Consider the following 72,089-nt stretch of genomic DNA (forward strand, 5'->3'; position numbering starts at 1 on the left):
GTTACTGTATCCTGCAAAACTCTCAATTAACATAGATGGAGAAACCAAGATATTCCATGACAAAACCAAATTTACACAATATCTTTCTACAAATCCAGCACTACAAAGGATAATAAATGGTAAAGCCCAACATAAGGAGGCAAGCTATAACCTAGAAGAAGCAAGAAACTAATCGTCTTGGCAACAAAACAAAGAGAAGAAAAGCACACAAACATAACCTCACATCCAAATATGAATATAACAGGAAGCAATAATCACTATTCCTTAATATCTCTCAACATCAATGGCCTCAACTCCCCAATAAAAAGACATAGATTAACAAACTGGATACACAACGAGGACCCTGCATTCTGCTGCCTACAGGAAACACACCTCAGAGACAAAGACAGACACTACCTCAGAGTGAAAGGCTGGAAAACAACTTTCCAAGCAAATGGTCAGAAGAAGCAAGCTGGAGTAGCCATTCTAATATCAAATAAAATCAATTTTCAATTAAAAGTCATCAAAAAAGATAAGGAAGGACACTTCACATTCATCAAAGGAAAAATCCACCAAGATGAACTCTCAATCCTCATCTTCGGTTGGTTTATATACAAGTGTGCAATTTCTAGGCTTGAAAGTAAAATGATGCTATCTGGTGCTGGATAGAGGAGCCTTATTTTTTATTATGGCAGCTTGCTATTTTTGTAACATGGTGATTTGGTTGAACACAATAAAGTACAGTAGTAACTGAAAAAAAAATAAAAGGGGAACAAGAATACCCTTGGCAGGGAATAGAGAGGCAAAGATTAAAACAGACACAGAAGGAACACCCATTCAGAGCCTGCCCCACATGTGGCCCATACATATACAGCCATCCAATTAGACAAGATGGATGAAGCAAAGAAGTGCAGGGAGACAGGAGCCGGATGTAGATCGCTCCTGAGAGACACAGCCAGAATACAGCAAATACAGAGGCAAATGCCAGCAGCAAACCACTGAACTGAGAATAGGTCCCCCGTTGAAGGAATCAGAGAAAGAACTGGAAGAGCTTGAAGGGCCTCGAGACCCCATATGTACAACAATGCCAAGCAACCAGAGCTTCCAGGGACTAAGCCACTACCTAAAGACTATACATGGACTGACCCTGGACTCTGACCTCATAGGTAGCAATGAATATCCTAGTAAGAGCACCAGTGGAAGGGGAAGCCCTTGGTCCTGCTAAGACTGAACCCCCAGTGAACTAGACTGTTGGGGGGAGGGTGGCAATGGGGGGAGGATTGAGAGGGGAACACCCATAAAGAAGGGGAGGGGGAGGGATTAGGGGGATGTTTGCCCGGAAACCTGGAAAGGGAATAACTCTAGAAATGTATATAAGAAATTCTCAAGTCAATAAAAAAAAAAAAAAAGAAATGTGGAGGTCAGGGGCTAGGGAGTAGTTTGGTTGGTAGTGTGCACGCTCAGCATGCATAAAGGCATGAATTTGATCCACAGTATAACACAAAGGAGGTGTAGTAGTGGACAACTCTATCTTCAGCCTGCAGGAGGCAGAACCAGGAGAATCCATTCAAGGTTGTCCTCAGTTCAAACTGTGTTTAAGGCCATCTTGGGGCATATGAAAATCTCTCTCCCCGAACAGAAACAATAACAAACCCATGAAATAAATTTTGCTTAATATTTAAAAAAAAAGGTATTTGTACCTTTGGAGGCCAGAAGAAGGTGGTAAATTCTCTTGGACTGGAGTTACAGATTGTTGTGACGTGAGTGCTGGAAACTGAGCCCGGGTTCTCTGGAAGAGCAACAGATGTCGTTAACTGATGAGGCATCTTTTAATTCTATCTTAAATATTTAAAATCCATGTTCATATTAAAAATGCTTTATTCGTTCTTTTTAAAAATTTGTCTTGTCTACCTATGTGCGTGTGCCTCTGGTGTGCACAGAACCAGAAGATGGTGTCAGATACTCTGTGACTGGAATTAGAGGCAGGGAGGCTGTGGGAGGAACCACTGAATGAGAAGGAGATTGGTGTGACTGCAGACACGACAGGAGTACTGGAAGGCGCTGATTTATAGAAAGAAATTCACTGTGCATTGAGATGTCCATTCTTGTGTCTCAGATTTGCACAAGTATCTTGTGAGCACCATCATTCCTTGGTTATGAACTCGGGTTCTACCCAGTGACAAAGTAGAAGGGGATGATGGTCTGTCGTGTCTGAATGTCTATGCCATTTGAACCAACTTTTGATTTTGTTTTCATTGCCTTTGGGCCGTTTGCTTATGTGGCAGGGATTCTACCTACAAAGCACATGGTATGGCCTGAAGTAAAGTCTGCTGTAGAGCCATGGCTTCTTCCTTTGCATCATCTTAGATTGGCCAAACCACAGGCCATTTACTAAGGCACGAGCCACTCTGATGATGGTATCTCGGCTGTCTTTTCTTGTTCTGATGTTTATTCTACCTTTGCAGCAGACCCCTATCCCCTGTCATCTTGGAGATTAGTAGAGAGAACAAGACACAGAGAAGCGATGAAAACACAGCAGTCCAGTTGCCAAGGTCTCGTAGTGCTTACTGGTCTCTCTGAGGATTGGTAGTTTCTACGGTAGTGGTATAATTCTGTGGGGCTCGGATTTGCTGAGGTTGGTGAGGGTTTCAATTTTGTTTATTTGTCCTCCCTTATTTACTAAGTGGACTTGTTCTACACAAAAGAACATCAAGGATTACAATTCAGCAGTCACTCAGACGAGCTTCATGAAGATGTCTCTCCTTGATGTTGGTCATCGCTGTGGTTGTGGGACATCTCTTCTGGTTGTTTTAATTGTCACTACAGCGTTCAGACAATGGTCTCATGTGCAGCAGGGCTGAAAGCAGAAGGTTATGTATAGACATATTTTCTCTCACTCCCAGTTCTTCACTTAACAGTGACAGAATTTGTGGTGGCGTGCTTTCTGTCTGAAAACCCTGTCCTTTTGTCTCTGGGAAATGAGTGGAGAGATAGTTTAGTAACATAGGATTACTGACTGAAGCTGAAGATGCTGTGGGAACTATCTTTTCAGCTGGGTTGTTTGGGAAACAGAAGGATTTTTTTTAATCTTCATTCACTCTTAAAGTAGGAATTATAACTACAATTTTCAAATGGGAAAGGTGTTAATATTTAGGTGTACTAAGCTGACATATTTTTATGTGTATTGAGTAGAAGAGGTGTAGTTGCTACTTCCTGCTCACTTTAACTCTCTTTTGGTGTAAGAATAAAAGGGGAGGTGAATCAGGAGCTGAAAGTGTGAACTGCTCTTATAGAGTACCCAAGTCTAGTTCCCGGCACCCATTTCGGGTAACTTACCATTGCTTGTATCTCCACCTCCAGGATATCTGATGTGCTGATGGGCACCTGAACATACATGCACTTACCCCCAGCATGTAATTAAAACAAAATAAACCTTAAATGAATAAGGAAAGGCAGTGACAATAAAGAATCACTTAAAAATAACAAGATGGAGGGCTAAAACATTGGCATCTGTCACTAGAATACTGTAGCCAAAACATACTTAAAATATCTTAAATATCAATTTGCTGTATGAACCTCCGATGAAGCCGGCATCTCAACCAATCTGTATTCATATACGTAGGTCTTCCTGCTCATAAGTCTGTGTTTAATAGGGCAGCCTCCAATAGGGTTTTTAGTTAGTTTAATAAATATTTATTGTGAAGCATTGTGTTGCAGGGACAAAGATGACTAGAAAGAGTTCAAAGTAGCAATTAAAGAAACAAAAGGATAAAGTAAGAACATTCTGTATGCTCAAGTGATTGTGAAAAGGAAAATCTGGACAGTATGCCGGGTATGTGTGGGGCTACCCTTAGGGCTATCCTAAGCATTCAAGGGTAGGGTGCTTGTACCTTTCCGGGAGAGCACATCTATTTATCCTTGATTCCAAAACTGTTTTCTTTCAACGAATCTGATTTTGATTTTGCCTTGCCTGGCGGTGTTTTCAGCCTGTTGGCTTTTGTGGTTTATTGTAGAAACTTGTTTCAAGGTCTGAGTTCTGCCTTTGATTACGTAATCTTTGAGCTCTTTGATCGTCATTCACAGCCCGTTTATCTTTCGTTTTGAAATTCAGAATAAGATATAGAGTAAAGTGCTGAGAGACTCAATGAAGGAAAACAGTAATGGAAAAGAAAATCATTATATGACCTATTAGCACACTCAAAGGATGAGGCCTGGTGCTCCAGGCAGTCCTGCCCAAGTCCTGTCACTATCAGAAAAGCCCTCCTGGCCCATTCAGAAGTATTTATTTTTCATCAATGGTGCTGGAGGTTGAAATTAGGGGTCAGTGCAGATAACAGAAATACCATAATACTAAAAGATTTCGTCAGCCTTTTTAAAAAAAGAAATCAATAAGTCAGAAAGACCTTTCCAAATCTCCAAGTCCTCTTTCAGGTATCCCAAGAAATCTACCAGAGAACTGTCTTAAAGATAGCTAGAGAAAAAAAAATTCATTTTAATTTAAATTATTTTATTTACATTCCAGTCATTCTTCCTCCCAAGTCCCCCCTCCCACAGTTTCTCATTCCATTCCTCCTCCCTTTTGCCTCAGAAAGAGTGCTCTCCTCCGTACCAGGCCTCCCCCTTCCCTGGGGCCTTAAGTCTCTCAAGGATTAAGCGCATCTTCTCTCACTGCAGCCAGACCAGGTAGATCTCTGCTACACAGGCACCAGGGGCCTCAGACCAGCCTGTGTATGCTCCTGGTTGGTGACTCAGCCCCTGGGGCCCGAGATAGCTGAGACTGCTGCTCTTCCTATGGGGTCGCTCAACCTTTCAGCTTCTTCAATCCTTCTCCTAATTCAACCATGGGGATTCCTGACTTTAGTCTAATGGTTGGGTATTAAGTGTCTGCATCTGTCTCAGTCAGCTGCTGGTAGGGCCTCTCAGAGGATAGCCATGCCAGGCTGTTTGTATCCCTACCCCTTATGAGATGGATCCCAAGTTGGGCCAGCACCGTACCTCCTTTTGTTCAGTCACCATTTTTGTCCCTGCAGATCTTTTAGACAGGAACAATTCTGGGTCAGGAATTTTGACTGTGGGTTAGTAGTCCTGTTCCTCCATTTGAGGCCTGTAGAGTTCTTTTCCCCCACTCTTGAGCATTTTGGCTCAGGTTACCCGCCCCCCCTACGCCCCTCACACCTAATGACTCCCGAGAGAGAGTCTCACTTCAGGGGTCTCTGGTACTCCTCACCTCCCATTCCAGGAAGCTGCTTATTTCCATTCATTCTCTTGCTCTCTGGGCTTCTCTCCTGTCCCCTCCCCCCATATCTGTTCCTGTTCCCCTTTTCTGCTCCCCTCCCCTTTCCCACCTAGGTCCCTCCATCCTCCATCCTTCCACCTCCCGTGATTATTTCCTTCCCCTTTCTAAGTGTGGTTGAAGCCTCCTCACTTGGGCATTTCTGCTTGTGGATGATCCCCCCATCCACTTCCTTTGTGTCAGAATAACCTAGAGACTAACTTGGGAAATTTTCTGAACATCATCAATACATATCCAAACCTGATGCAAAGCTCTTTGATGCCCAGTACAAACAATGGTGTTTGTGCTGCCCTCACACATAGATCCAAGGCAGGAGGATATTACGATCGTGATATTTCAAAATCACAAGCATACCTCAACTACCAAATGAGTGAGCATTTCAGAGAGAATAGTTGTGGAGTTTGCACAGAAAACTCGAACAGTGTGCCTAAGGCTTGAAGAAATAAGTTTGGTAATACAGAATAGGGGTGAAATGGAAGTGTGTCTTAAGGTGGATGGCTTGTTGTGCTTGAAATGACAACGTAGATGTGTTTGAGATGACGGAGTAGGAGCATCCAGCTGTGTTTCCAGTTGGCAGTATATGGTGGACTATTAGACGAACTGGCTTTGGTTATACTCAAACACAATGCTCAGACGATCCAGTTTCCCAAAGCAGTTAAGGTGCTTATTGTGTTTATTTGTGTTGTGTTTCTGAATGATGACAGAAAGGCTCCCTACTTCCTCCTTGGGCAGCTAAATACTTTTTTAAATGGAAGGTTCCTACTAGTACCTGGATAGAGGATATTATGCAAAATGTACCATACATTCATTTCACTTTTTTATTAATACATATATTCTATAAAGTAGCAATGAAGTAGCAAAAAAAATGAAAAATACATTTCATGACATTTTCACACATTTGTATTATGCACTTTGATCTACTTCCCAGTTATGTATTATTCCTTTCCATTTTTCACATTCAAAACTAAAAATTACATTCTCTTGTATGTCTGTGTATGAGTGTACATAGGAGAGAGCTACATGGTGTGTGTGTGTGTGTGTGTGTGTGTGTGTGTGTGTGTGTGTAGGTCAGAGGAAGCTGGTTCTTTCCTCTCACCATGTGGGTCCTGGACATCGAAGTCAGCTCAGTAGCCTTGGTGGCAGTGGCCTTCCCTCCCTGAGCCATCTTGGCAGCCCCTTTGTTTCTTTTCTTGCTGGTCCTTGTCTTTCCCATTGTTCCATTTTGCTTTCACGCTCTATTATTTTGAAACCTAGATTCCACACAGGAGAGACTACACAGTTTCTTGTCTTGTTTTACTTCTAAGATTTACTGCTTGGTGTCTGGTTCTTTTGTGATGTTCAGTAGGATATTATCTAGAACATCCTTTTCAGATCGATCATAATATCAAATATCCAAATGTGAGAGGCCGTCTGCACTCTCTTTACTGTTATATTAGCTGGCGTAATCTGCTATGCTGTATGATGCATAGTATCGTATAAAACTATTTCTTTTTGGACGAACTCCATAAAATCAAAGCCAGAAGTTTGCCTCAGGAAAATGATAGAGTGAGAAATTCCCCCCATTTTAGAAGGCAGTTAATCGTATTTCCTGTTTCAAAATCAAGTACAATGGGACATATTTTCTTTGCTACTTCATTTCTAAGGAAATCTTACATGAGAAGAATCAAATTATTTAGCAGAAACATCAGATGTTGGTCCACCTGTCTGATTACTGTTAAGAACTCTAATCTTGTAGTTAGGTAAATATCTTAATTAGATCACATGCCACTTCAGATCCAGTAGAATGCATCCAAAGCTGGAATTTTGCTCAGAAATTTGAGCCCGTGTTGGTTGCTATGGTGCTTATTCATACAGAGTCAAGCATCTACCAGTACAACCCACAACACCATATTTGCAAACCCAGATTCTAAGCTTTGCTGGTGATCTTGGGCCTCAGCTACCTGTTTAGGACTAATGTGTCTTGTGAGGCTGATGTGGGTCTGAGGTAACACACTCGCTGTGTGAAGCTCTTGGCCGGAGGGCGCTTTCTGACATTTGCCCCTCTGTTATAATGTTGCAATAACCTTTTTATTTGTCATCACTTTATGTATTGGTTAAAGCACTCAAGTGACTTTACAATCTTATATTTTTTCATTTTCTATTTATATTATATTATAAATTTTATATTTATATTTCATTCAGTCATGAAATATTTACTACTACTCAGACATGATAAAAAAGCATGATCCTTACTTCTAAATTCAGTCTGATTATCCAAATGATGTCATTGGAAAGGCCACTTAACTAAGTCTAAAATAATCATCTTTCTCATTTTGAACACATCTTCTGTTATTCAGTCCTGTGGTTTGTTAACCAGTGATCACATGGGCAGAACACCAAAACTACTTGGAAAAATTCTCTCCAAAATACTGATCCCTGGGCCCTAGGACCATTAGTTGAGTCAGACTTTTAGGGTTTGTGTGTCATTAAAAAGCTCCCAGGGGACATAGGGTTGGGACTCACTGGGCTTGTCTGTACTTTATTCTGTTTTACATCCGTTAACTATGCCATCCTTGTCTGTTAGCCTTTGTTAGCCTCAGAATACAGCTTCTGTTCCTTTTTTCACCATGCACATGGGACCTTCTTCTCCCTGTTTGGTGCATTCAATACTTGATTTCTATATATTTTATCATTTAGGATTATTGGAAAAGTATGATTGAAAAAAAGCCCCCTATAACCATGTCTTCTGTATGATTTGCTTTTCAAGTTAGTGTCTAAGTCTCTTATGGAAGAGATTGGATGCTCTGGTTTTGTTGTGGCTCACCAGTCACAGTGAGCCTTGCATTGCTTCTGACCATAACAGGCATGAATGGTCAGACCAATGGGCTCACTTCTGCAAATCTCACCCCTTCCTCTAACCTATTTTGGTTTTGCCATCTGTGGGATATCAACATGAGCTATTGAATTTTTAAGTCTGAATTTCTAACTGCAAATTTCATTCTTTTAATCAGCTAACATTCTTTGGCCTTTAAACTTACCTTTTCACTAATTCAAATGAAGCAGTTAGAGAAGTTAATCTCTGGATGTTTTGTAGGGGCCTATAGGATAAAGTCATAGCATGATATTGCACGTACTTCCTTGGAACGCAGACTGTATCACATCTGTCTTTGTATCTCAGGCAGACCAGAGAGAGAAGAGAGGAGAGGAAGGACTAGGAGGAGAGGAGATGTGGAGAAACAACATGGAGAGAGCAGGAGGATTGCCATGAGATTGAAATGAAAGAGTAGACACAGAGACCCGTGGACCAGAGTGAGCCAAGGCCAGACCCATAGGTAAAGGACCATGTGGCTGGGAAATCGCCTTGTAGGGTTGGAGTAGCTCAGAATCTACCAAGTTCAGGGTTGCGTCTTGTTAATAAAAATACAAGGTCTTTGTGCCAGTTACTTGGGTACAAAGGGGACAGAAGAAAACCCAAAAGAATTACAGTCACACTCTACTGTGCACATGTGTTCAAGATTTTACTCCATGCCCTTAAGCGTATTGTTACACCAACTTGTGAACCTCTTCACAGCAAGACTGACTGTGCCAGTATAGATGTTGAACTTTAGAGACCATGTCACTTGGCTTGATCTCACTGCCAAGAATGGCTGGTTGGAGTGTCCAGCTCTCACTGGACTCACAGAATCTGACCAAAGCTCACTGATGAGGATTTTTCTGGTAGACGTGCAGGAGCTGGTAATGCCAGCATGCATGGCAAACTCTGTTCTAGTTTGACACATACCTAAAGAAATTGGAGCCCATTTAAACAACAGGACATGGTAAAGTCCCGTGTCATCTACGGCTCTTAAAAACAGTTTATTTTTAAGTGCCTTATTAGCAAGTGTAAGAAATAAATATTAAGTTTCAGTATAATATTTTCATACACATATACTAGTTTTTGATCATATTCACCCCATCACCCTCTCTTGTCAACTTTGCCTCCTTTCTGATGCCTTTCCTTTTCTCAACTAGTCCATTTAAAAATAGTTTCTTTTGAAAGGTAGGAACTGTAGATCTTTCAGAGTACTCATTGACTCTCTCTCTCTCTCTCTCTCTCTCTCTCTCTCTCTCTCTCTCTCTCTCTGTGTGTGTGTGTTTTTGTCCTGTCTGTCTGTCTGTTCCTTCTCATATCCCAATGGACTCTTGTAGACCCCTCTCGGTCCCAAAACAGAGATGTAGTGTTTTCATTTTAACAACTAGATCATTGTTATGTCATCAGAGACAATTACTACTGAGGGATATGATTTTGTTGATTACAGCATTACTTTGTAAGGAATCAAGAAGGAAGACAAGATATTTAATCAGGGACAGTTAGAAGACTCTTTAAAAACAGACATTCATCTTTTAAGATAACAATCACATGTACATCTTTTGTGTACTCTTTCTGGCCATTTTAATAGCTCTGTATGTTTTAACCCTTGAACCTTTACCTCCATTACAGTAATGATAATGATACCAGTTTCATGACTATTTTCTCTATCCAGTCATAGCCTTGCAGGGTTAAAACATTTCACATACTGTATCCTTTGGCCTTAGGTGGTTCTCACATGCAGGTGACTGACCACTGATTAACTTGGTGATGGAAGGATGTATATAGACCTGAGGGAAAAGCACCTTAGATGGATAATCAATAGTTATAATTTAGTTTATTCAGGAACACAGATAATATAACAATGTGATTCTTATTCTATAGATTAGGAAGCAAGGCACAGAGGAGATGGAATTCCTCAAGAGAAAGTCAAGGCTAGGCATGAAAGAGTTTTAATTCTTAGTTCTATAATTTTCTTTTTGATCTGTCTAAATGGAATTCATGGTAGAGAAAAAAAGAGTTGTTTTTAGATTATATAGGGGAAATACCAGGCAAATAAGCCACATGTATGTAGGCTGTATTATGCCGCACGCGAATTCTTTCTGGCATGCTTTAGTATGATGTAATGGAGAGACATAGTTGTGCTCAATCTAAGACTTACGATTCTTATGGTGCTTACTGAAGAAGACTGAAGAAATGAATCACTTCAGAAAAGAGTATAAAAAGGCAAGGTTTGGCTGGTAATATCACACAATGCTTTTATCAATAGGCCATATTTGGACAAATGCCCAATCTACATTTACATTCAACAATTTTTGAAAAGTTGAATGAGTAAACTCCACATTGTATACGCAAAACAGTATTTGACAACCATTAAAGCATCAAGCCATTTTTTCTTATTATTCTTTATAGATTCTTTTTTAACCATTTTTTTCTTCTTTGAGACAGTGAGAGGGGGACAAACTTTGTTAAGGTTGAATGATTGATTAGTCAACTGGTAGTTTAAAAGAAGATAGTTTGAATGAAGGATTGCAGCAGGAGGAAGTTAGCCTGATAAAAATCAATCAATTCACACCTATGACACATTTCTAAGTCAGAACTGAAAATCAAGATTTCATTAGTTCCTAGAAAGTCAAGATCAATTAAGCCAATTGTTGTCTTTTTTCTCCCCTTTGAAAAGGCACAAGGGGAGGTCAATGGGAGAGTCTGAAGAGAAGCATCAAGAGGTCTTGGTTCAAAGGTAAGATTTAGATACCAACGAAGCAAGAGAGACGTCACAACAAATAGCAAAGACAACAACCATAAAAACCAATCAATCTTTTATCTTCTGAGAGTTTTGAAGTGACATCTCTGAAGGCAGGTGTAGGGATTAGACCACCAGCACTCAGAAGACCCAGTCATCTATGGGCTGTGGGCTCTAGTCTAGTCTGTCTCCTGGTGACTTTCATGTGATCAAAAAGGAGGCAAAAGATTAAAGATGATACCTGGTTTTGGGAATAAGAATATGAATGTACCATTGACAGGGTGTCTAATGATACCTTTGTTTCAGCTTAAGTTTCAATTAGCACTCTTTTCATCAATTGTAATGTACCAAATACTTTGGTGAGTGTATTGTTGTGAATGTTACTACAAAACTTATGGATATTCTTTTCTTTTTTTTTTTAAAAACCCCAAGGCTGATTCTTTTTTAAAGATTTATTTATTTTTAATGTATGAGTACACTGTAGCTGTCTTCATGCACACCAGAAGAGGGCATCAGATCCCATTACAGATGGTTGTGAGCCACCATGTGGTTGCTGGGAATTGAACTCAGAACCTTAGGAAGAGCAGTCGGGGCTCTTAGCCGCTGAGCCATCTCTCCAGCCCCTGGATATTATTTTCTAATCAGAGCGGAAACCCATAATTTCAATCACATCCTTTCTTCTTCTCCTTCTCCTTCTCCTTCTCCTTCTCCTTCTCCTTCTCCTTCTCCTTCTCCTTCTCCTCCTCCTCCTTCTCCTTCTCCTTCTTCTTCCTCTTCCTCTTCCTCTTCCTCTTCCTCTTCTTCTTTTTCTTCCTCCTCCCCCTCCTCTTCCCCTTCTCCCCTTCCTTCTCCTCCCCCTCCTTTCCCTCTTCTTCTTCCTCCCCTTCCTCCTCCTCTTCCCCTTCCTCTTCCTCTTTCTCCTCTTCAACCATCTTTATTTTCTTATTTAATGTTTTACTTATTTTTTTATGTGTATGGATATTTTGTCTGCATGTCTGTATGTGCACTCCATACATGTTTGGTGTCTGCAGAGGGCAGAAGAAGACATTGGATTCTCTGGAACTGTAGTGCAGGTGCTTGTAAGCTGCCTCGTGGGTATTGGGTACCAAACTTGGGTCTTCTGCAAGAGCAGCCAGTGTGCTGAACTACTGAGCCAACACTCCATTGCACTTCATTATTTCTTATCCTCTTGTTTCATGTACTCATTATTGTCCTGATTTGGTTTCTGCTGCTGTGATAAAACGATCTGATCAAAAGAAACTTGGGGGAAAAAGGCTTTATTTGGCTTACACTTTCATATCATGGTCCACCATTGAAATGAGGACAGGAACTTAAGGTAGGAACTTAGAGGCAGGAACTGAAGCAGAGACTATGGGATTATGGGGCTTGCTGGCTTTCTCTCCATGCCTCACTCAGCTTGCTGGTGGTTTTTGTTTTTTGTTTTTTATTTTTGTTTTGTTTTAGTTGGATTTTTTTTATTTACATTTCAACAGCAAGCTGAGAGCATGTCAAATACAGAGGCAAATGCTAGCAGCTTGCTGTTTTTATGCAACCTAGGACCACTTGCCCAAGGGAAGCAGCACTTACAGTGGGCTGGGCTCTTTCGCAACAATCTTTAATCAAGCAAATGCCTCACTGACTTGCTTGTAGGCCAATTTGATGGAGACATTTTTCTCAACTGAAGTTCCTTGTTCCCAGATGACCCTATCTTGTGTCAAGTTGACAAACAAAACCCCAAAACAAAACAACAGAAACCAGGACAATCATTGTAGGCAGATATAAACCTTGGTATAGCACAACTGGGTAAATGTAAACTCCCAAGTCACCCAGTCAAAATGTATTAGTGGCATCTTGTGTATCAGGCACAACCCTGGAACCTCATTGAAAATGGCACTCTGAGCACTAGATGTGGCTAAACTGTATCTTCCTTTATCATCTACCTGTGGAATCCTAAGGCTGTAGGAGGACTTTAGCAAATGCCTCCTATGGAGACACTTAGGCTTGCACTGCCTTGTTACTTTCATATTCAATTCTGGTTGGCTGCTCAGGCACTACTGTGCATTCTATTGTAAGTTAGAAGACTGAATGAAGGCCACATTTAAACTTAAATCTGAATTAAAATAGTAATGATTCTCAATGGCTTGTTTCAAACATTTAATTTTGTATTTACTTAGCAATACATAAATTATATATACACACATTTTTAAATGTAGTTATAGTACTTGAAGTGATGCAGCCATAGATTATCTAACAAAACTGACAGGCATAGAAAGTTGGCCACAGGGCCCAAAAATCTTCCAAAACAATATAAGCTGTTGTTGCTCTTGGTTGCTTCTCAAGACATGAAGGTAAATTCTATTGTAAAAATACCACATACTCCAGACCTAGGACTTGGAGGAATTGACCTTCCCGTTTTGTCCCTGAGTACCAGCTCTCATCTGAAGGTGCCATGTAAGCTGCCTAGGGAGAAAAACAACCATTAGTCCAACCTCCCTGCAAAGTCCATGAACCACAATAGCAAGCACAGCAAGATATACTCAGAGGTGCAATAGTGGCACTTTTATCTTGGGGGTAACCAACAGCCATATAATGAGACTTAAGAGTTGCTTAATAAGAGGGAATTCATGCCCGGTACTGGAAACCTATATAACTATCCCCAAAACTACACCAGAAGATGTAACTTTGTGGAATATTTTCTAAGTAATAGCCATGTTTGACATATTTGCGTTTCTAGATTATTTCTTTTTTTTATCTTTATTAATTTAAGTATTTCTTATTTACATTTCGATTGTTATTCCCCTTCCCAGTTTCCAGGCCAACATCCCCCTAACCCTTTCCCCTCCCCTTCTATATGGCTGTTCCCCTCCCCATCCTCCTCCCATTACTGCCCTCCCCCAACAATCCCATTCACTGGGGTTCCAGCCTTGGCAGGACCCAGGGCTTCCCCTTCCACTGGTGCTCTTACTAGGCTATTCATTGCTACTATGAGGTTGGAGCCCAGGGTCAGTCCATGTCTTTAGGTAGTGGCTTAGTCCCTGGAAGCTTTGGTTGGTTGGCATTGTTGTACATATGGGGTCTCGAGCCCCTTAGATTATTTCTATATTCCACCTCTGGAATGCTTGAAATGTCTAAGAATGCAAACACATAGATGATTCTGACAACTATATCTGTGGGAGATTCTCCTACTGAAATAAATTAAACATACCGAGTGTTTTAAGTTTGTCCCATTGCCATGCAATGCTAGGTTTTCCAGCCATTTCTTCCTTGAAAACCTAATGGAGATATGTTTCAGATTTTAAACTGCAAATATTCTTTCATTGTATGGTTCTTATGATACCAGTGCACAGTTTTTCTTTTAAATTTGGTGTCAAGAATTGCTCATAGGAGATGACGAAAGACCAGTAGTGATGACTAAGTTTAGATTTTTATGTTTTTTTTTTCCAGGACATTGAAAACAGCTTTTGGGCTGGGGAGGCAGCTTAGTTAGGCATACAAACATGAGGCCTGAGTTTGATTATCAGAACTCATATAAAGAGAAAATTGGTAGCTTTCACTTGCAATCTCAGCAGTGGGGAGGAGGAGACAGATACATTGCCAGTGGCCATTTGGCACTCTTGGCAAGCTGCAGGCTTATGAGAGATGCTATGTCTCAGGCAAACAAGGTAGACACTACTTGAGGAATGACTTCTGGTACACATACAGGTAACGCACACACACACACACATACAGGTAACACACACACACATTCACACGTACACATGCACACAAACGCACACACACACTCACACAAAACCAGTCTTGGTAGATTAGGTTTGATTGTTTTAAAAGTCCACACTTCATCAGGAGATTCAGATTACATCAGGTTGGTTTGTTGTAAAAGTCCACCCTTCGTCAGGAGCTGTCATGGGCTGAATTTGGCCTCTTTTTTTCTTTCTTATTCGTGAGAACTAATATCTGAAATGCTGTGTATGGTGACATTGTCCTATGGTATTCTATTTAGTTTGTATTGTGCTTGAGAATGTTTTAAACATAGGAGAAGGGATTTTTCCAGCATCATTTTGCAAGGTCATATCTTGGAGACATGATGTTTTCATGAAAAAGGAACAAAATAAAAACCCCAAACTGAAAACCAAATGAACAAAATCAAAACCAAAACCCCCAACCAAACAAACAACCCAGGCAATGTAAACACAGGCGGTGTTGAAAAGCTATAAATAGAAACAGAAACATGTTGTTATTTAACAATTAGGGCAGCTTACATAGTAAAAGGATGGCTACCCACAGTTCTTTTTTTTTTTCCCGGAGCTGGGGACCGAACCCAGGGCCTTGTGCTTCCTAGGTAAGCGCTCTACCACTGAGCTAAATCCCCAGCCCCCCCCACAGTTCTTTTTAAAAGTTGCCACCATCATTCAAGTATATGAGAAGCTTCCCTGGGTGGGAGATAGCTTTGGGGGACAAACTCATACATCTCTCTTAGCTTCGTCTTTATCTATGTGAAGTCAATTTTTGTCTAATAATCCACTAGGACTTTGTTTTTTCCTTACATGATAATTGACGAAGGCCACATCCTAAAATAACAAGGTCACGGCGAAGGGACTGTAAGTAAATGTTGTGAGTGACACGGTAAGTAGATGGGAAGATGTCCAGCCTTTGTTCTTACATTACCCGGAGTTCAGGAAACTGCTCCCCAGGGAATGAGAGCTGGGACTTCCATGTTACCATGAGAGGGACAGGCTTGCTTCACCCTAAGCTACTCTTGTTTCCACAGGTTAGAAGATATTTTCTATTACTTTGAAACACCAATTAGTTAGTGGTTGTGAAGCACTTTGAGAAAGAAGTTTATCCACTCTATGTGATTAAAGGGCTATTATCATTCTGTTATCCATAAACACCTTGAGGTGCAATTAGCTTTGTTTTTAAAAATATATTTTGTTTGAACTCCGCAGGATGCTGTTATTATCTTGTAAGTTAGAGAGGATTCTGAGTGCTATCGTTAGATTAGAGTGATCAGAAGGGATGGGAAAAACAGCATAGTGGAGCTCAGAGATAGGGCTTAAAGAGATGAGAACAAGGATGAACTGGACAGACAATGGCTTGAGAATGGAAGCAGATGGCAGTGACGAACTTCCCTCAGAAGGGAGCTCTCCCAACTACCTCACAGGCATGGTACTCTGTTGGCCAGAAGAATTTGCAGTGTCGGATGGAGCTCTCGTGTGTGGATTCGGCCAAGAGTTCTGGTTGGGACCCTGACTTTGTTTCTGATGAACTGCGGGAGCTTCCACCAATCACCTATGCCCTTGGATCTGTTTTCGAACCTGTGAAATGGAAAAGTAGCAATTTATAGGATGCTGTGGACATTAGAAATAGTATGTGACAAATGCTACCTGCTGAGTCCCAGTGATTATGGCTGCTCGGCATGTTACAGAGACAATTGAGATCCTAGTATGAGTGGTGGACTGAGAGTGAGATAGAGACCAATCCCTGTGAGCATCATTTAACAAGGTTACTTGAAACTGGCCTTGCATTATAAGGATTGGATTTAGCATAGACATTGGCTCTAACATGCTAACCCACTAACTGTCTAAAAAGCCACTGTTTGTATTTACAAGGGGCCTACCCCACGGTAGGTATACGACTCAGTGGGAAGAATATTTTTTTGGCGGTATAAGTAGAGATGAAGGTAGGTAGAGAAGAGCTTTAGGGTGTAAGGTGGCCTTTTGACTTTCAGGTCATACTGTATGAAGGATAACTGGCACTTTGCCTTATTCAGGATTTATTCTGTTGTCTGATGTAAAGATGCATGAAGTGCCATAGAAGAAGGGCTTAGTGTAATTGTAACACATTTATTAATAAATTGTTAGAACATGAGGATAACAGTTTTTTTGCATATGTAATGAGTCTTCCTCTGTGACAAACCTCAGTTTTCTGACTTATGACTATTCTTGCAAGAATCAAAAACAATTTTTTTACACAGGGTAGCCTTGTAGCTTAAATTAGCCTCGAGCTTGTGTTAGATGCCCAAGGATTAGAATTATAGCTGTGTCACCATACCTAACCCAACAAATACATTAATAGAAAATTTAAAGTCAAGGATGGCAGCACATGTCTATAATCCCACTAGTGGAGAAGCCGAGGCAGAAGAATCAGAAGTACAAGGTTAGCCTCACCTATATTGTGAGTTTGAGGCTAGCCTGTCCTATATGAGACCCTCCCTCAACCCCCATATCCCCAGTGTTTTGTTTTGTTTTTTTACTTCATAGATTTTAACCTCTATCCTGGAGTGTGAAATGATTGTGATAAATTAAAAATCTTATTAAAATGATGTTCCTTGTTACTCATTGCTTTGCTCAAAGAAAGGGATAGAGAAAAATATTCATAGGAGGAGCTATGGAGACAAAGTTTGGAGCAGAGACTGAAGGAATGGCCATTCAGAGCCTGCACCACCTGGGGATCCAGTTCATATATATATACAGTCACCAAAACTAGACACTATTGCTGATGCCAAGAAGTGTGTGCTGACAGGAGCCTGATATAGTTGTCTCCTGAGAGGCTCTGCTAGAGCCTGACAAATACAGAGGCGGGTGCTAGCAGCCAACCATTGGACTGAGAATGGGGTCTCCATTGGAGGAGTTAGAGAAAGAATTGAAGGAGCTGAAGGGGTTTATAACCCCATAAAAACAACAATATCAACCAACTAGAGCTCCCAGGGACTAAACCGCTACCCAAAGAGTACACATGGACAGACCTATGGCTCCAGCTGCATATGTAGCAGAGGATGGCCTTGTTGGGCACCAATGGGAGGAGAAGCCCTTGGTCCTGCCAAGGCCGGACACCCCCCCCCCCAATGTAGGGGAATGTCAGGGGGTGGGAAGGAGTGGTTGGGGAGGGGGAAACCCCTATTAGAAGAAAGGGAAGAGGAATGGGATAGGGGGCTTATAGACGGGAAACTGGGAAAGGGGAAAATACTTGAAATGTAAACAAAAAATAAAAAAATACTTATAAAAAAAGAAAGGATAGAGTAGCTCTTAGGGATGTTTCAGCTATCCACTGCAGTATAATGGATCCCTTCACAGCTTAGTAGTCGATGACAGTAGCTGTCTGTGGACTGAGTCCCTGTGGGTGGTTTTTCTCACCTTCTTTACTGTTGTACTTACAGCGTCTGTTATTTGGAGATGCTCTTCAGCTCTTCAACAGTTCTACTTAGAGACATTGGTCACTTCAGCTAGGTTGCCTGGGACAGCCGGAAGCTGGGTGGAAATCTTTGACCCTCTGCACAGAGGTTGCTAAAAAGAGGATGTTTTTATCCTATGCAGTGGCTTTGAGCTCTAAAGAAGGCAAAAGCAGGACCGACCCTGGGTTTTAAGGCCAAGATTTCCGCCAACACCGGTCACGTTCCACTTTCACCACTTCTGTTGATCAAGGAAAGTCCCTCTGCCAGGTCGACTCCACACTAGAGGGTAAAGGACTCATCTCTATGGGAGGAATGGCAAAGTGTTTGGATTGTTGTTAGTTCAACACAGAACACGAAATCTATGAGCATATACTAACAATCCCTAAGAGTTACTATTAAACTTATAAATTGAAGGTCAGCTGGAAAATGCGACATGTTTATCCCCCATACCGATACAGAGGATCCAATTCCTAAGGACCCAATTTCAAAAGGACAAGTTGCTAATCTTGCCTAGTCCAAGACTTAAAAAACTTAGATCAGTGTTGCTTATCAAATGTTATTGTAGACTGTGAAGAGAATAGGAATGTTCTGTAGTCCAAACAAATTTCTTTTAGTCCAAGCATTTAAACAAGGTTATGATTACTGTATGAGTGTACCACATGGGCTGGATCATTGGTATGAAGAATTCACTTTGACTTCAGTTGAGGAAAGGATCAGGAAAATGAAATACATTTTGTAAGGAAGGGTAAAAGTTGGAGAGCATTCAAGGTCTGGGAGTAGCATGTTTATACTAGTAAGGTTCTTGGGGCAGTGCATGGGAGGCAAAAGGTACTAAATGAGCTTAGAATTGAGGACGAATTGAAGAGTCTGTAAAACATAGTTTACCAAGTTTTCATTTTCCCCAAAGAAGAAACTTCACATTGGACTTACTACAATTGTTTTCCCATTGGTCAGAGTAAAGACTTCTTTGAAAGAATGTTTCTATTGAACTAAATTAAGAAACTGTTTTCTTATGAACTGATTAGTTGCTATCATAGGGATGCCTGGCTTTCCCACTAAAGATGGTCTTTATATCCATGTGTGAGGTGTGTGTGTGTGTGTAGAAACCCACTTATAGATGAAGAAACAGACCAATTTATAGATGCCACAAATGGCTAAGGACAGTGCTGGCCAGAGGTGTCCTTTTTGATGTATGTCTATACATCAAAAATTACACACACACACACACACACACACACACACACACACACTGTATATATATATATATGTATATATATATATGTATATATATATATATGTATATATATATGTATATATATATATATGTATATATATATATATGATATGTATCAGCAGTTAAGAGCTGCTCTTCCAGAGGTCCTGAGTTCAATTCCCAGCAACTACAGTGTGGTTCACAGCCATCCTATAATGGGAACTGATGCCCTCTTTTGTCATACAGGCATACATACAAGTAGAGTACTCACATATATAAATACCTAACTCTTAATATATGCACAATTATATATATATAATTATCTAGTGTGTATCACTTTTATTGTGCCTTTCTTTCCTTCTTCATCGCATTCCCAGCTAGGTGGGCATTTACTTGGTGAGAGGAGATTACAAGACTGTGTTGTTCCCTGCCCGCTTCGCTATTTTCAGAGCACAAGTGTCAGGCAGCAGTCAGTGCTCATATGTGTGTTTTTCATAACACCGCCTTTTGAAGTCCAGCCTGTAGGCCTTTGGCCCCGGGGTTTGCAGAAACACATATTTTAGTCATTCTTAGTTGCATTCTTAGTGTGAGCTTAGGTTTAATAGCTTGGATTTGCTGAAAATAATGGGAATGTTCTGAAGCACCAACCCACCTCACCATGTCCTCATGGAAGTGCCAAGATGGGCAGAGGTCATCATGAAACTGATTAATTAACTCCAGATGATGAAATGAAACTTGAAGAGACTTTCCATCTTGTGCCTGTCCCGCCGTTGCTGTTTGGACCCTTCCTCTCTGGTTCCTTGTTGACTACCTCAGTGTCCGCATTTGGCAACATTTCTACCTGCAGTTTCTAAATGGAAAGCAACCACACAAATTTTGTTAAAGAAACCAAATTTTGGGGGGACAGGTGGCCAGAGTCACTTTTTTCTTTCTTCAACATACTTCGTTTATTTGAAGAAAATTTGTACATCTAGCAGGACTGTCAATTATCTAATTCAATTAAGCATGTCCTGCCTTGGGTACGGAATAGCTTTAAATGTTTCTTGACAGTTTAAAGGGCCTTAAGTGTTTAAGGGCACAATAACCTTTCAATCTGTAGCTTGTTTCTTCCTGGGAAAGATTCGCCGGCCTTAGGGCTAGTTCACAACTCTCAGCTCTGCTTTAGATGGCTCACTTACTGAATTACTAAGATAGTATCTAGTCAATGGGTTGAAAAGACCGATACCTTGATCTCACACACCCTATCATCAAAAACTAGATTTCCACTTCGATACAATGTAAACAAAAACATCACTGCTGTCAACTTTATGCAGTTTATTTATGGGACTCTGGATGGATCTCTCCCCAAACCTAGCTCCTGGCCGACTGTGTGCTTCTGTTGGGGTAGAGTTTCTCTTCTGAGATGTCATTAAGGCACAGTGGATGTAAATCAATACCTGTTACCTCACAGCTGTGGCTTTCATTTGTTCCACTGATCTGATGAAATGGCCTCTTAACTCATTTACCCTTACAGGAAAGGACACCTCTGGTCAGCCATGTCCCTGGCCATTTGTGGTATCCATAAATGTGTCTTGTTTTCCTTCCTTCTCCCTTCCCCAGTATGATTTCTAGAAGGAAGCTTTTCTCAGACATGTTCTACTGTTGCGGCCAGCAGAAAATATGGGTGGCCTACAGGAAAAGTAGTCTCTTTGGGTCGGAACCTAAGAGAAATGTGAGTGACTCTAAAACATTTTTGCTTGGGAACAAATCATCTCTATGAAGGCCTGTTCCCCAAATTCTGGGGATCCTGTGCTAAGATGATGCTTTTAGAAACCTGCTTTATGGGGTTGGGGATTTAGCTCAGTGGTAGAGCATGCAAGGCCCTAGGTTGGGTCCCCAGCTCCGAAAAAAAGAAAAGGAAAAAAAAAAAAAAGAAACCTGCTTTACTTACACACAGCTGAGTAAGCTTGAGGGAGTGAGCCAGCATTAGCAAAATGCCCAAGACTGTCCTGGTGCTTTTGATTTGGCAAAACTGAGCAGAAAGAGACGATTCTTTCTTATCTCTGTTTGATACTCTACCTGGAGTCCCTGTTCCCCTCAGAGAGGAGTGACAGTCTCACAGTTGGTAAGGACACGGGGAATAGCTTATGTAGGACGAGAAGATCAAGCAGTCGAACAACCTCTCTTGAACTCATGCTGGTTTCAATGACTTAGGCAAAGAAGCGCAGTTTTGGCTGCAGATAATTCTGGGATCGATTAGAGCCTGCGCAGGTGAGAGGACAAATAGCTCCTGGCCCAGAGCAGCCTGGAGGCTTCTGACTGGTGATTTGCAGAGGAGTGGTGTGGTGGCAGAGAAATTTGTCATTAATCATGGGTAAGTAAGAGAGCATAGAGAAAGCGGGGTGAGGAGTGGGGACGAGAGGAGTGTGAAGAGAGGAGAAGAAAGAGAGAAATAGGGAGTTAAGAGCTTGAAGGGGCTCGAGACCCCAAAAGTACAACAATGCCAAGCAACCAGAGCTTCCAGGGACTAAGCCACTACCTAAAGACTATACATGGACTGACCCTGGACTCTGTCCCCATAGGTAGCAATGAATATCCTAGTAAGAGCACCAGTGGAAGGGGAAGCCCTGGGTCCTGCTAAGACTGAACCCCCAGTGAACTAGTCTATGGGGGGAGGGCGGCAATGGGGGGAGGGTTGGGAGGGGAACACCCATAAGGAAGGGGAGGGGGGAGGGGGATGTTTGCCCGGAAACCGGGAAAGGGAATAACACTCGAAATGTATATAAGAAATACTCAAGTTAATAAAAAAAAAAAATCAAAAAAAAAAAAAAGATTTGGGTTATGGTAGTTTTCCCAAGAAAGTTGAAGTATGGGAAATAAGAAAGAGCTTTGTTTTTCAAGCCAGAAACAAAACAAGTATAATCATTAGTTTGAGCAAAAGCATTAGCGTGTAAAACTTAAAAAGTAAAAGTATCTTGGAGTATGTTAAAATAAATGTTACACTAGGACACCGGTACCAGTTTTTCTTAATTGCGTTATTCCAAGATTCTCCTTTTGACTGTTCTGATTACTAACATTTGCAGAGTGTTCTTTCTCCAAATTAAAGTTTCCCTGGTTTTCACAGTTGTTTTTGTCTTCTCAAGTTAATTGGGTTCAAGTACAAACTTAACAAATGGTGTAATTAGACTTAGCTTTTGAAACCTTTTATTTGGTTTAGTAATCAGTGTGCCACTCATTATAAAATGATAAATAACATTAGATTCGCTTAAAATGCAGAAATACAGGAAAACTATTATACTTGCCATTGGCATGCATGCTCATTAGTTTTATGTCAACTTGACACAAGCCAAATTCATTTTTGGAAGAGGGGACCTCAATTGAGAAAACACACCCAGCAGGTGTATTTTCTTGATTGACAACTGATGGGGGAGGGCCCAGCTCACTTTGGGCGGTGCCACCTCTGGGCTGGTGGTCTGGGGTAGCATAAGAAAGTAGGCTAAGCAAGCCACAGGGAGCAAGCCAGTAAGCAGCACTCCTTAATGACCCTTGCACTAGTTTCTATCTTCATGTTCCTGCCCTGACTTGCCTGGATTTTAGACTACAAGGTAGAAGATAAAATAAATTCTTTCTTTTCCAAGTTGCTTATGGTCACAGTATTTTATCATGGCAATAGAAACTCTGACAGCATACTATGGTGCTGCTCCCATTCCCTGCAGACCTACCCCTTTAGTTAATTCTCTATGGATAGGTGCTTAGAGATGCTGGTGGGTGAGCTTTATGGATTCCCCAACCACTTCTCAATTCATGCAGGTTGATAATCAAGACCAACCATTACACATCTCAACTTCAAACAGTAGGCTTTCTGAGAAAGCATTTGCTCATCACCAATAAGATGATCGAGGGTTCTTCTATCTGGTTAGAAATTTGGGCCAGACAAGGAGAGGCTACTTACCCTGTGGCAGTTACCTTTCCTTTATTATTTGGCAGCAGTAAGCTTTATGGTTCTCTGCATGTCTTGGAGGTTGGGTCTCTTAGCACTTTACAGTGGTTACTCTTGGAGCACAGCCTGGAGTCTGAGATCCTTGGTTCCGAGGACTTGACAACTTTCGCAGGCTCCCTGGAAGCCAATGACTAGAGTCTCTCTTCTTTAGATCCACACACACAGCTGTTTATTGTTTTCAGTCAGTTCTCTGTTCTTCATCATGTCTTTCTCTACTTTTGCTTCCTTTCTTTCTACTCTGACCACTTTGAAACTGTTCATTATCTCTCAAGGTATCAGAGAGCCACCACTCCTACAGGGAGGTGACTGCTGCAGTAGAGACTTGCTCAGACTTTGCCCAGGAGCTACTGCACTGCATTAATTCATTTTTTGTTGTTGCAAAAGCAATAGCCCATAATGGTGGGGTAGCATGGCAGCAGGTGGCAGGACCAGCAATCTGAAGACTCATAGCATGCTGGTAAAACACTAAGCAGGACACAAACTGTGAGGCAAGGCTACAAACACTCAAATGCCATCCCCACTGACATTCTTCCTCCAGCAAGGCCATGCCTAGTTACTAAGGTTCTACAGTCTCTGCATACAGCACCACCAACTGGGGACCAAATGTTCAAATATATGAACCTATGGAGGACATTTTATTTTAAACCACAGCATTCTACCCTCCACCATCCCTCATAGGGCTCATAGCTATATCATAATGAAAAATGCATTTAGTCCGGATTTAAAAGTCCCCATAGCCTTTAATGGCCTCAACACTGTTCAAAAGTCCAAAGTCTCTTTGAGACTCATTGTAATCTCTGAACTATAGCCCCATGAAAAAGAGAAAAAAGAAATGCTACCCTCCTAACTTACTGTGTCATAGAATATCATTTCCGTTCCCAAATGGAGGAATGAGAGCATAGTGAGAAAATAATGGACCAAGACAAGACCAAAACCCAGAAGGACAAATGCCAAATACTGTGGCTTCAGGTTTGATTTCTGGGACTTTAGTTTCAAAAGGCTTAGATGACTCTTCCCCTCCAGCATGACTGCCTGTGGTATTCATCTTTCTTTCAGGATGGTTCCCCTCCTTGTATGCAGCTATTTTTGACTCATGGCTCTCCCTGTCTTATGGCTCTGGCCTTCCAACACCTTGTAGGGTCTTGACTGCAACCTGAGTCTCACTTTCATAGCTTTAGACAATGGCCGCTCAAGGTCTCCTGGACCCTCAGGGCCTTCTTCTTGCTGTGACTCCAGAGTAGGTACTCAGTGGCTCTCTGAAACTGTAGTAGAGGGATTTATGATGCCCTTACTCTTAGTCTCTGGTACTTCCAGGGCTAGTTCCTCATGCATGAGCTACCGAGTTCCGCTGCTAGCTTAGGATGGACTCTCACTGCTCTTAACCACATGAACAGCAGCCGTTGCATGTTGAAATGATCGCTTTCTAGAAGGAAGCAGCTCCTTGGGATTTCTCGTTTCACAAGCTGGAAGCTTACACGGGAAGGGCTTTGCCCTCAGCCCCTCACTCATTACAGAGCAGCAGACTTCTTAATGATGATAATTTTCTTAACAATTAGAGTCACATCTTTTAGTATGTGCTTGGACTGTAATAGTAAACTATAACACTCCTTTTCTCTCAAAACTGTACATTTTTCATTTCTTTCTGCCCCACGGGCTCTTTGTTTTTATTGCAGACATAGATAAGACTTATCAGCAATAACCAATATACAGACTCAATGTTGTGCTGTCTTGAAAGTTCCTCTGCCAAACGCAGTAGTCTGTTACTGTTGTTCTTACTATTTTATTGCCTTTTAGATGAGTTAGTTCAATCCAAAGTGACACCGAATTCAGAGTACGCTAAAGGCAAAGCAGCAGGTTCTGGCAGAATTTCAGACTGGGCTTGTTCTAAATTCACAGCTGAGGTAGGAGTAATGAATGAAATCTAGAGCTAATGAGCTATCACATGATTTGTATTAAACAGGTGTGTACTTCAATGTACAGCAGGCTCTAGGACAACATGTGACTGTAGCCATAGGCCGCAAAAGATGTTACAACAGGGGATTCTGATGTTTAAAGCAGAATGGAAGAATGTCACTGTCCTCTCCCATACAAGAAATAGGTTGATTTGGGAACCTTTTTTATTTTCACTTGTTATCAGCAGCCACTTCCTGTGGCCTTGAACCCTCAAGTTTCTTCTGCTGCCTTTTTTGTTGTTGTTGTTGTTGTTGTTGTTGTTTCTGCTTGAAAGCTTTACCTTCCTCACCTTTCCTCTTGTCCTGTTTCAGGGCTTCTTGGCCTATTTATGGCTTGATATCTTCTTCCTTCCCTCCCTCCCTCCCCTCCCCTCCCCTCCTCCCCTTCCCTCCCTCTCTCTGTCCTTCCTTCCTATCTTTCTTAGCTTTTTATTGGTTCTTTGTTAATTTCACATCTGTCCCCTCATACCCGCCCACTACCCTTCCAAACTCACCTCCAAAAGAAGAAAAAAAAGATCTCTGTAAAAGCTGTATTGTGGGATTGGGGATTTAGCTCAGTGGTAGAGCGCTTGTCTAGGAAGCGCAAGGCCCTGGGTTCGGTCCCCAGCTCCGAAAAAAGAACCAAAAAAAAAAAAAAAAGCTGTATTGTGTTACAGTGTATACTCTGTTGTTCACACTTTGCTTACAAATGTTCATTGCAATGTTTCTGGTTAGAGGTTTCTGGCTTTTGCTACACTGTTAACACTGAAACCTGACTGGATACCCTGTGTCATGGAGTTCCTGTACTTTTGGATCTGCAGGATTGGCCCCTTCATGCACTCCAGCAGTTCATTGATGGAGTAGATGTCAGAGTGAGCCAATTCAAAGTCCGGGATCTGGACCTGAGAAGCATCTGAGCTGTTTCACCCACCAGCTTCCCTGCACCCACAACACTTGGGTGAGCTCTCCTGCTCTGCCCCTACTTGCCAATCTAATGCCACAGCCAGCAAGAGGCAGAGCCAGCTCTCCTGCTCTTATGCCCATGAGGCTGCCTCATCAGCACCGTGTTATTAGGGCCATCTCTACTGTGCTGCGCAGGCAAGCTACAGACAGGGCCCACTCTCCTGACCCTTGCAGCAGTCAAGGGGCTGGGCCAAGTCCCTATTCTTACACCCTCGAGGTGGTTCACTTGCAACTCCAGCAACCAAGGCCAGCTCTACCCCGCTGCTCAGGCGAGGTGCAGGACTTCCTCTTGTGAGTGTTGCAGCCAGACAGGGCTGGTTTTCCTATTCTTATGACACCAGGGCCAGCTCTCCTGTCTGCCATAGATGTCAAGGAACAAGGAAGGGGGAGGATTATCTATCCTATGTCCACATTGCCACATAGCAGACAAGTTGTGGAGCCAGCTTGTCCATGCTCAAATTCTTGGGGCTGGCTCACTTGCACTCCTACCACCAGCGCCATCTCTACTTTGCTGCCCAGGTCAGGTGCAGGACTGGCTCTCCAGAGGGCTGAAGTAGGTGAGGGGCAGGGCCAATTCTCCTCAACAGTAGCAGCCTGGAAGAAGTGAGAAAGGAGATAGGAGAAGGATCCTACCTCCTCAACCATGATATCTTACACCCCTGGGCCAGCTCACCTGCAACTCCAGCAACTGGGGCCAGCTCTATTGTGCTTCCAGGATGATGTTTGGAGCTGCTCTCCATAGTACTACAATTGGTTAGAGACAAGATCAGCTCTCTTACTCTCATGTCCACAGGACCAACTCTCTATCAATGCCCAGGCCAGAAGTAGGACCAATTCTGCACAGCTCTCAAGGATCAACATGTCTTCAAGGGGCAGTTCAGACCAGAGACATTTGCCTGGTCCTTGGTGGCAACTGGCCTCCGCTGCTGCAGGGCCATGGCCCCAACATGGCAGCATTGGAGAGGAGCCCATCATAGTCTCAGGTGCTATTACCAGCTATCTTACTACCCTTGAGTCTTTAGCTTTGCCTCTATTCATTGTGCCCACAGCCCTCTTATTCTTTTTCTCTTTCACTTCTCTACCACTTAGTTGGATCTCTTAGTGGTGCCTGGAGTCTCAGAGTGTCAAGGGTTGTCTTAAGAGGAATGCTATGCCCTGCCTGTGTGTTATGGCACTGTACAGGGGTGATATTGGGCATGGTCCTTCCCCAAGGTATGAGTGGTGCCAGACTAATCATCATCTCAGGCTAACTCCCTATCTGAGCCTCAGTGCACTGGACTGGCAATCTTCTTGGAGTTGATTCTCTCTTGTGCTTACCTGTGTGGTGCCATGTGGAAATCATCTTGGGCTCATTCCTTCCTGGGGTTGGAGGTCCCAGGTGTGGTTCTTCTGGTCTCTGGTTTCAGGATAGATCTTAAGGCAAAGGCAGAAGGCAGTCAGATCCTTTGTCAAAATATCACATCCAAATGGCCTGTAGAGCAGTTGCTATTGAAGTCCTTGACTATCTCTTAAACCTCATATTTTGAGCTTATATGGGCCATATTACTCAGCACTGCTGTCTTCCAGGTAATCAGCTGATTAGGCTTTACTCTCTACTTATAACACATACTTGCTCTTTAGTTTAAATTCTCCAAATCTTTCCCATTCCTCCATATACCAATATGGATGGGTTCTTTATAGCAACATCCCACTCCCGGTACCATTTCTTTTCTTTTGTGATATAGTGCCAACACACCAAAAGCATCTTATGGAAGAAAGAGTTTATTTTTGCTAATAGTTCCAAAGATAGAGTCCATAGTGGCAGGGGAAGCACTTCAGCAGGCAGCCAAAAGCATAAAGCCATTAGATCATATCTTCAATTGCACATACCAAGAGAGATTGAACTGGAAGTCAAGCAGGCGTATAAACTGTCAAAGTCCATCAGTGATGTCTTTCCTTCCAGAAGGCTATACTTCCTAATGATTCCTCCACCTCCCCTCACATCACAAATTTTAAACCAGTTCAAACACATATACACCCATGGGAGACATTTCTCATTAAAAGCAGAACAAGTGCAAGGTGGGTATTGGGAATGATTAGTATTTTTTCCAAACTGGGCATCCACCGTTCTAGTGATATTGCTGTGTGTAGGATCCCAGCAGGTAGACAGGATCACCACTAAGCTGTTGCAATTGATAGCAGCACACTATATACTACTGAATTCTCTGCTGCTAATGAGTAGTTGCTGACAGACTGCACCTAAAAGCCAGGGGTTGAGGTTCTGAGAACAGACACTGGATATAAGTGGGGCTGCTTAGTGCTTGGAAGGTGGGTGTAAGCCATTGTTACTGCTTATCATCATTTTGGATGATGCTTTTCCTATTATCACTATTTGTTGTCTCTGATGCTTCTTCTTTGTGCAGTGAACTTATCTCACAGTATTAAAAGTTGCTAAAGAACTATTACTTATGAGAAGCCCTTGAAAAGCCTAATGTTGCAAAACTATAGAAGGTTGCCCAGAAGTGTTTCTCTCTCCTGATTTATTAAGTCTTAGCAGCCTGTTTACACAACCAGAAAAGAAGTATTTAGACCAATCTAAGGAAAGATCTTAGAACAAGGGCAGTAGGCGGTTGGATTCTTTTTTTTTTAATTGGATTTTTTATTTACATTTCAAATGTTATCCCCTTTCCCTATTTCCTGTCCATAACCTTCATTCCATTTCCCTCCCCCTTCTTCTATGAGGGTATTCCCCAACCTATCCGCCCATCCATTTCTGCCTCCCTGCCCTGATATTCCCCTATACTGAGGGGTCCAGCCTTGGCAGGACCAAAGGCTTCTCCTTCCATTGGTGCCCAAAAAGGCCATCCTCCACTAAATATGCAGCTAGAGTTATGGGTCTGTCCATGTGTACTCTTTGGATGGTGGTTTAGTCTCTGGGAGCTCTGGTTGGTTGGTGTTGTTGTTCTTATGGTGTTACAAACCCCTTCAGCTCTTTCAGTTCTTTCTCTAACTCCTCCAATGGGGACCCCATTCTCAGTTCAATGGTTGGCTGTGAGCATTCGCCGCTGTATTTGTCATGCTCTGGCAGAGACTCTCAGGAGACAGCTATATCAGGGCAGCTAGATTCTTTGTTGAAATACGATATACAAGTGGTCTCAGGCCCAGTCCTTGACTGTCTTCAAAATCTCATGAGCTGGGGGTTTACAGGCTACATGACTTTCAGAGCTACTATCTTCCAGACAACCACAGGCTTCCAGGAAAAGCCCTTAAAGCACTGCCTATAGCATTTAATTGAAAGTTCTAAAATTTTCCATAGTCCTCCAGAAACCAACATGGTTGGGTTCTTTATAGCAACACACCTCTTGTGGTCTAAATTCTATATTAGTTGCTTTTCTGTTGTGATTTAATATTAATATCAGCAACAACTTATAGTCATACAAACAGACATTCGTTTTGCCAGAGCAGGCATTTCTTTGTGCCAATCATGACAGATAATTGTTTGGAGCAACAGCAGTGTTGCCTTTTTAGCTGCAATCACAGTAGTCACTCTACCGGGGGAATTAGCACCAATTATAGTTGTTCTTTCACCAGGGGAAGTGTTTCCTCTCCAATCAAAGTGGAAACTGTCCTGAGGTCATTTCGGGTTCATAGGCTTGTTATAGAAAAAGCCTGTATAACTGGCAGCAAAGATGCCAGTTGTAAGCCTCACCCTCAGGAGCCACGTGATGAGCCGTAATTTTTCGGCTTGTCTCTTGTCTTTTTGTACTTGTCTCTCTCAAGGCGTGCACGGTACATTACAAAAGGATGTTTTTAGCATTAGAGCAGGTCACCTGGCTATTGTACCCAAACTCCCTTCAGTTAGGACAGACAGGTAAGCAAGAATTCCGTAGCTGCTAGTGAGAGATCAAATTGCTCTGTCCCTAGTATATTTGTTTATTTACAGGAAAATAAACAACAAAATTTTTATGATATAAATTAAGAAATTTATCATTAACACTAACAATGATTTTTAACAGTGGTTAACAGTGTTTCCACAATGGTTAACAACTGACTAGTGCCTGGGGAGAGATGATCCTCCACAACTGCTTCATACCCAGAAAGCTCCTCCATCTTCAATGGTTAAGCTGTGGAATTAGACAGGGCTGTGTTATTGTCTACACCCATTGCCTCTTGCTGCGCTGAGTTATTTCTCCTTCTTTAAGAAATGTGACTGGCAATTTAGCATGTAGGAGATGATTTTTTAGAAGGAAATACTTTTAGATGAAAAAAGATTACTCATCTCCAATGAGAGCCTTTGAGTGCTTAGTATCGGGGCTACCCAAGGATTGTGAACTGGTATTTGTGTTGACTTAAGGGACACATCTATTTTAATTAATTAAATTAATTAATTACTTTGCCTCACCTTGCCTGTCTTGGTCTATCAGCAAAGAGAAATGTTAAAACAGGCAGACAGGACTATATTAGTATTTTCCTTTTAAAAAAGTCCCCTGTTGGGCTGGAGAGATGGCTCAGTGGTTAAGAGCACCCGACTACTCTTCCAGAGGTCCTGAGTTCAATTCCCAGCAACCACATGGTGGCTCACAACCATCTGTAAAGAGATCTGATACCCTTTTCTGGTGTATCTGAAGACAGCTACAGTGTACTTATATATAATAAATCTTTTTTTAAAAAAAGTCCCCTGTTTGTATGCACTCATTGATAATGGATATTAGCCCAAGTGCTCGAATTACCCAAGATGCACAGAACACATGAAACTCAAGACGGATGATCAAAATGTGAATGCTTCACTCCTTTAAAAGGGGAACAAAATACTCTATCCCCATAGGAGGGGATAGAGAGGCAAAGTTTAGAACAGAGACTGAAGGAACGGCCATTCAGAGCCTGCTCCACATGTGGCCCATACATATACAGCCACCAAACTAGATAAGATGGATGAAGCAAACATGAGTGTCAAGCACTGGCAGAAGCCCATGGGTGGAGGAAAGACCTCTGGGACTGGTTGATTGACCCCTGCTGAAAGCCGAGGCTACCTTGTCTACAGACGGGAACAGTTCTCTTCATGAAGGTCAGAGATAAGTGGGTGCTGCCATGGTGGACAACACAATGTCATCTGGGATGGCTGAACCTCAACCCCCCAGCACATCAGTGCCGCAGATGCCTTTGCCGTCTCTTGGATGCCCTGGTGAAGCCAACAACTGTGAGTACTATTCATTGCTCAGGATATCAGGAGGGAAGAGATTCAGTGGCATGGGGCAGTAACAAAGCAGATAAAGTGGCTCGGAAAATGGCTATGCAGGAGCCTATCCTGGTGACAGGCCTTCAAGAGACAGCCACTGGGAACTGGGATTGGACTAAGGGATGGCCTCACTTAGAATGTACAACAGAAGAAAAGGCCCACACTGTGTAAACAAAAAACAAAAAACAAACAAACAAAAAAAAAAAGGAAAATGGCACACTTGAGGGAAAACTATATTCCTCAGAGAACAAACAAAAGACTCACTTTGCCAAATACAGAAATGGACTCAACTTAGATAAGAAGCTTGTCCAAAGAGTTAAGGTGTATATAATAGACTTTAAGATTTTAGCCAGAAAGGCAGTAAAAAATATAAGATATGTCAATAAATAAATGCTTAACAAACAAACAGGACAAAAAGACCTAGAGAGTTTAGTGAGAAGTCAAAGTAAACTTCACTGAGATAAAACTAAGAAAATATGATCACGAGTACCTCCTAGTGCTTGTAGATACCTTTTCAGGAATAGACAAAAACTTTCCTCACCAAACAAGAGACGGGCTCTACAATCATCAAGAAGATACTGGAAGAAATCTTCCCCCGATTTGGAATGCCCAAGGTAATCTGGTCAGACAACGGCCCTACTTTCGTTGCCAGGGTAAGCCAGGGTGTGGCCAAGTATTTAGAGGTCGATTGGAAATTACATTGTATTTACAGACCTCAAAGTTCAGGACAGGTAGAGTCTAAAAGAGACCCTGACCAAATTAAATTGACCATGGAGACTGGCGCAGACTGGGTGGCACTCCTTCCCTCTTGCTCTCTTCAGAGCAAGAAATACCCCTTCCAGATTCAGCCTTACCCCCTTTGAGATCTTATATGGGGCCTCAGCTCCTCTGACTGTATTGGATGATGTTACTAAACCAACATGTCATAGTAATAATGATTTGTATGCCAGGCTAAAAGACCTACAGGTGATACAGAAAGAAGTCTGGTCACAGCTGGCAGCAGCCTATGCCCCGGGGACCCCCAAGACATCTCATCAGTTCCAGGTCAGAGACTCGGCTACATACGATGGCACCGAACCCAGATACTCGAGCCTCACTGGAAAGGACCGTACCTGGTGCTGCTGACCACCCTGACAGCCATCAATTCTCAGCCCTCACCAGCCGTGTACTAGCTGTTGGGACTGAGAGCTGGGACCTAGAGGGACACTCAGCATGTTTGCCCTGGGTTCCATCGAGATAGGTATAGAGATAGGCTTGATTTTTATTACAAATGATGTAACCTTGCATATGTTAGTACTCCTAACACTTCTTGGGACTGTGCCTCAGGGATCACAATCTGTATAAGTTTAGAAGTTCTAAAAGCTAGTCATGACCTTGGTGTGTAGGTTTAGATAGTGTCCAGATTGGAATCCTGATGCTAAAGACTTAGTAAAAAAAAAAAAAAGAGTTGAGAATTACTTAAGGCTATCTAGGTGCTGCAAGGGCAGCACAAGGACATCTGCCATTGCCCTGCAATGCAAGGCTTATAGAGAATTCAGAACTGCCATTGACTCAGATATAAAAAGAGTGAAAGACTTTTTAGCTGACCTCCAAGAATACCTAACCTCCCTCTCAGAGGTAGTCCTTCAGAATAGGAGAAGATTAGACCTGATATTCCTTAAAGAAGGAGTCTGTGTGCTACACTGAAAGAAGAATGTTGCTTCTATGCAGACCATTCAGGAGTAATTAAAGACTCCATGAATAAACTTAGAGAAAGGTTAGACAAAAGACAGACAGAGAAGCGCATCAGGGATGGTTTGAGAGCTGGTTTAGTAGATCTCCTTGGATGACTACTCTGATATCTTCCCTTATGGGACCCTTCTTAGTTTTGCTTCTGCTTCTGATTATAGGTCCATGTGTGTTAAAGAAACTAGTTAATAGGTTTGACTCCTACAAAAAAGATAGAGACGCAAAAAAAAAAAAAAAAAAAAAAAGATGGTTGAAGCAAAGAAGTGCAGGCCGAGAGGAACCAGATGTAGATCTCTCCTGAGAGACACAGCCAGAATACAGCAAATACACAGGTGAATTCCAGCAGCAAACCGTTGTACTGAGAACAGGACCCCTGTTGAAGGAATCAGAGAATGGACTGGAAGAGCTTGAAGGGCCTGAGACCCCATAAGAACAACAATGTCAACCAACCAGAGCTTCCAGGGACTAAGCCACTACCCAAAGACTATACATGGACTGACCCTGGACTCTGACCTCATAGGTAGCAATGCATATCCTAGTAAGAGCACCAGTGGAAGGGGAAGCCCTTGGTCCTGCCAAGGCTGGACTCCCAGTGTATGGGATTGTTGGGGGGTGGTAATGGGGGGAAGATGGGGAGGGGAACACCTATATAAAAGGGGAGGGGGAGGGCTGATGGCCTGGAAATCTGGAAAGGGAATAACATTTGAAATGTAAATAAGAAATACCCAATTTAATAAAAATGGAAGAAAAAAGTCCCCTGTTTGCCTTTAGTTTTAACTTCTCATGTCCAGTATTTAACCTACTTTTTATTTCTCATAATTACATTTATATTCTATAACCTGAAAGCCTTTACAATTCATTTTTACAACTGAGAGCTGAAAGAAAATCTGTAAAGTGCAGAGAAAAGCTTACTACTCTTATTTAGGCAAAACACACACACAGGCCCAGACACCCAAACACACAGACACAGACACACACAGAAACAGAGAGAAACAGACACAGACACATACTAACTAAGACACACTTATTTGTACACAAACAAAAAAACATTCCATTGTGGTTGGTCGACAATCCAATAATTTCTACCCAGCTAAAAGAATGGGGGAATGTGATTTTGGATGTTATCTCTTCATTAGTAAGAACAATATCAACTTCCTGAATGCTCAGTAAGTGTCAGGTAGGTGTTAATTGCTTCACATATAATTCTCACGGCAACTCTCCGAGGTAGATATTAAAATATTTTTGCTTTGTTTTGCAGGGAGAACTAACCCAATGTTTAGATAATTTCCCCAAGAGTATTTATTTAGTGGTAGACCCAGATTTTATTATAAAATTGACTCAGGGATATGTGCTTTTAATAGTCATGAGACTATACGTTCATGTTCTAAGGATATGGATAGAATACAACTCTAGGGGCTGGTGAGATGGCTCAGTGGGTAAAGGCACGTTCAGTATGAGCCTGCGAACCTGCGTTCAGTTTTTGTAATCCACATAAAGGTAGATGGAGAGAACTGAGTCCATGAAGGTATCCTCTGACCTTCACACAAACACTGTTTAAAAAAATGCCTCCATGAGACCCAGGTGGAAGGCATTTTCTCAATTACTGACCAATGGGGGTAGGCCCAGCCCATTGTGGGTGGGACCACACCTGGGTTGATAGTACTGGATTCTATAGGAAAGGAGGTGGAGCAAGCCAGTAAGCAGTACCCCTTCATGGCCTCTGTGTCAGTTCTTGCCTCCAGGTTCCTGACCTGGTTAAGTTCCTGTTCTGACTTTCTTTTGGTGATGAACAACAATGTACAAATGTAAGCAAAATAAACCCTTTCCTCCCCAATTTGCTCTTTTGGAGATGGTGTTTCCTTGAAACAATGGGAACCCTAACTAAGACACATACCAACCTCTCAGCCAGCCCAGCTGGGAGGATTTCAGAGATCCTACAAAGGAGACTGCTGCATACCTGTGTGATGGCCCAAGCTTGGTCCTTTAGGCAGGCAACCCTCCCAGTCAGTGGTGTTGAAGGGAAAATCTGTGGCCTCTATCAAAGATACACTCAGATGGTCTTAAAGATGGCCGCACAGGGTTTCTGCATTGAACTTGACTCCTGGCCCTGGCCCCTCTAGGACACTTTATTTTCATGTTTGGATAATTCTTTCAGATCTTCTGCAGCCCAGGGCTGGGGTTTTGTATGAAGAGTCCTTGTCCCACACCTGGAAGTAGGGCTGTGGTTTGACCTCAGCTGTGACCCTGGGATGACTGAGCTTTTGAATGTACTGTTTAGGGTCTTGTTTGCTGATGGAAACCAGAGTGGTAGCCAGATCCTATGGCCAGTTTCTTCAGGGTCTTTGGCATCTGGAATTCCTCCAGTCGCAATGTGAGAGCCTCACAGTTGCTCCCTTCCTTCCATACACAGATGACTGCAAACAGGAGTTAAGACCAGGATGAGGCAGCTGAATATTTTTTCTTCAAGTTGGTATGAATCATAATGAAAGGCATGTATAGGAGAGCTACTGTTCTGAACAGGAACCAAGCCTGCTTCTGACTAATCCCTCTGAGGCTGCAGGCCCTCCAGGTCCTCAGGAACCAGCACTATTCTCCGTGGGAAAGAGGCTTACTTTATTAGGTCTGGAGGCCAAGCTCATTTTCCTCAAGATGATCAAACTCCATCTGAAGGCTGTGTTAAGACCCTTGTGTGTATCAGCTCATCTCATTCCTGCAGCAAACATTCCACTCAGTCCACCCCACTGACCTCTGCATCCCATTTGCTGCAGTCATTTCCTCTCTAGTCCAGAAAAAAAAAGGTGCTGGAAACTTTTGCAATGGTTTACTGTCATTTCCTCCAACACTACATCTCTCAGGATGCTCAGTGATACTCTTCTCTACCTGAAAGTATTCTAGTTCCCAGGACTCAACAGTTTTTCAGTCTTCTCATTAGAGTTGACTGTGGTTTCAGCTACTTGCTCACAAGGAAATAACTCTGATTTCCTTATTTCCAAAGAAATACACCCAATCATTAACCCCCAGTTTCAGACATCCTCCTTCTAGTCAGGACTTTGAACTTATTCAGATGATTATTTCAACCTCAACAATCTTCTCTGAATGTCCTTCTCTAACCTCCTGTCCTCACTTCCTTCTGACTATCTTAAATTCTATTTTTCTTTTGGTGTGCATTTATATTTTTATTTGTAAACGTTTCCCTTGCTTCCTCCCTTTCTTTTTCCCCCCTCCCTCCCTCCCTCCTTCTCTCCCTCCCTCCTTCCCTCCCTCCCTCCCTCTCTCTTTCTTTCTTTTCTTTCTCCACTTTACATACTGATCTTAGCCCAGTCTCTTCTCCCAGTCTCCCCACCCTCCGAGTGCTCCCACCCTCCCCTCCTCCTCCGCTCTGAGAAGGGGGAGGGCCCTCCATATCAGTTCACCTTGGCACATCAAATCACCACAGGAATCAGGACATCCTCTCCTACTGAGGCCATACAAGGCAGCCCAGTTAGGAGAATAGGATCCACAGGTAGGCAACAGAGTCAGAAACAGTTCCCACTTCAGTTGTTGGTGTGCCAGCATGAAGACCAAGCTGCACATCTGCTACATTTGTGTGGAAGGCCTAGGTCTAGCCCATGTATTCTCTTTGGTTTGTAGTTCAATCTCTGGGGACAGAGTTAGTTGACTCTGTTGGTCTTATTATGGACTCCCTATCCCCTTTGGGTTCCTCAATCTTTCCTCCAACTCTTCCACAATACCACCCCCAACCCTTGTGTCTCAGCATGTGTTTCAGTCAGCTATTGGGTGCAACCTCTCAGAGGACAGTTATTCTAGGTTCCTGTCTGTAAATCTAACAGAATATCATTAATGGTGTCACAGATTGGTTCTTGCCCATGGGATAGGTCTCAAGTTGAGCCAGTCATTGATTGGCTATCCCCACCCCATCCCCCCACCCCACTCCAGTCTCTGCTTCATCTTTGTCCCTGCACTTCTTATAAGCAGGACACATTTTGGGTTGAAAGTTTCATGGAGGGTTATTGTGCTAATTCACATGGCTACAGTAGGTGGCCACTTCAGGCTCCATATCCCCACTGCTAGGAGTCTCAGCTACCCTCATAAACTCTCTAGAGACTCCCTTGTCTCAGGGTTCTGGCACATACTAGACATGCCCCCTCTGCTTGCCACTGATTTCCATTCATTCTCTTGGCCTTTGATCCCTCACTCTCTCTACATCTGATCTCCTCCACCCTTTCCCCTCCCCCACCCCCTTTCCCATCCAGTTCCCTCCCTCCATCCACCTTTGATAACTATTTTATTTCCCCTTCTGAGTGAGATTCGAGCATGCTCCCTTGGACCCTTCTTGTTGTTTAGTTTCTTTGGGTCTGTGGATTGTAGTGTGGGTATCCTGTACTCTATGGCTGATAATCCCTTATAAGTGAGTACATATCATGCATGCCCTTTCTGGTCTGGGTTATTTCACTCAGGATGACCTTTCCTAGGTCCATTCATTTGCCTGGAAAATTCATGAAGTCATTGTTTTTAATATCTGAGTAGTACTTCATTGTATATATGTACCACATTTTCTGTATCCATTCTTCTGTTAAGGGATATCTGGGTTGTTTCTAGCTTCTGGCTATTAGGAATGAAGATTCTATGAACATAGTGGAGCATGTATCTTTGTTATATGCTGGAGCATATTGTTGGATGTTTACCCAAGAGTGGTATAGCTGGGTCTTGAGGTAGAACGATTCTTAATTTTCTGAGAAATGGCCAAATTGATTTCAAGAGTGGTTGTACAAGTTTGCATTTCTACCAGCAATGGAGGAGTGCTCCTGTTATTACACACCCTGGCCAGAATGTGCTGTCACTTTGATCTTAGCCTTACACTCTGAGGGGGATAAGATAGAATCTCAGGATCATTTTGATTTGCATTTCCCTGATGATTAAGAGGTTGAACATTTAAGTCTTTCTCCACCATTTGAGATTTCTATTTGAAAATTCTCTGTTTAGCCCTGTGCCTGATTTTAAAATTGGGCTATTTGTGTTGTTGGTGTCTAATTCTTGAGTTCTTTATATATTTTGAATAGTAGCCCTTTGTCAGATGTAAGGTTGGTGAAGATTTTTTCTCATTCTTTAGACTGATCTTTTGTCTTAATGATAGTGCTCTTTGCCTTGCAGAAGCTTTTAGGTTTCATGAGGTTTCATTTATCAATTGTTGATCTTAGTATCTAAGCCATTGGTGTTCTGTTCGTGAGGTTGTCTCTTGTACCAAAGGCTATTCCCCAGTTTCTCTTCTATTAGATTTAGTGTGTCCAGTTTTTTGTTGAGGTCTTCAATCCACATGGATTTGAGTTTTGTGCAGGGTGATAAACATGGATCTATTTGCATTCTTCTCAGTGTAGACATCCAGTTAGAACAGCACCATTTGTTGAAGATGATTTCTTTTTTCCATTATGTAGCTTTGGCTTCTTTGTCAAAAAATCAAGCATCTGTAGATGTGTCAGTTTATTTCTGAATTTCAATTTGATTCCATTGATGAACCTATCTGTTTCTGTAACAATACCATGCAGTTTTTATTATGGTTGCTCTGTAGTACAACTTGAAGTCAGGGATGGTGATAAGCATGGGAGATTTTTTCCATCTTCTGGTATCTTCTCAAATTTCTCTCTTCAGAGACTTGACATTCTTGTCATACAAATCTTTCACTTGCTTGGTTAGAGTTACACTAAGACATTTTATATTATTTGTGGCTATTGTAGAGGGTGTTGTTTCCCTAATTTCTTTCTTAACAAGTATATTGTTTGTATAAAAGAGGAATACAATTTTTTTTGGTTAATTTTGCCTGGACACTGCTGAATGTGCTTATCAGCTGGAGGAGTTCTCTAGTAGAGTTTTTGTGGTCACTAATGTATACTATTATATCATCTACAAATATCAACACTTCTATTTCTTTCTTTGCAATTTTATTCTTGCAAATTCTTGCAATTTGTCTTGTCCTTCCGGTGGTTTGTTGAGCTGTCACTGTGCAGGGGTATTAGGGGTGCTTTCTCTGTCATTTACATTGCTCTCTTTCTTCATCTTTTTCTTTCTTGAGTTATGCCTTTTATGCGGAAGCTTCTCTTACTTAGATCAGATCTTTATCAATTTTGATGGAACCCATAGTATTTCATAGGCAAAACTTCTTCCACAATGTAGCACATTCTCTGATTTTTACATTAAAATAACATCAAAATAAACATGTTGATTTGATTTAGCTGTTTTTTTCTACAATCCAGTGTCTTTTGCCTAGTCTTATTCTCCCTTTCTATCAATTTACAATTAGATACTTATGAATCCACACATAAATAGGCATTTAGCCACTTATATTCCTTGCCCAGCTCCACACCGGGGGGGATGGCTTTTTACAAATTGTTGGTTGTCTATTGATCTTCAATTACACTGTGTCCCACAGGTTCACAATTGAGCAGCTCCTGTTCACGTCCTCTGTCTTTTGTCACTCAAGCCTTTGTATTACCAAAGCTAATTTTTCTTATTGTACAGTTATTTTTCAATCTTATTTTTCTGAGAGGAAAAATGTAAAGGTTACAATTGAAGGGGTTTACTCAGTGAGTAAAATTGCGGTGAGTACTAAGACGATGTTTCCAAGCAATGTTTCTATCCCCTCTAGTCCTATCCTTGGTCTTAAGGGATCTGAAATGGAGTTTCCCATTTTTAAATGCAGGAAGAGTCTCCCTGTATAATTAAAATAGTCTTTTGTGGTGGCTTACTGTGATTTGATGATAATTTGCTGTCTTAGAGGCTCCTGTATTGTTCTTGCTCTGGGCTGGAGGCTCTTGCCAATTTGGTGTCACCCCAGTCTCCCAGGGCATTCAGCTGAACACAAAGAATGGATGGTTCCTCTGGAGACAATCCAAGGCAAATTTCTCCCCTGCAACTTTCTGTAGATGTCTTCTGTCTTCTGTAACATTTTTCTTTTTTTAGTCAGATGTCCTCTGCTTTCTGCAATGTTGTCCGTTTTCTTTTCTAATCATACTGGGTGTTCCTTCCAACCACATTGAGCACAAGATATAAATGTAACCTTTATTCTCCTGTAATAATTGTCATCTCCTTGGTTTACTGCCTCAGTCTGCTAACCTAGGCCTAGTCTTGGAAGCTTCTAAGCTCTGTACAACCTAATTTAGGCCTAGAATATTTTCAGCCTTTGAGACTTATTGTTGAACAGCTCATTCCTTCCTAGTTCGTTCTGATCCTGCTCTCTGATTCAACTCAGTTGTTCTGTTATCAAACTCCTCTCCAACTAGACTGATTAAATATGGGTTTCCTCTCTCAGCCTCTCCTGAATGAATTTCTCTGCTTGATCTCAAACTAACTCTAACAATATGTTTTAATCATCTGACTCCTTCTCATTCTCTGGCTCATTCTGTCTTTCTTTGTATTTAGCTTGTTCTCTCTCTTCAACCTATCTTTGTAAAACTGTCCTGGTAAAACTCTCTCTTTCCCTTTTTCTTTTTACTTTCTTGTCTCTCTTCACTGCTCTCTTTAGTAGCTTCCTTTTTCTCTCTCTTCTTGTGAGAGCTGGGCACATCCTATTCTGTCAAATATTTCTCTGATTCATCACATTGTCTGTTACTCAATTAGATACCACTTTCAAACATGAGTGCTTCCTTTTACAAACTAACTTCACCCCATTGTTCATGATGTGTACTAAGGGCATGTCTGTATTCTAGCCAGAGGGACTAAATATGTGTTCTAAGGCTGAGCCATACCACAATGAGAAACAGGGCTTGTCTGTAAATAACACAATGTGATCAAATATCCTGCAACAATAAGCTACTCTAATAAATCTTACATATTATGTATAATTTAATAATTATACAATACATTACATTTTATATTATTTACTATAATATACAACAAAGTACACATTAATAAAATTAATATAATATACATACTAATATATATATATTATTTATTAGGGTAACTTACAGGCTGAGGTACATGTAGTCCAACAAGGTAAAGACCAACAATCCAAGTGTTGTCCAGTTCATGAAACTAGAGATCTCAGCAGTCTGAATGTGGCACTGGATTCTTAGGTAGCTTCTGGTCTCCATTCTATATTGGAATCCATATAAAGAAGGTTCTAACACTAGTGAAGGAATGCTTCAGCAGAAAGATAGATGAACTTCCCAGTGAGAATGAGGGCAAGCAAACAAAAAGTAAAAACTTCTGTCTTCTCTGTCAACTTATGTAGTCTGCCACCACAGACTCAGATCCAGATTTATGATGTATATTTTCATATCAAAACAATCTAATTAACAAAATCTTTCACAGGCATGCCAAGCTGCTTGGGTGTAGTTGATTCCAGATGTAGTCAAGTTGACATCAAGATTAATCATCTTGTTATACATATAGATTAGAACATGAAGTATCTACTTTTCTAATTCTGGCTTATTTCACTCAAGAGGATGATTTCCTACTGCATTTAATTTTTTTCTGCTAATTAAAATCTACTCTTTACATATTCCTTATTTTATTAATCTGTTTGTGGCCAGTTTTTGCTGATAATCATTTTTTATTTGGCTGTTGCAAAATAATGCAGCTTTAAACATAGTGTACATTATGTCTGTGGTATGTTGACTTAGAGCATTTAAGTAGTACAGCTGGGTCATATGGTAATTCTATTTTTAGTTTTTGAGGACATCTATGCCAAATTCCACAATGGCTACACCAGTTTGCACTGTCACCAAAGGTGAATAATAGTTTCCCTTTCTCCACGTTTGTCAGCATTTGTCATTTGTTTTCTTGATGATAAGGCACCCTGATGATTCCTTGACTGTTCGGAAGATTTTAAGTTTTGCATAATACTATGCCAATTCTTGAGATGGTTTTGTTGCCATTGGAGTCCTTTTCAGGAAATTCTTCCCTGTGTTTATATGTTGAGATATTTTCTCTCTAGCATTTTCAACATTGGTGATGTTACATTAAGGTCTTTGATCCGTCTGAATTGAAATGTGTGTAGGATGAGAGATAGGAATCTAACTTCATTCTTCTACATGTGGAAATCCCGTTTTCACAGCACCATTTGCTAAAGATGCTGTCTTTCTCTAATGTGTCCTTTTAATGGCTTTGTACAAATTTAAGTCGCTGCGACTTTGTGGTTTTATTTCTATTCTCTCCATCTGTTCCACTGGCTTGCACATCTGCCTTTGTGCCAGCATTATGTTGTTTTTGTTACCATAGTTCTGTAACATAAATTGATTTTGAGTATTGTGATTCATCTGGACTCCCATCCCTTTTAAACTAAGAATTACTTTGACTCTTTGGGGGTATTTTGTACTAAGTTTTAGCATTTATCTTTTCTAGCTGTGGGAGGAATATATTTGGGTTTCTTGGGGAGACTCCATTGAATTTGTACAATGCATGTCATATTGTGACAGTTTTCACAATCTTATTTCTGCCAATCCATTAGCAAGGAAAGTCTTTCTATCTTCGAATGGATATCTTATTTAGCTTCCACCTTTACTGTCTTCATGTTTCATTGTATAGGTCTTTCACTTTCTTGGTTAGATAAATTCCTGGGTATTTTACTTTTTAAAGCTATGTGAGTAGAATTCTTTCTTATCTAGCTTATTATTGCTATATATAGATAGCTACTGGGGTTTGTACATTGATTTTGTGTTCTGCTTCCTTGCTGAAAGTATTTATTAGATGTGAGAAATTTCTGGTGAAGGTCATAGGATCCTTTAAATATAGGAGTATGTTATATTAAAATAGAGATAATTTTCTACAGATAAGTGTGATTCTCACCTATATCAAAGAAATTTCTCTTTGCAGCAAACTGGAAAATGACGTCTGCATATAATTCAGAGGTCAGCTGACTGTGGGAGCAAAGCCCCAACAGATACATCGATGGCTGAACCCAAGACTCACAATACCTTGTGGTAGAAGGGGCTTCACCAGAACTGTGAAGAATCAGGCAACCAGGAAGTCTGCTTGAGATCGTGTTTCCAAGGAATAACGGGAGAGGTACATCAATGATACCTCAACTATATGGATGCCTAACAAGACTAGAACAGAGACAATTTCAACAAACCTGCTAGGTAATACAGAAAGGGGAACTTTCACTGGGTCCCACCTCTAGACACATTACTACTGTCAAATAATGACTGCAGAGAGAGAGAGAGAGAGAGAGAGAGAGAGAGAGAGAGAGAGAGAGAGAGAGAGAGAACACAAGTCTCTGCCAGGAATAAGTCCCTTCATTTGTTATCCAGCACAAAGTGGCCAGCCCTGAAACTGTATACACAAAGTAATACAAAATATATTCACCAGGCTGTATTTATACCTTTACATATATGCATATATACACACATATATGAATGTAACTGTAATAATCAATGAAAAAGACAACATCAACTTCAGAGAGGGAATGTGTTTGGGGCAGGTAAAGGGTTGGAGGGAGGAAAGGGAGGGTGAAAGTAATATATAGTTATAGTTTTAGTTAACATAAATACATACATGTTTTAAAAATGGGGATAATTTGACCTTTTACTTTCTGATGTATATCCCCTGTATTTCTTTCTCTTGTATTTATTCTCTACCTAAGGCTTCAAAGGCTATTCTGAGACAGAGTGGAGAATGTGCACCCTGTCTTGTTCCCAATTTTAGAGGAAGCATTCTCATTGACTCTCCCATGTAATAGAAAGCTAACAGTTTTCTGCATATGGTTTTATGTCTTTTTGCCAACATGTGATCCTTTTATTCTTAGATTCTTCAGGGATGTTATTAGGAAATCATGTTAAACTTTTCCATGTTAATTGAAATGAACATGTGATTTCTCTCTTTTGGTTTATTTATAAATCAAATCATAATATAGATATTGGCTTATGTGTCTTGAACACATCTGGAATGAAACCAAATTGATAGTAGTGTCTGACCTTAATTAAGATGTTCTTGAATTTGGTTTATAAGGATTTTATTGAGATGTTTTGCATCTGTATCCACCAAGGATTTCAAGCTATAGCAGTTTCCTTCATATGTCCTTACTTGTATGTCTTCAGAGTAATACTCTATCCATGGGATGAACTCATAGTCTTTTTTCCCGTGTTGCTGTATGGAGTAGTTTGAAGACCATTGTCATCTCTTTCTCAAAGGTGTCATAAAATTTGGCAGTGAACCCATGCAATCTTGAGCTTTTTGTTGTTATTGGTAGATTTTTATAGTTTTCCTGAGATGTCCACTGTATTCTTGGTTTCTGAATGTGTGGTTCCCAGTTGGTAACAGTATTTGGGTATCTTAGGGGCTGTGGCCTTGCTGGAGCAAGTGTATCACTATGGTAGGCTTTGAAGTTTCAAAAAAAAATCATATGCACTTTCCAGTTTGCTTTCTCTGCTTCCTGTTTGCTGTGTGAGATGTGAGCTCTCAGCTGTTCCCATGTCATCATTGATGGTGCTTGCCTTAATGTTCCTCTACTGTGGTGGTGATGGACCTTTATCCTTTTGGAAATATAAGCCCCAAATAAACCCTTTCCCTAAGTTGCCTTGGTGACGGTGTTGGATTGCAGTAACAGAAAAGTAACCAACGCAGAGATCTTTCATTATTAACTCAATTTAATTCACTGACATGGGTCTGTTTAAACAGGTTATGTACTCTACATTTAATTTTCTAGTCATATGTGTCCATGCATTTTTATATACTCTTTCTTCTAGATTTTATAATGCTTTTGGAAATACAAAATTTTAAAGTATTTCATGATTGTTCTCTCTGTGTTTCATGAGTCTCTGTAGTAATCATTTTTAAATTCTAATTTTATTAATTTTCAGCTCTTTCCTTTGGTTAGTTTGGCTATAGTCTCGTCAGTCTTGCTTTTTTTTTCTTCAGAGAACCAACTCCTTGATTGATTTTGTATGTTTCTCTTTTAGTCTCTTCTTTATGAATTTCTGCTCTTACCTTTATTCTTTCTTACACTCTACTGATTTCTGGTTTGTATTATTATCGTTTATATAGGAAAATGAGATATATCATTAAGTTGTGTAAGGTTTTCTGATTTCTTTTTAATTTAAAATTTCATTTTGATGAGAATTTGATATACTGTATTTACATAATTTATATCTTCCTCCCCCAAAGTTCTCTCATGTCACTTCCTTTCAAGTTCATGATTCTTTTTGCTAAAATTATGATTGTTTTGTGAGTGCACATATAACCCACACACATACATCTACCCCCACAGCCTATTGAGCCCATTCATTATTGTTCTTATGAACACTAGTTCTTTGACTGACTGACTCCTTGGGACTACATAACCTATCAGGGTCACATCCCTGGAGGAGACTGATTCTCCCTCTCTTGGCATTGATTGATTGACATGGTTCTTCATCTAGGGGTAGGGCCTTGTTAAATTTATCCTATCCATGTTGACTTCTTGACTGGTGCTGTCATTATGCAGGTCTTGGTTAGGCAACCATAAGAATGGGGAAACTGGAAGCTGTGGGTGTGTGGGTGGGGGAACACCCTCATAGAAGAACGGGAGGGGTGATGGGATACAGGGTTTATGGATGGGAAACTGGGAGGATAACATTTGAAATGTAAATAAATAAAAAATATCCCCCCACCTTATCATAACTAGAAGTCTATCTGGCAGCATGCTCCGTGGTCCTCTGGCTGTGTTCCTTCTTTAGTGACGTTCTGTAAGCCCTGTATATAGGCGTAGATTTATTAGCTGCTGCTGGACATCCTGATGTCACTAAGTCTCTGCATTTTAATCAGCTGTGGATCTCTGTAGTAGCCTCTGTTGCAGAAAGAAACTTCGTTGATGAGAACTGAAAGCTATATTTCCCTGTGGGTCTAAAGATAAATTTTTCGCATACACCTAGAAATTAGCATGTAAAGAATGTGACCAGGTTTCTGATAAAAATCTCAATCCTTAGTCAAGATCAGTAAATTCATATTTGAGAGAAATCTTATGCAGATAATTTACCCTTTGAGGGGGTTAATCAGGTGTTTATACTTGAGAAAAGGAAGATATTTATGTGTGGAAATTCTTTACAAATCTAAAGAATGTAATAAATAATAAAGATGTATGAATAATCATAAAACTTTTAATTGTTTATAGTTTACTCAGTGTTATGTGTTGTAGTATAATGAAGTATACTGACACCAAAAGAGTGCAACTACTTCATTTTAGAAAGGACAACACTTTGCTATAAGGTCAAACTTATAAAAATCACCCCACTTTTAAGAACTACATGAAACACAATTTTGAGAAATTTGACTCTGAAGAACAAGACTGTTCCTGCTAAATGTCAGCCAGTAGTTTTATTTATACCACATGTAGTGAAGTTTGAAATACTGGAAATTTGGAATGTGGGTGAGCATTAATTATTTGAAAGTTTAAATAAAAGGTGCTTTAAAAATATGTATTGTTATATCATTATGTATTCATCAAAATTGTGGACTTACAACACTAAATGTGAATGTTAGTATACACTATCATCATAACGAACACATTTTTTTTTTTGGTTCTTTTTTTCGGAGCTGGGGACCGAACCCAGGGCCTTGCGCTTCCTAGGTAAGCGCTCTAACCACTGAGCTAAATCCCCAGCCCACGAACACATTTTTAGGCATGGTGGCCTATGCCTGTTACTCCCACACTCACAGAACTTGTGTGGGAAGATCCTACATTTGATACTATCCTAAGTTATGTAATACTATATCTACAAAGAACACATCAGAAGAAAAAATAGAAATAACAGAAACGCTCCACTCTGGTTTAAATATTTATGGTAAAGAAGATTGTGTGGATAGAGGAAGAGAAATGTGGAAACATTTTTTTTTTCTCTTCAATTTTGCTGTTAACCGAAAACTATTTGAAAAACCCGTCTATTTCAAAAATATTACATTGACACCATAGAGGAACACTCAGATTTGGTGAGCACCGATCTCTTGCTCACCTGCTGGAACAGAACTACACACTACTGCAGCACCAGTACTAGAATCATTGCCGTTTCCTGCCCCAGTGATGGAAGATCCACTACCTTACAGAGCCATTTCCATTGTTGGGCAGAACCAGGATTCCAGAGCTCTTCTTTGTGTGAAACTGACGTCAGCCTCATTGTGACTTCCAATCACCGTGCGTCATTCTTCCTGTTGGAACTACGTGGAATAAATCTAATTTCTTAGCCACATGAAGTCCATTTATATATTGGGAAGCAGAGTTCATAGTCTCCCTGGCTCTAGCTCATTCCACATCTTTTTCCAAGGCTGAAGATTCTTTGTATTTTCAGTGGTTCTTTGTCTAATGCAATTTCCCGGCAATTACTACCCTGATTAATAAGTCTACTCTTCTTAATATGTTAGTTTCTGAAAGTATTAGCATCCTGTTGGGCACGTGTAGTTAACCATCTAAAATGAAGACCTTCCTGACTCCATTAACCTTCCGTTAACTCTGGTTGCTGTGCTAGGGCTGCTGGTGTGTATTTGCTGAGTATTAGCCCAAATAATCTTCCCGATGGAATATGATTACCAGCATTGAACGTGGAGCTTTCCATGATATGATTTAGAGTTGAGTGGACCTTTGCCAGCCTTCAGCTACCTGCAACACAGAGTAAGTTGTATGCCTGGCAGTAAAACAAATTGAGAACATTGTTCCCTTTTTGGGGGGTTATCTTAAAAATATTTCTTTTATTTTTGATATTATATAAATACACCATTTTTCCCTTTCTCTTCTTCTCTTCAAAACTTCCCACACACCCCTCCTTACTTGCAAATTGTTAGTCTCTTTTTTCATTAGCTGTTGTTATATGCGTGCATATATGTCTAGATACATATATATTGCTAAATATAATTTGCTCACTTGGCATAATTTTAACTGAGTACATGTTTTCAGGGCTGACCATTTAGTATTGGATAACCAATTGGTGTGTTCTTCCTCAAGGAATATGACTTCTGATCTCAGCATTCCTTAGTTCTCTGTGTATGGTTGAGTCCTCTTGAGTTTCCTCCATATACTATAGCATGTCTTTTTTTGCTGTCGTTGTTCAGCTCCTATTTAGGCAGTCATGTTGGTGAGATTTTATGACTATATTTCTGATTCGCTAGGAGATACAAACTGCTCAGAAATCCATACAGGGAGTAGATATCTGAAAGAAAGGGAGGATTCATGGGAAAATGCCATCAAGAAGAAAACCAGAGCAAGGACTAATAAAGAGCAGGGCAGTAATTTATACAACAGAGACTCAGACCAGTTCTTATCAGTCAGATCAACAGTTGGGTCTTTGAAAATATCAGATAAAATTGACTAATGCTGAGTCAATCAAACCAAAAGAAAGAGAACTAAGACTCCAATTATAAACATAAAAGGTAAAAAGGACATCATAGTTTCCCAGAAGATCCAGGTGATTATTAGAGAAGACTTTGAAAACCTATATCACGACATTCTTGAAAACCTAGAAGAAATGTCTAAGTTCCTGGACAGGTATATTACACAAAATCAAACTAGGATTCTGCAAAGAATATAAATAGATTTAAAATGTATAACAAAATTGAAACAGTCATAAAGAATTTCCCAGAAAAGCAAAGTGGATTCACAGCCAAATTCTGATACACTTTCAATACTCAATAAAATAGAAAGGGGAAGGAACATTATTAAATTTACTACATGAAGCCAGAATTTCTAAAAAAAAAAAATCAGACAAGGACACAAAAAACAAAGGCAATAAACAGATTCCTTGATGAGTATAGATCTAAAATTTCCTAAGAGAATACATGTATGCTGAATTCAGGAGACCATTAAGAAGCCTGTATTCCTAGTGATACTCTACTATACTTATAAAACATTGTCTTATCCAGTCATTATCAGAGCTTATGCTGGCAGTAGATATGAACAGATGCGGAAATCCATAGTTAAATAACTGGAGAGAGAGAGAGCCTAAATGGAAGTTCTCCATCAAATCCATCTTCTCAGCGTTCAGAGAATCCTGTGGAAGAGTAGGAAAGATTGTAAGACCCAGAAGGTATGGAGGACACCAGGAAAATATGGTCCCATGAATTAACTAAGCAATACACACATGAGCTCACAGAGACAGAAGCAGCAAGAACCTACATGGGTCTACACCATGCCTTTTGCATTTATATTATAGCTATTAGCTTAGTATTTTTATGGGACTCATGGCCAATGAGGGGGTCTCTGACTCTATTGCTTGCTCTTCCTCCTCTTGGATTGTTCGGTCTAACTTTGATTTGATAGTTTTTGCTTTATCTTATATTTTATTTTTCTAAGGCTTGGTTTTTATCTCTTGGAAGTCTCTTCTTTTCTAATGAGAGACAGAAAAGGAGTGAATCCAGAAGGGAGGGGAGGTGGGGAGGAGCTGGGAGTAGTAGAGGGATGGGGAACTATAATTTGGATTTATTGTATGAGAAAAAAATTATTTTTTAATTTAAAAAATATTTATTTGGACTATCTTTCTCTATTATTCATCATCTTATGATTTTTATTTTTCCATTTGTCCAAGAGGATATTTATTATTGATATATATTTTAAAAGATTATTAGATTTTTTCTCTTTTTTTAACTGGATATTTCTTATTTACATTTCAAATGTTATTCCCTTTCCAGGTCTCCTGTACATAAGACTCCTAACTCCTCCCCCTCACCTTAAAATTATTTTTCAATGAAAGAAAAGAAAAAAGAAGATCATGTCCTATGACCTTATTTATTTTATTTCTTGGAGGCAAGAATACATCTACATATCTAAAGGTATAATTGAAATACAGTGCTATAATTATATTTAAGGACAAAAATCACATGATCATCTCAACAAAGCATGAACATACCTTTGGTAAAAGTTAACACTCATCTCATGATAAAGAAACCTTGATTAAATGAGGTAGAGGAAGAACATCCTTTCACGTATGTAGTAAGGGCTACCGTTTTGGTTACAATTTTGTGTCATTGTAAAGTATTCATAAAACACATCTCCAAAACAGGTTGTGAACTCTTGTTCCTTTGTTGGTCTTATGAATTCTAACTGGTAGGGATCCTAGATTCCTCTGGTGGTGTAACCAGTTCCCTGCCCAGCCATGGACCAGAGGGCTCCTCCTTTAATGTAAGGATTAATGGTTCCATGAAAGGGGCTTTTGGTGACATCTTAGTTTCCTCAGACTGTTCTACATTTGGCTACCCCAGACTACTAAGCTTTCAGTTCATTTCTTGAATTTTTAAAAATGTAGATTTCATCTGAGTCTGGCATTTTTCTAAGACTTCTCAAACCATGCCACTTTTTGAGCTGCCTCACAGGTGGCCCACCTCACCAGTGGACTTCTGTTACCTGTTTTTCTTTTCTTTTTTTTTATTAACTTGAGTATTTCTTATATACATTTCGAGTGTTATTCCCTTTCCCGGTTTCCGGGCAAACATCCCCCTCCCCCCTCCCCTTCCTTATGGGTGTTCCCCTCCCAACCCTCCCCCCATTGCCGCCCTCCCCCTAACAGTCTAGTTCACTGGGGGTTCAGTCTTAGCAGGACCCAGGGCTTCCCCTTCCACTGGTGCTCTTCCTAGGATATTCATTGCTACCTATGAGGTCAGAGTCCAGGGTCAGTCCATGTATAGTCTTTAGGTAGTGGCTTAGTCCCTGGAAACTCTGGTTGCTTGGCATTGTTGTACATATGGGGTCTCGAGCCTCTTCAAGCTCTTCCAGTTCTTTCTCTGATTCCTTCAATAGGGGACCTATTCTCAGTTCAGTGGTTCGCCGCTGTATTTGTTGTATTCTGGCTGTGTCTCTCAGGAGAGATCTACATCCGGCTCCTGTCAGCCTGCACTTCTTTGCTTCATCCATCTTGTCTAATTGGATGGCTGTATATGTATGGGCCACATGTGGGGCAGGCTCTGAATGGGTGCTCCTTCTATGTCTGTTTTAATCTTTGCCTCTCTATTCCCTGCCAAGGGTATTCTTGTTCCCCTTTTAAAGAAGGAGTGAAGCATTCACATTTTGATCATCCGTCTTGAGTTTCATTTGTTCTAGGCATCTAGGGTAATTCAAGCATTTGGGCTAATAGCCACTTATCAATGAGTGCATACCATGTGTGTTTTTCTGTGATTGGGTTAGCTCACTCAGGATGATATTTTCCAGTTCCAACCATTTGCCTATGAATTTCAGAAAGTCATTGTTTTTGAGAGCTGAGTAATATTCCATTGTGTAGATGTACCACATTTTCTGTATCCATTACTCTGTTGAAGGGCATCTGGGTTCTTTCCAGCTTCTGGCTATTATAAATAAGGCTGCTATGAACATAGTGGAGCACGTGTCTTTTTTATATGTTGGGGCATCTTTTGGGTATATGCCCAAGAGAGGTATAGCTGGATCCTCAGGCAGTTCAATGTCCAATTTTCTGAGGAACCTCCAGACTGATTTCCAGAATGGTTGTACCAGTCTGCAATCCCACCAACAATGGAGGAGTGTTCCTCTCTCTCCGCATCCACGCCAGCATCTGCTGTCACCTGAGTTTTTGATCTTAGCCATTCTCACTGGTGTGAGGTGAAATCTCAGGGTTGTTTTGATTTTCATTTCCCTTATGACTAAAGATGTTGAACATTTCTTTAGGTGTTTCTCAGCCATTTGGCATTCCTCAGCTGTGAATTGTTTGTTTAGCTCTGAACCCCATTTTTTAATAGGGTTATTTGTCTCCCTGCGGTCTAACTTCTTGAGTTCTTTGTATATTTTGGATATAAGGCCTCTATCTGTTGTAGGATTGGTAAAGATCTTTTCCCAATCTGTTGGTTGCCGTTTTGTCCTAACCACAGTGTCCTTTGCCTTACAGAAGCTTTGCAGTTTTATGAGATCCCATTTGTCGATTCTTGATCTTAGAGCATAAGCCATTGGTGTTTTGTTCAGGAAATTTTTTCCAGTGCCCATGTGTTCCAGATGCTTCCCTAGTTTTTCTTCTATTAGTTTGAGTGTGTCTGGTTTGATATGGAGGTCCTTGATCCACTTGGACTCAAGCTTTGTACAGGGTGATAAGCATGGATCGATCTGCATTCTTCTACATGTTGACCTCCACTTGAACCAGCACCATTTGCTGAAAATGCTATCTTTTTTCCATTTGATGGTTTTGGCTCCTTTGTCAAAAATCAAGTGCCCATAGGTGTGTGGGTTCATTTCTGGGTCCTCATTTCTATTCCATTGGTCTATCTGTCTGTCTCTGTACCAATAGCATGCAGTTCCCATCACTATTGCTCTGTAATACTGCTTGAGTTCAGGGATAGTGATTCCCCCTGAAGTCCTTTTATTGTTGAGGATAGTTTTAGCTATCCTGGGTTTTTTGTTATTCCAGATGAATTTGCAAATTGTTCTGTCTAACTCTTTGAAGAATTGGATTGGTATTTTGATGGGGATTGCATTGAATCTGTAGATTGCTTTTGGTAAAATGGCCATTTTTACTATATTAATCCTGCCAATCCATGAGCATGGGAGATCTTTCCATCTTCTGAGGTCTTCTTCAATTTCTTTCTTCAGTGTCTTGAAGTTCTTTTTGTACAAATCTTTTACTTGCTTGGTTAAAGTCACACTGAGGTACTTTATATTATTTGGGTCTATTATGAAGGGTGTCGTTTCCCTAATTTCTTTCTCGACTTGTTTCTCTTTTGTGTAGAGGAAGGCTACTGATTTATTTGAGTTAATTTTATACCCAGCCACTTTGCTGAAGTTGTTTATCAGCTTTAGTAGTTCTCTGGTGGAACTTTTGGGATCACTTAAATATACTAGCATATCATCTGCAAATAGTGATATTTTGACTTCTTCTTTTCCGATCTGTATCCCCTTGACCTCCTTTTGTTGTCTGATTGCTCTGGCTAGAACTTCAAGAACTATATTGAATAAGTAGGGAGAGAGTGGGCAGCCCTGTCTAGTCCCTGATTTTAGTGGGATTGCTTCAAGTTTCTCTGCATTTCGTTTAATGTTAGCAACTGGTTTGCTGTATATGGTTTTCACTATGTTTAGGTATGGGCCTTGAATTCCTATTCTTTCCAGGACTTTTATCATGAAGGGGTGTTGAATTTTGTCAAATGCTTTCTCAGCATCTAATGAAATGATCATGTGGTTTTGTTCTTTCAGTTTGTTTATATAATGGATCACATTGATGGTTTTCTGTATATTAAACCATCCCTGCATGCCTGGGATGAAGCCTACTTGATCATGGTGGATGATTGTTTTGATGTGCTCTTGGATTCGGTTTGCCAGAATTTTATTGTGTATCTTTGCGTCAATATTCATAAGGGAAATTGGTCTGAAGTTCTCTTTCTTTGTTGCGTCTTTGTGTGGTTTAGGTATAAGAGTAATTGTGGCTTCATAGAAGGAATCGGTAGTGCTCCATCTGTTTCAATTTTGTGGAATAGTTTGGATAATATTGGTATGAGGTCTTCTATGAAGGTCTGATAGAATCCTGCACTAAACCCGTCTGGACCTGGGCTCTTTTTGGTTGGGAGACCTTTAATGACTGCTTCTATTTCCTTAGGAGTTATGGGGTTGTTTAACTGGTTTATCTGTTCCTGATTTAACTTCGGTACCTGGTATCTGTCTAGGAAATTGTCCATTTCCTGCAGATTTTCAAGTTTTGTTGAATATAGGCTTTTATAGTAAGATCTGATGATTTTTTGAATTTCCTCTGAATCTGTAGTTATGTCTCCCTTTTCATTTCTGATTTTGTTAATTTGGACACACTCTCTGTGTCCTCTCGTTAGTCTGGCTAAGGGTTTATCTATCTTGTTGATTTTCTCAAAGAACCAGCTTTTGGTTCTTTTGATTCTTTCTATGGTCGTTTTTGTTTCTGCTTGGTTGATTTCAGCTCTGAGTTTGATTATTTCCTGCCTTCTACTCCTCCTGGGTGTATTTGCTTCTTTTCGTTCTAGAGCTTTTAGGTGTGCTGTCAAGCTGCTGACATATGCTCTTTCCTGTTTCTTTCTGCAGGCACTCAGCGCTATGAGTTTTCCTCTTAGCACAGCTTTCATTGTGGCCCATAAGTTTGGGTATGTTGTACCTTCATTTTCATTAAATTCTAAAAAGTTTTTAATTTCTTTCTTTATTTCTTCCTTGACCAGGTTATCATTGAGTATAGCATTGTTCAATTTCCATGTATATGTGGGCATTCTTCCCTTATTGTTATTGAAGACCAGTTTTAGGCCGTGGTATTACCTGTTATTCTAATATATGAGATGCATCACCATATCTTAACATGGTTTGAAAGCATTTTAAGTTGTTTATTGCTCATGAATAAAGCCCCCAAAACAGAAAAAAATAAGGGTCATATGTAACTAACATATACTATACATCAGACAATATTATATTAACTAAGGAAAATTCAAAGTAGTTTCTCAAAAATCAGGAACAAGATGGTAGAGACTACCCCTTTAGCTTTTTATTAAATATAGCATTTATCATTATGTGTAATATAGGGCAAAAATTAAAGGAAAAATAAAATTATTTGTCTTTTCAGAAGACAGGATCCTATACTTAAAAATTTAAAGACAGAATGGGAAAGCTTTTGGACTTTGTTGCACACTTTCAAGTCAACAGCAGAAACCAACCTGTACCAACAGTACACTTTGTAAGAAACACATCACTAAAAACAATTCTCATTCATAAACTAAATAAAAAGCAAGAAACAAAACCAACCACAAACCAGCAACCAAACAGAATTCTTAGAATAAAGAAAACTGAATAGGTGAAATACCCCGTCAAGTAAATTCTGAAGAAATAGACACGGACAATCATTTTCTGCAAAGGGCTACAAAACTTCAGGAGATAATCCTAAGAAAGACAATTGATTACACAGCATCACAGTCAAATGAGTAATGAAACAGCTTACAGATTGGGAAAAAAAATCTTTGCTGACTGTATGTAACCCTGGGAGTAATATGTAGAATAAAACTCTAAACATTAAACAAACAAACAAACAAAACCTAAATCATCCAATCTATAAATGGGCTACAGATGTGAATAGAAAATTCTCACAAACAAATTTATCCTTATGGGCAGTAAATATTTAAAAACTGTGGACTGTCTTTATATATCAGAAGATACAAGTTCAAACTGCTTTGAGATTCCATCTCAACTGACTCAGAATGGCTAACAAGCTAAAGACCACAGATACTGGCGAGGATGTGGGGAAAGAAGAAAGAGGAAATTAAACTGGAGTGGCCACTCTGGAAGTTCCTCAAAATGCTAAATATAAAACTAGTGTCACCTAGTTTCACAATTTCTGGGTACGTACCTGGAGAACTCTAAGTTAAGGCAATATGTTTGTTACTGTACTATTCATAACAGGGAGGTTCAGTGTTCTTTAACAAATGAGTGGACAAAGAAAATGTGTATACATTAACAATGGGATTTCCTTGAGACAACAGAATGAAGTAAGAGTACTTATAGAGCAATGGATGCTCTTGGAGAGTATGTAGAGCAAACTAAGTAGACTTAGAGAAATACCATGTGTTTTCTTTTATTGGGTTGGTGGTGGTGATGGTAGAAGTTTTGATGGTGGTGTGCATATGTTTCACGGAAGTACCAAGAAAATTATGTGAGGGGAGGAAGAAGAGCTCTTAGGGGAGGGAGTAGAGGGAAAAGTAGGAATGATAGAATCCATGTGAGATGAAAGCATAAAGGAGAAGTATTTGGTTGACATAGGGGCCCAAGAAAAAGGCAGATAGGCTAGAGAAGAGCAATGGGTAATGGGGAAGAGTAATTAACATCAGAGTAACAACATATATGTGTGAAAAAAGACATAATACAACTAATTACTTTTTATGTTGATTTAAAAATACCAAAAATACTCAAGACAATTCCAAACTAAACTAGCCATGTTAAAGTATCATTTCAAATGCACTACAGAGTCATAATAACAAAAACAGTGTGGCAGTGGCACAGAGGCAAATGGGTGGACCAACGGAATAGAAGAGAGGACTCAGCAGTCATTTTTGACAAAGAGGCCAAAACAAAGGCAACAACAACAACAACAACAACAACAACAACAACAACAACAACAACAAGAAACTACATACTAGAGAATGGACAGCCCCTTGAATAAATGGTGCTGGGAAAACTGAATATCCACACATAAATGATAGAAACCTGATTTATATCTCTGACCCTACATAAAAATCAACCCAACATGGGTCAGAGGCCTTAATGGAAGACCCGAAACTCTGAGAATTCTAGAGGGAAACATTAGTAAAACACTTTAAGAGGTAGGTGTAGGCAAGTGGACTCTAGCATCAGAGGAAATAAGTTAGAATTGAAAATAAGATTTCATGGAATTGAATGAAATACTTATGCACAGCAGAGAGAACAGAGTGAGGCAAATATTTGCCAACTGTACATGTGACACTCGATTAATATTAATATGCATAATTTATAACGAACCCTAACAATTAAATAAAAATATCTCCAAATTCATCCAATTGAATGCATAATTCTCAAAGGAAGAGATGTAAACTGAAAGTGTGAAATATCATTCACCATCAGGCAAATGCAAACTTAAATCTGTCAGTATGGCTACCACCAAGAAAAACATCAATGAACACTATGAGAGTAGGCACATGCAAGAACCTTTATCAATCACTGGTGTAAATGTAAACTGGGACAAGTCTGTATGGAGTTTGTTAAATGAAACTTCAAATAGAAATGCCATCATCTATCTTTACTATGCCTGGGTACACTCGTGATGGATCCCAAGTTGCTGGGCCTCATTTATTGTTGTACTATTTATAGTACAACATAAAATCTGGCCAAGGTTAGATCTTTATCTCTAGATGAATCGATAAAGAGGAAATACTATATACACACAATGGTATTTCCTTTAGACATAAGGAAAAATGAATCCATGACATATTCAGGAAAATGTTTAGAATGACAACTTCTGGTTTCTTTTCTCACTTTCTCTGAGGTTTTGAGGTCTTCTGTGCATGTTATTATTAATACATCGACTGGGTTATAGGTACTTAGTAATCTTTTGGTGAAGGTAATCAAATTACATTGTTCTAAGGGATTTCTTTCTGGATTTATTCGTGTGTGTGTGTGTGTGTGTGTGTGTATTGCATGCACCTAAGTGGGCAATGAGTCAACCAAGGAAGGTACATGTGGAAGCCACAGCAGGATATCACATGTCTTTCTTCATAACTCTGCTCTACTGCCTTGAGACAGAGTATTTCACCAAGGTGGAAGCTTGTTAGGCTAGGCTGACTCCATGGAGAACACTTGTCATCTTCCTATCTCTACCCCATCCCCTCCATTAGGTGCTGGGATTGCAGCCATTCCAGCCATGTTTGGCATTTTATGTGGGTACTGGGGATCTGAACTGAGGTCCTCATGCTTACAGAGCAACCCTCTTACTGGGATATCTATCCAGTTTCATCTTTATTTTCCAAAGATGTATATACATGTGTGGATTTTACGTCAATTTTTTCTCAAATGCACTCGTTTTTTCTTCTTTTTGACCCAATTGGTAAGATATAATTGCCCACCTAAACACACAAAGTACCATTCATCTCTTAAGAACATTGGTAACAACTTGTAAATACACAGAACGGAATCTTTTTTTTTTTTTTTTTTTTTTCACAGTCCACAGAGGCTTTTTATTTATGCTTTACATTTAAAAAAAGAATCCCAGGATTTTCCCTCCTGTATGTTTTCGTCTTGCCTCTTCATGGTCCATGATGCCAGCCGAGGTCGTCAGCACAATGAAACCAAACTGCCGTGATGGGAGCAGATTGTTCTGCCACTTCTCTAGGTCTTTGAGTTGAACATCAAATCTAGGGCTTATAACTCCACACTTGTTCAACCTTCCTGTGAGGTTCACAACAATCTTCCCAGCTCTGTGATCATCAATGATCTCGAATTCACCAATGTAGCCATGCTTCATCATCACAGTTTGGAACCGAACGATGACTTTGGAACACGGCCTGATGAGGACCTGACGTTTGCCCCTCTTCTCCGCGTTGTTGATGCTCTTGAGAGCATCTGCCAGAACATTCATTCGCACCATGGTGACGGTGAGAGAAGATGGCAGAAAGAGCCACAGAACGGAATCTTAACGTCAGCCTCCATGGTCCTTCCATGGCTTCTCCTCTCCCTTTCCCTCCTGTCTCTTCTTTCTGTCCCAGTCTTCTCCTCTTCTTTCAAACTTCTCTCCCATCCACCCTTCCTTCTCCTCCAATGACAGGCCTAATTCTATCCTGTACCTGCCCCTCACTTGTATTTTACAAATTCAATGGGGAGAAGTTTCTGGTGAAGTCACCTGATTCCTGAGGCAGTTGTCCTTGGGGCAGTGGAATTAGCATCAAAATACAGAAATTCCAGGGCAAACCACAACATTTTCCCCTTTTTGTCCAGTTAAAAAGCCTTCTCACTTATATATAAATTGAGTACAATTATTACCATTCTACAATTTATAAAGCATATGATATACTCAATACCCAGTCCATCAATATAACAATTAAACAGAATATTTAGTTTTCTATTCCAACTTAAGAAAGGCTTAAAATCTATACTATATCTTGGCTAGCTTGTATACCATCTGATAACTATCCAATAAAATATGTATATTCAGAGTTAAACAGCCTGATAGGCTATGAGACTATAATCAGTCTTCAACCACGTCAGAAATCTGAGAATGACTGAATATCTATACACATAGGAAGCCTAACACGGCTTCTAGAACTGAGAGGTTGTAGAGTCAAATCTCCACTAGCACAGTCCCCTGTTAGCAACATGTGAGCGCAAGTCTTCAGCCTTCTGGCCCAAAATCAACTGACAGACTCTTGAAATGCAGATTTTGATGGGCTGATCACCACGTCTTGGCAGAGTTTATCAGTCAACTATTCTGCATAATTTGTTCTTTTCTGGACAGTATTAGTCTGCAGATGAAACAGGCAGTTTTGTCCAGTGGCTGCCTAGCCACAAAGTATTGCCTCACCTGGAGGTAGAGATGTTCAAATTCTTTGTTAAATCCACCAAAGGGGAACTGTTAAGAGCAGATATGTCTCAACAAAAGATAAATAACTTTAAATCTCAAATTTTGTGGATTTCTGACGTTTTTGAAAACCATCTACCTATATAAGACAATTTGTACTGTTGTCTTTATATCTTAATATCTTGAAAGTACTCTCACAAAGTCAGCAATATGTTTGCTATTTGGCCCTTAACTCACATGTGTAATCAACTCAGAAGTTTGTAATGACATCAAATGAAGGACTAGCTCTAAACCTTGTACTTTTAAACTTTTAATAAATAAATTCTATATCAAAGCAAAGATATGATTTTAGCTTAGTTACCAAATGAGATTATGAATGTATAACTCAATCTCGCTAATTCCTCCCTGTTAAATTACAACCAATTTTAAGTTCCTCATAAAAACAACTTTAGAATAACTGCTTTCAGCCCTCCCCCCAAAAAAGTCCAGGGAATTGGGGCAACGACTCCTCCATAACTTCTTCAAGCTGTACATGGGTGTTGAGATATCCTTGGGGGTAGGGGGTAGGAAGAATGAAGCAAATGCTGTAGCTGATGTGTCCTGACTGGACCCAGATGAAAGTCCTTGAGACCAGGAATCCAAGTAGGCACACTCTAAAATACAACTCTCAAGACAAAAGTTTAGAATCGAGATATCTTTTTGTTTGCTTCTCCTGAATAAATATTTCAGGTGGTCTACCTCTATCAAATCTGATCAGTATGACTCTGTGAGGTTTCCAGAGCCTAATCATACTTTTTAAAAACACAAAGACAAAATCTTTCTCCCAAAATACTGTGTTCCTTAGTTTGTAACCAGAAAAGCTTGTATTTTGTACTTTCTCCCAGAGTAACAATATAACCATAAAACTCAAAGTCACACCCATTATGAAGATTAAACAATTTTTAAAAAGGAAGTAAGCTAAACAATGAGCCTGACAGGCTTTTGTACTCTGTGATATCAGGAAATTAACCCAAAATTCCTGTGGAGCCCATGTTAAGAGAATCTGAGCTTCCTGTTGTGGTAAATATCAAAAGTAACCACAAACCCTCGCTAGCCGGCATCAATAAGCCATATGGCCTTTAGCGGGGTAATTCATAAAACAAACCAAATACCTTCTATCAATTCCAATATCAATAAGCAACATATCAAACCAGAACTTTAGCCCAAAATATATCCATCTGTTAAGCTCTCTACCCGGAGCCACAGATTTTTCTTTAACCTTAATAACTTCTATAATATATGTCTACATTCACTCTCCCTGGTGTTACAGATATTTATCACAACTCTCTATTTGGAGTTAGTGACCAATTTTTCCCTCTCTACGTTCCAAACCATAGATGAAAATCCCCAAATTATTCTACCACGTGATTTGGGTAATCTCTGTACTCTCCTTAAAACAAACTTAAACACCTTCTATTAATTCTAAAACCAATAAACAACTTAAAACTCAGGACTTTAGCCCAAAATATATTCATTTGTTAAGCTCTCTACCCGGAGCCACAGATTTTTCTTTAACTGTAATAACTTCTATAATATATGTCTGCATTCACTCTGCCTGGTGTTACAGACATTCATCACAACTCTCTACTTGGAGGTAGTGACTAATTTTTCCCTATCTAAGTTCTGAACCGTGGATGAAAATCCCCACCTGATTCAGGTAATCTCTTTACCCTCTTCTTTCTAAAAACAAACTTAATCACCTTTTAATAATACCTGTAATTGAGCAGTAGCTTGTCTAACTAGGATTTCAATCCAAAATTCCCGTGGAGCCCACATTAAAAAGAATGTGAGTATCCTGAAAGACTTTGTAAACAACTTTCTTTAAAAAGCAGCTTTTAATCTCTAACTCTCTGAGCTGCCATTACTTATCACATAGCTTGGGACCTACAGCCTGCCAGCCCTGGCGACTTCCCTGTGTCTTTGTTAAATTCCTGCACTTGAGATATCACATGACTTAAAATGGCACTGGCATCTTCTTACTTAGAAAATAAAAACTTTCTCAACTCTTAGGATTACTAGTGGATTCTTGCTCTTCACATTGGTTCGCCATCTGTTGTTGTAAAAATATAAAAAATAAAAAAGTATTGTTGTCTTTTACCCTGCTAGGTCCTGCACTGTGGTGCCCCATGATATCTAGAAGATATCTTGGCAGATACACATCCCAACTTCGCCACGGCGGCCCAGTGTCTCCAGCCGCCGCACACTTTCCTACACTCAAACCCTCACATAAAAGAACACACAACACAATAATCCTTGACCCAATTGGTAAGATATAATTGCCCACCTAAACATACAAAATACCATCCATCCCTTAAGAACATTGGTAACAACCTGTAAATACACAGAACAGAATCTTAACGTCAGCCTCCATTGTTCTGCCACGGCTTCTCCTCTCTCTCTCCCTCCAGGATCTTCTTTCTGTCCCAGTCTCCTCCTCTTCCTTCAAACTTCTCTTCCCCCATCCTTCCTTCTCTCAAATACATTCCTTATTCATTAGGATACATGTATATGACAATTATATTATAGTTGTCTCAAATATTGATGTAGATGGATGATGTTATTTAGAATGTACTATAATCTGAGATGAATATATTATAAAATGAAATGTATAGGATGATTTCATTTTATGAGTGTTAATGTATATATATATTATACCTATGTGCACAAATACCATTATAAGATAGGAATTGGAGTGTATGCTTTATTATATGTAGTAAAAGAGTTATCAATTCAAGCACTCCAATCACAATTTCATTTTGTAGTGCTGAGGATTGGCCTTATGTAAGCTCACCATGTTCTCTACCAATGGAAGCAACCCCCCTCACTCCCGGTTGCTTATGTGATCAGTTTAAATTCTACTTCCATTTATACCATCTCTCCATTTTCCTTCACAACTAGGGACAAGAACTGTAATTCTAGTTGAGCTGCCACCACATATAATTTATTTCGCTTTCCCCATGGCATCTTTAAACACATACCGGGAACAGTGATAAGCATCTGTATCCTCCTTCAAGGGATGTTGTGCAACAGCAGGCGTCACGTGCTACTTGGGAGGAGAGTTAGAGAAGTAGAAGTCCTGGATGCTTCATTTATTATTAATATCTCCTCCCTTGTCTGCTATGTTTTGAAATGACTCAGAATATTAATATGTGGGCCAGGGGACTACTTGGGAAAAGAGGAAGGAATCTGATGAAATACAGCACAGTATAAAGCAGTTACATTTTTATCACCCTGGGAGCCAGCAGTATTTTGTCCTTTACTGTTTCTCTCTAGGTAATAATCCCCCAGAGTCGCCGTGCTTCCCTCTCCTCCTCTTCTGCCGAATAGTATTTATAGAGCATGCTTCCAGCTTTTAACATTTAAACTATGTATACTTGCTCAGTGTGCTCTGTTAACATCAAAAAACAAAGCTACCTGCTAAAACTCAAAGTGAAACAATTTGTTTTAAATTTTAATACCTAATGACGTCTCTGCCTTTACCTTAATGAGTCCCAGAACAAGAAAGACCACAAAGTTAACGTGTTCATCAAATAAATCATTTTCAGCTAAGACTCATAGGAATTTCTTCCAAATTGTCGTCATAAAGAAACATGCTTCCCCCTTTATTAAATGTTAAGATGGTAAATTTTCATTTTATTTTATCTTTTTTAAAATCTTTTAAGGACTATATTATCTGTGGCCACAGAACAGTTGAGGTCATTGTGTTATATGGTATAATGATAAGCTCTAATAAGCATTAGAACCCAATATTGCCCTCGATGTTCAACATGCTAATCTCATTTATTATTATTACTATTATTTCCTACTTGGTAATACTATGTAATAATTCGATGAGTTTTCTGGCTTGTTTGTACAGTGTATAATTGCAGACATTATATCATTTGTCAGTGTCTGACCACACATACAGCAGCAACGTGTGACAACAGGGGCACAGTTGTAAGAAGAAGTAGAAGAAGTAACACATTTAGAGGATGACAAACACCAGACCGGCCCCTTGCACTGGACAGTCTATCTGTGTGAATAAGGTGACGTACACTTTAGTGCACAGATCAGGATCATTTCAGACATGCTGACTGTGCAGTAATTGGGACAAATTGTAGAAACTGGGACTTTCCAGGTCAAACTGTGGCATTTGTCCACTCTATTTAAAAGGAAGGGGAATGAGTAGGCAGCCTCCAAACAATGGCTTGTCTGGTTCATAAGGTTTACAGGTCTCTGTCTGCCTGCAATATAACTATTGCACTTTAAGATTCACTCCTAGAGAGATTTAAGCCTATGCCTTCGGATGTATATGCTTATACTTTATATTTCTGGATCGAGTTAGTAGACACACACATAATTTAGCTACCTTAAACAAAGGATAATTACTTTTAAAATTTAATTAATTATTAATTATTAGTATGTGTAGTGTATATGTGTGTGGTGTGTGTATGTGGTATGTGGTGTGTGTGTGTGTGTGTGGTGTGTGTATGTGGTGTGTGTGGTGTGTGTGGTGTGTGTATGTGGTATGTGTGGTGTGTGTGGTGTGTGTATGTGGTATGTGTGGTGTGTGTGTGTGTGTGGTGTGTGTATGTGGTATGTGGTGTGTGTGTGTGTGTGTGTGTGTGTGTGTGTGTGTATGTGTTAGAGTTAATTCTTCTTCCTTTATGTAGACAACCAAGGTTGTCAAGCTTGCATGTCACCCTGACCTCCACCCACTGAGCTATTTTGCCACAGCTTAGATTTTCCTTTTTAAAAAAGAGCTACAATATGTATGCACAATAGACTTAGTCAGTCACAGAGAATAGTGAAATCCTGTCATTTTTAGCAAAATCAGTGACATCATTGAATGGCATTATTTCCAATGAAATAAGGCAGATACAGAAAGATAATAGCTCGCAGTCTTTCCCACATGGAAAGTTTAAACAGTCAACTGGCATGCACAACAGTCACCTGTGGGACGGGAGAGTGGGTTGATGGGAAGAGTGGGCAGAAGGAGGCTAAACTGGGTCAGTGCCTGTTGTGGGTATGCATAGAAATATCACATAAAACTTATTAATATGTGCAATTCATGAGGGTAATAGAAGTAAGATAAAACAGCTTTAAAAAAGGAATAATACTTGTGATATGCTGCACTCTGTTCCTTAATTTTCAATCATTTAAAAATACTTATTCTGGTTATTCTTTATTAGGTACCAAATAGTTGTCCATTGCTGTGCATGACACGTTATTTTTTTGCCATCTTCAAAGCCCATTTTTTCCTTGTCACCTATCTCTGTTGCACTTTTAGATGAGGAAACTGTAAGATTTACAGTTTTGGTCACAGTCGTGTGGATAGCAAAGTCTTTTTTTTTTTTTAAAGACATTTATAAGCCTTAAAGCACTACAGCTGGGCAGATCCCAACCTTCTTTTTTTTTTTTAAAGAGACTTATTTATTTTTATTTATATGAGTACAGTGCAGCTGTTTTCAGACACACCAGAAGAGGGCATCGGATCCCATTACAGATGGTTGTGAGCCACCATGTGGTTGCTGGGAATTGAACTCATGACCTCTGGAAGAGCAGTCAGTGCTCCTAACCGCTGAGCCATGTCTCCAGCCCGATAGCAAAGTCTTAGAGCTGGGTTAGAACCCAGCTTGGAATGGCTCCTGAGGAGAAAACTCCTTGACACGGTTGCTTGTGCTGAAAAGCAACTGAATTCTGTGAGCTATACGTGCATTACGAAGAAGAAAGTGCTCAAGGGCTTCAAAGAGACTATTAGAAAAAGGTGGTAGTTAAGTTCAAAGGTGCTTTTTAGAAAAGTCTAGAGTGTTGTCCTCTTAGTTGCTAAAACAGCAGTGATCTAGTTTCTAGAAACATTTGCTGTTTTCAAAGTCTAATTAAATCAGTGGGCTTAGAGATACCATTTCAAATTTAGTTCACTCAACATGTATGGAACAGCTGGTGAATTGTTACATTCAGGTCACAAACATCTACTTTTCGAAACAAAATACACCCATGTAGAGGTATATAGCGTTAGGGAGGGGCATGTGAGATAGCATAGCCCACTATATTGTCCCACTGTTTTCTAGAGAACCTTGGGTCCTGTTGGTGTTTATCTACAGCTGTCTTTGGGTACAAGAAAAAAGGAGAAACCAAAAGCCATAGAGTCTCAGAATCCTGTTTTTTTCTGCCTCTATTTCTTTCTTACAGTTTTGATAGATTTTCTTTTATTTATAGAAACTCAGAAGCAGTCAGTTACCGATATATTGTGGGAAGAGTAGGAATAGCATCCTTCTACTGGTCAAAGGAGTCAGTCTTCTTCATGAAATTCCTGTGTCCTTTATTCCTCACATAGTCTCAGTATGTTGTTTTCATTGTCCTGGAACTCACTATGTAGCCTAAGGTTGCCTGAAAGTCACTGAGTTTGCCTCCCAAGTATTGGGGTCAAGCGATTCAACTAAGCAGGGCTCATAGCTCATGGAGACTGAAGTGGCAATCATGGAACCTGTATGGGTCTGATCTGGGTCCTCTGTATGTATGCTATGGTGGTTTAGCTTAAAGCTTTTGTGAGACTCCTAACAGTGGATTGGGGTGTCTCTGACTCTTTTGCTTGCTCTTGGAACCTTTTCCTCCTACTGGGTTAACTCATCCAGTTTTGATAAGAAGGTTTATGCTGAGGTTTTGTTGTATCTTGTTATGTCACAATTGGTTGATACCCCTGGGAAGCTTGCTTTCTTCTGAAGGGAAATAGGGGCAGTGGATCTGGGGGTGACCAGAGAGTTAGGAGGGAACTGGGAGGAGTGGAGGGAGGGGAAACTGAGGTTAGGATGTATTGTATGAGAGAGGAATAAATATAAATAAAACAAGACAAGACAAAACAAAACAAACAATGTGTGCTCTCATGGAAATTAATCTTTGAATATCTTGAGTGAGCTTGCCATCATCAGAGAGGCTTCCTCTAGCAGCTGATGAGAGCGAATGGAGAGACCTACAGCCAAACATTAGAACTGAGAGACAGGAGGAGGAGATGGGGAGAGGGAGAGAGAGGGAGAAAGGGAAAGAGGAAAGGAGAAGGAGGGGGGAAGGGGGAGGGGGAGTCTTTCTTGGACACTTGATCAAGCCAGCCACATGTGTTCATATGAATCTGTTAACAGATACTGACTAAAGCAAATGTGGTGACTTTGGCCTTCTAAAATTGTGGTAATTAAGTATAATACAAATTTCCTTAGCCTTTACTGACGTTGTTAGATCTTGAAACTTTTTGGGTTAGTTTTATCCTAATCTCCAACTGAAGTCATGTGTGTGTGTGTGTGTGTGTGTGTGTGTGTGTGTGTTCCTGTGCATATATGCACTTTTGTATAGTGGTACACATGTCAATGGAGAATAGAGGTTGATGGGGTCTTCTTCTGTTGCTCTTTACATCGTTTTTTTAAAGACAGGACCTCTCACTGAGCCAAAGTTCATACATTCATGTAGGCTTTCTGAACAATGTCCTTCAAGGATTTGTCTGTCTATTCCTCCTCACCACTGGTATTAAAGCTCAGCTATCACACCCACCCTTTTTGATAGATTTTAGGATCTGAACTCAGGATCTTATGCTCATTTTACCAACAGACCCAGCCAGTCCGGAAGCACTGACTTTAGATGGAAAAATTCCAAGGGTTTGGTCAGCAAAACAAGCCACTCTGGTCTCTGTCCTCCTGTCAAGAGAAGATTCTGCATTCAGAGAAATCACTCTATAAATATAGCTATTTCTGCATTTACATGAGTAAGATTCTTGGACACAGAATCTTATTTTGGAAGAAAAGAAACACCTCATTCTGCCTTTCTAGGTTTCATATACTTCTGATCCTGTCTAGTAAGAGAATCAGAAGATCATGAGGCTTAAATGTTTCATTTTAAATTCTTGCAATATTCTGCCAGTATTATGGAAAGCAAATTATTGAAGATAGTGATGGGTATTTGATCTAATTCAATTTTACCTCTCTAGCATGGGCTTTTTTGTTTGTGGACTGAGAATCAGAGGCAAGGAACTCCACTGGGCCTGTAAGGTGGGAGGCCTCTGTTGAAGTGTAGGAGTGAAGGAATCATCTAGATTCCACCAGGGACAAGTAGGAGTGCACCAGATCTGCAGCTGGAAAGGATCAGCCAGCAGTTGCAGCCAGATCATCATGGTGACTGTAACCCAGACACAGAAACAGTGTGGGAGGCAATCTGCTGGCGGCTTCCTTGTGTCACTTGTAAAACAATGTTAGGGCTTACTGCCTTCTTTAGTGAAGGAGGAAAATAATCCCCGAAGATTTCTTCTTGGAGATTTCCTTTTTGTGTGTGGTAGAAACAGAAATACAGAAAATGACTTTCATTAATAAAAAATCTGTCCTTCTAGAAGGATGGCCAAAGTGCAGATGCCTCAGTCCTTCTTAGAAGGGGGAGCAAAAATATTCATAGGAGGAAATACGGAGACAAAGTTTGGAGCAGAGACTGAAGGAAAGGCCATCCAGAGACTGCCCCACTTGGGGATCCAGCCCATATACAGACAGCCACCAAACCCAGACAATATTGCTGATGCCAAGAAGTGCATGCTGACAGGAGCCTGATAAGCTGTCTCCTGAGAGGCTCTGCCAGAGCGTGACAAATACAGAGGCAGATGCTCTCGGCCAACCATTGAACTAAGAGTGGGGTCCCCAGTGGAGGAGTTAGAGAAAAGATTGAAGGAGCTGAAGGGGTTTGTAACACCATAAGAACAACAATATCAACCAACCAGAGCTCCCAGGGACTAAACCACCATCCAAAGAGTACACATGGACAGACCCATGGCTCCAGCTGTATATGTAGCAGAGGATGGTATTGCCTAGCATCAATGGGTGGAGAAGCCCTTGGTCCTGCCAAGGCTGGATCCCACTGTAGGGAAATGTCAGGGTAGGGAGGCAGGAAGGAGTGGGTGGATGGGTGGGGGAACACCCTCATAAAAGAAGGGGGAGGAGGATAGGGTGTTTATGAATGGGAAACCAGGAAAGGGGATAACATTTGAAATGTAAATAAAAAGATCCAATAAAAAGATAGTTTCTTTTTATATTTTGCTCTAAAAAAGCAGTATTGTGACAAGAATTCTTATTTATTTATTTTTATGAGACATCATTTTTTTTACTTGGGTTAAAAATCTGGAATATTTCTGAGGTAAAGAATGTATATATTCAAAAGTTTAAAATATGTTATTGAATTATCTTTTAAAAAGTCTTTTCATTCTTCTATGAATTTCTTACTATATTTTTGGGAATTCATAAAAAATTGAGGATGCCCCAACAACTCCTGACTTCGGCTGACTCTCAGGCCTAAAATAGTGTATATATTGTAGTAACATTGTAGTAACTCATCCCCTTGATGAGTACAAACTCCACCTAGGGTTAACCCCTTACCTTCTATTCTTCTGCCTTTTGTTTTATTAATACTTAAAGCCATAGCTACCGAACCAAAGTGATAGAATAGAATCTGCTCTTTTAAGTGGTTACACAAAGTGCCATAAAGTTAAGATGTTTACAGAATGTAGCTGGAGAGAGTAGGTCCGGGTGTCCCAGGGTCTTAGAGTTATGCTCAATGACTGACAAGTGGCAAACTAGAGATAAAGTCAAGCGTAAAAAATTTTCTATAGAAAGAGTGTAAGAGAGGGAAGGAACCTGTAACCAGCAGAGACCAAGTAGAATGAGGACAGAAATCAGGGCAGTATCTGTGAGTGCCACTGACAGACTCTTCAGCTTGCTTTATGGCCTCCCCTGTGCCTTCTGATGTTACTTGTGTTGATGTTGTCTAAACAAAACAAAACAAAACAGAACAGAACAAAACAAAAACCCCCCAAAAACAAAAAACAAACCCAACTCCAAGGAAAACTGCAAGGCCAAGCTTTTACTTTAGAAGCACCCTTCATTTGTGGGGTTGATCTTAGCGGCAGTGAGGTCTATGTATTTTTAAATCATCTTCAAAACATGTTAAGAGCCTTTGAGCAAATATTTTCCAAGTTAGCACATTTATATTAATAATGACGAGATCAAAAATCAATGTTATGAAACCTACCTTTAACTGAGTGAATGTGTAGATCCCCCCCTCCAATGTTTCTTAAATTTGACCACATAATACTGTTACCAGTGGGACCAGTTGCAACACAGACCTCTGGGGTTTAGCCTAAATATTTCTGTTTTACTGGCTGTGGATATGGACTGAGACACTCTAGTTTTCTGGCAAGTATTTTCCTCCCTGTAAGAACCATGGAGGTAGTCAGAATGGGAGGAACACCATCAAAGAAAATACTAAAATTCCTCTTATTTTACTACTTGCTTTTCAGAAGAGTTGTTTTTGTACTACCTCTTTTCCTCTTCTCCCATCAGTTGTCCTTCATCTTCTGGTTTCCACCTTTCGCAAGCTCTTTCTCTCTCCTTCTGTCTCCACCATGACACTCATTCCACAGCTTGATCATTGCTGTCTGTCCAGTTAATTGCTGATATGCTCAGGGTAGGACAAACCTATTTTTACCTATATAGCCTACAGGCTAGTATGACAACTAAACATGGCAAGAAGACATACAAACATGCTGTTTGGTAAAACAATGAAGAAAAGTTTCTTTTCTGTGTTTGCTGACTCTTTTGTTCATTTTAGAAGACTGAATCTGTGGACTTGATGACTCCATTTCCTTCTAGTGAAATGAGAAGCTATTTTGTAATTCTGTCTTGATTTTAAAAATATTTGCTTCATTTTACATATGTGAATGCTTGTCTATGTGTATGTATGTGCATTTTGTGTATGTCTGATACCCATGAGGGCCAGAAGAGGACATCAGATTTCCTTTTGAGGAAGAACAAACATCCCTTAAAGAATTACAGGAAAAACAACCAAAGAGGTAAAGGAATTGAAAACCATCCAAGATCTAAAAATGGAACTAGAAACAATAAAGAAATCACAAAGGGAGACAACCCTGGAGATAGAAAAACCTAGGAAAGAGCTCAGGAGTCATAGATCAAGCATCACCATCAGATTTCCTGAACTAGTTACAGTTGTGAGCTATTATGGGGGTATTGGAGAACTGAACATGGCCTTTTGGTCTTCTGGAAGAGCAGTTGTGTTCCTAACCACAACAGTGAACCACCTCTCTGGCTTCATGTCTCAAATTTCATCATAGAATCCAAGTGACTTCCTAGAATGGTGTGAAGCCAGACAAAAGGGAGGACATGAATGCACACATGTATATTTCCTGTTTTTCTCTTCCTTATATTAGCTTCTTCATGTGTAACAAATGTGGCAGGAATTCAAGTGAGCACATACACCAGGCACATCTGACAGGTCATACCTCTCCAGGAAGAGTAACCATTTCATGGAGAATTCATTTTTCTCTGTGGCTTATAGCTCTTGACTCTGGTTGAGTAGCAATGGATAACCCACTAAGCCGGATTGTCATTCATTCCTGTCAGTGCTCATGACTTAAAGGCATCTTGATGTGTTACTGAGGTATTTTAGAAATTAGCAATCCTGGATTCCACCTCAACTTAAGCTCGCATTAGCTTTGTGATTCTTGTCAAGTCTTTGAACTTCATTGTAGAGCTAACGCTTTAGTTCGAATGACCTAAGCATTCTTCAAATCTTAATGCTTTCTGTATCTGGGAAGGTAAGAGGAATATGTTTCTAAGGGTACAACATGCTTTAACCATATGGTCAGTTTCACAGGTTTGTTTAATGTCTTTTTATGTGGGAAAACATGATTTTCTGAAAAAGGTGTTCAGGAAACTATGGACTGTAGAGCAGCATGTTCTAGAAGTAATTAAAAATGCATTGTATTCATTAATTAAAATGAGCTCTTGTATTCATTCATTCCTGTGAAGAAGGAACTTGAGTCCTTGTCAGGACTGATTATATAAAAGGGACTTTTAATTTTTTTTTTTTTTGTCAAAGGAACAAGACCCCACACAACAAACACATTTTCTTGGCTATTTTATTATTATTTTTTCTTTATCTTGTTCCTGTTGAACTTCCTGGCCAAAGTGACTGTTTGACTCTTGAACTAGATAACATGATCTCAGAAATATGTTATTTGGAAACTTCAGAGAGTCCAGATTTAAAGGATCAGCATAGTCACTTGCGAACATGTTCCAAGTATCCAGCTGTTACCACTGCAATGAGCTGGTGCTTCCGCACTGGGAAGTTCAGTTTATAGCAGGGTTCCACTGGCAAAACTGTTGGTAAAATACTTGTCTCTGCACATTTGACCGATAAAGAAAAAATAGTTTTGGGGAAGTGATCGTGAGGATGGGGAAACATATTATCATGGTGATTAGGGCACAGTGAACTTCTAGAAGGCAACAAGCTGTCACTTAGTTTTCTAATTCATAGGTCTAAGATATGATCTAAAGCTGGTCTCCATCTGCACCCTAGAGGTAACCTTGTGGCTCAGACCTCTGTACCAAATTTCACCAGGGCTGGTCTTCCAGGAATGCTGTCACTCCTAAGTTCACAGTTGAGACCAACACGTTTGCTCTAACAACTGGCCAAAGAGGGACCTGCCAGGAGACTACAGGGCTCAGAAACCTCAGAGCAACCAGGGACAGGATCTGTCTAGTCTCTTTGTGCCTTGGAGTTAACCCTGTGGAACAGCTCTTCGTAACCAAATTTGGCTCTGAGAGAGCTGGTCTCCAAGTAGTGCTGACACATTACTTAAAATCACAGGCTTACAGGCTGACAGGAGGGATAGGCTTCTGTCAGAGACAGCAAGACCAACTAACACCAGAGATAACCAGATGGCAAGAGGAAAGTACAAGAACCTAAACAAGAGAAACCGAGGCTATTGGCATCATCACAACCCAGTTCTCTCACCACAGCAAGCCCTGGATATGTCAACACATTGGAAAAGGAAGATTCATATTTAAAATCACATCTCATGATGATGATGACAGAGAACTTTAAGAAGGACACAAATAACTCACTTAAAGAAACATAGGAGAACACAGGTAAACTGGTAGAAGTCCTTAAAGAGTAAGCACAAAAATCCCTTAAAGAATTACAGGAAAACACAACCAAACAGGTGAAAGAATTGAACAGAACCATCCAAGATCTAAAAATTGAATTAGAAACAATAAAGAAATCACA

At 40.3% G+C, this 72,089-nt stretch overlaps 1 protein-coding gene and 1 long non-coding RNA gene across 4 annotated transcripts; one reads left to right on the forward strand and one right to left on the reverse strand.

Moving 5' to 3' along the window:
• Nucleotides 1-353: 353 nt before the first annotated feature.
• Nucleotides 354-50,325, forward strand: LOC103691475 (uncharacterized). Of its 3 annotated transcripts, XR_005500713.2 has the most exons (6): nucleotides 354-8,583; nucleotides 10,780-10,839; nucleotides 25,958-26,094; nucleotides 42,850-43,115; nucleotides 47,472-47,614; nucleotides 49,624-50,325. It is a non-coding gene; the product is annotated as an uncharacterized LOC103691475 (long non-coding RNA). The 3 variants fall into 3 exon arrangements; XR_005500712.2 differs by having other exon boundaries at nucleotides 42,850-47,614; XR_005500714.2 differs by lacking the exon at nucleotides 25,958-26,094 and having other exon boundaries at nucleotides 42,850-47,614.
• A 7,256-nt stretch (nucleotides 50,326-57,581) lies between these two features.
• Nucleotides 57,582-58,078, reverse strand: Rps15al4 (ribosomal protein S15A-like 4). Its single transcript, XM_039103526.2, has one exon. The coding sequence runs from the start codon at nucleotides 58,035-58,037 to the stop codon at nucleotides 57,645-57,647; it is 393 nt and encodes a 130-aa protein (XP_038959454.1). The 5' UTR covers nucleotides 58,038-58,078; the 3' UTR covers nucleotides 57,582-57,644.
• Nucleotides 58,079-72,089: the final 14,011 nt, after the last annotated feature.

This window comes from Rattus norvegicus, chromosome 2, assembly GCF_036323735.1.
Source record: "Rattus norvegicus strain BN/NHsdMcwi chromosome 2, GRCr8, whole genome shotgun sequence".
Taxonomy (NCBI): Eukaryota; Metazoa; Chordata; class Mammalia; order Rodentia; family Muridae; genus Rattus; species Rattus norvegicus.

What these genes read in the sequence shown, in the direction of transcription:
- Rps15al4 (XM_039103526.2), bottom strand. Translation starts at nt 58,037, where the DNA reads ATGGTGCGAATGAATGTTCTGGCAGATGCTCTCAAGAGCATCAACAAC.